At 28.7% G+C, this 72,089-nt stretch overlaps 5 protein-coding genes and 1 pseudogene across 5 annotated transcripts; all 6 read left to right on the forward strand.

The window, feature by feature from the left end:
• Positions 1–332: 332 nt before the first annotated feature.
• On the forward strand, positions 333–2,967 carry LOC113370699 (annotated as a pseudogene).
• A 5,411-nt stretch (positions 2,968–8,378) lies between these two features.
• Positions 8,379–10,965, forward strand: LOC113370696. The gene is made up of 4 exons (XM_026611392.1): positions 8,379–8,531; positions 9,100–9,308; positions 9,377–9,572; positions 10,644–10,965. The coding sequence occupies exons 1-4, from the start codon at positions 8,489–8,491 to the stop codon at positions 10,889–10,891; spliced, it is 696 nt and encodes a 231-aa protein (XP_026467177.1). The 5' UTR covers positions 8,379–8,488; the 3' UTR covers positions 10,892–10,965.
• A 5,710-nt stretch (positions 10,966–16,675) lies between these two features.
• On the forward strand, positions 16,676–20,330 carry LOC113370700. The gene is made up of 3 exons (XM_026611394.1): positions 16,676–16,751; positions 16,817–17,610; positions 19,844–20,330. Exons 2-3 carry the CDS (start codon positions 16,825–16,827, stop codon positions 20,288–20,290), a joined length of 1,233 nt encoding a protein of 410 aa, XP_026467179.1. The 5' UTR covers positions 16,676–16,751; positions 16,817–16,824; the 3' UTR covers positions 20,291–20,330.
• A 2,437-nt stretch (positions 20,331–22,767) lies between these two features.
• On the forward strand, positions 22,768–26,622 carry LOC113371255. The gene is made up of 2 exons (XM_026611890.1): positions 22,768–23,992; positions 26,173–26,622. Exons 1-2 carry the CDS (start codon positions 23,198–23,200, stop codon positions 26,620–26,622), a joined length of 1,245 nt encoding a protein of 414 aa, XP_026467675.1. The 5' UTR covers positions 22,768–23,197.
• A 6,176-nt stretch (positions 26,623–32,798) lies between these two features.
• On the forward strand, positions 32,799–36,175 carry LOC113371256 (the record flags this gene model as incomplete). Its single annotated transcript, XM_026611891.1, has 2 exons — positions 32,799–33,485; positions 35,715–36,175. Coding segments are annotated over 2 exons (1,131 nt in total), but the record flags the coding sequence as incomplete, so codon positions are not given.
• Positions 36,176–38,915: 2,740 nt separating this feature from the next.
• Positions 38,916–42,379, forward strand: LOC113371257. Its single transcript, XM_026611892.1, has 2 exons — positions 38,916–39,692; positions 41,936–42,379. Exons 1-2 carry the CDS (start codon positions 38,916–38,918, stop codon positions 42,377–42,379), a joined length of 1,221 nt encoding a protein of 406 aa, XP_026467677.1.
• The last annotated feature ends 29,710 nt before the right edge of the window (positions 42,380–72,089 follow it).

Here is a 72,089-nt window from a genome sequence, read left to right on the forward strand (position 1 = left end):
GTAAATTAGTGATTAGGGGGTTTCCATCAGCGGTCCCAGGTTTGATCCTTCGGGCAGCCTGATGTCAAGCAGTAATGACATCGCCTTTGCTGGGTATTAATGCATCATTAAAAATTCATCGCTACTTACAGCAATTGCAATAATCAAATTATTCACATAGGGATACCCTACTATCTATAAAACCAAGGTAGTTAGGTCGACACCATCACAACTCGGTATAAAACCCAAGTACTAATCTTATATTTATTAGCAGTATATAAAAATTGTTGTTAAATTGAATTACTACTAAATTTAATTTTAATTGAATTTAATCTTTCAGGGGCGCTGTCAAAATGAAGAACCGAAGTTTAGCAGGGAATTGCGGAGTCGCAATTTTCTGCGTTGCTCTTGTGTCAATAGTCATTGCATTTGCAACTCCGAGTTGGTTGGTCAGCGATTACCGCATCACCGGGGCAAAGCTAGATAAGTAGGTTTTACATAAATATAAAGTTCTTGATAATTATTTATCACTACAAATACTATAAGTAATAGTAAAAGAGGTCAACTACAAGCAATTAAAGCGCACTTGCGATAAATCCTTAAACCATATTTTCCAACAAATGACTTAAATCGAACCTTTGATTGCGGCTTTCATAGTAACGTTAACATAGTAACGCTAGAGTAACAACTACAACTAATGGTAATAACTACAATTATAAAAAAAAATACAATTACTATCATAAAAAATATTTTTATTTAATTGAACCTTTGCTGTACTAGATTTTATTTTACTCATTGACCAAAAAAATTTTTTATACTAATTATTTCAGATTAGGACTATGGACACATTGTTTTCGATCACTCTCTGACCCGAGAGACGACTATCAAAGAAGATTTTTCGTAGGTTGCAGATGGGTTTATGATCCTTTCACCACTGGATATGATCAAATAAAAGGATATTTGCTTCCACGTAAGTATAACATTATAATTAATTATAGGAAGGACAATGATGAATTTATATCATAATAGAGATATGTGGTCTTCCTTGAAATTGAAACAGATTATGAGAATATTTTCTAGGAGTGGCCACTGTTTATAACTATAAATAGTGGTTGGTGTAATTATTGTGAAACCTATTAACCTCACCTATTTATTACATATATTTTTCCGATGTATACACAAACAAAGGTTAACTCACTAGTGATTATTATAATATAGAAAAGAAATAAGTATCAAAATAGTTATCGTTAAAGTACATAAAAAGCTCATTAATCTGCCAGACATGTGATATATATATATATATATATATACATATATATACATTTTTTTCAAATCTTTTATCGAATTAATCACCATTTTAGCAATACCAGTTTATATTTTAACAAGGGGTTGCCACTATAAGCCGAATTAGGCGGAAGTCCCCGAGTGCCGATACTTAAGGTTATTTATAAATAAATCAAAACATATTTTACGAAATGTTTTTAAAATTATGACTTAAGTTAGATATCAAACTAAGTTAACAAAAACGCAACCTTTGCTAAAAAATAATTAATACTATCAATCAAACTTTGGTAACAAAAAATATGATTTTGAAATGTGGAACCTAGTACCGGACATTTCAAAATAACCTGAATTGAACACATATGTAGCCATTTCCACACTCTGGAATGTCTGCACATGTGTGTTTGACGAATATTCTTAGATATTGCAAAAAAAATATTATTTATCCACTCTTTTGGCTGAGCCACACCGATGCTCTCAGCTGGAGAATTCATCATAAGATTTTCATTCTTTGACTAGGAAATACGAAAAATGGGGGTATGTAGTGACCGTTAGCATTCATACAGAACAAAATTAAATTATTAGAATAAATTACGTCAATTCTTACAAGAAATATCAATATGTTTACTATCCGGCGCTAAGGGACGACTTAGTGTCCGGTGCTAAGGGACAGACATGTTCGTTCATTTGGTGGTTTCTACTAAAACTGTTTAAAATATCTAATAATATTCGACCATTTTACGGATAACAATCAAGTAGTTCTTTTATCTTTGAATGCCATTCAAATGTAAATGCATAAATATACTAGAATTACTTCAATTGATATTTAGGTGACGCCGTGATTTTGTGCCTAAAACAGCAAACGGTTGCTCCCGCCGTGGCCTTGTGCGCCCCTTTCACTTGTATTTTAAAATGAAAATATTTATACTCGCTTAAATAATACGTGTTTAATAGAGTGTCCGGCGCTAGGTGGCGTCTGGCGTTACGGGACTTTGCTCTATTTAATCGTATACTACTTCGTATATGGTAATGTTCTTATATTAAAATCAGAAGAGCCAAGTCAAGTCAAGTCAATATTGAATAAAAAGCTATTTCATTTACGTCAAAATACTTAAAATTAAGTTGACTTTTACTAAAAATAATATGAAGGAACAAAAACTTGTTTCTATCTTTACAACATATTTTTGCCTCAGTTTTTATTTCCAATTATCTTACTACCAACTGGTAAATATATCAACTTAAATTGCACGAAGTTTAAGGAGTTTCAAATCGGTATTATTATTTAAAAAAAAAATTATTTCTTTTTTTATCAACAGCTTTCATGGTAGCTACTCAGTTCTTCTTCACGGTATGTCTACTGACGATGATAGTGACCATGATATTAGTACTCCTGTTCTCCTTTGCTGTGGACCAGATCAAGATCGATCGTCCTTCGTTATTAAAGTCATAGGCTACCTCCTGCTCGGAGCTGGTTTTCAGGTGCCCTGGCTGTTATAATATTCGCCTGTCTGGGCAATGCTGATGGTTGGATGCCGGAGCATGCAAATAATATTAGGATGGTCCTTCGGTGTAGGCTTTGTCGGTTGTGTGGCTTGCATTTTGGCAGCAGCATTGTTTTTGGCAGAAGCACATGTCCAAAAACGAAAAGTCGAGTCTCTGAAGGACTCGCAGGCCAGATTCGAAATCGAACACGAAACGAAAGCATGAAGGTGATTATGGTATGACATGCGTTCAAATTAAGTAAATAGAACTGCAAAATTATATCCAATAATTGTATTTTATAAAAAAGCAACTCAATTGAATATTACGATATTATATTAAAATAATTTCAGAATCTTGATATATATTATTTGTATAAGATAAGAAAATATTATACGTTCGCAATTCTTTAATTGTTGTACGTAGACGTCAGTTTCAGATTATATATTATTCAAATGAAAAATATTAGTAGGAAATTAGTAATATATATTTTCTGCATTTTAAAAGGATGTTTTAAAATATAAAAAATTAATAGGATTATTATAATTTTTTAAAGTTTTTTTTTTAAATTAGATTATGATATTGAAAATGTATGATATCTATTAATATAACATTCCAAATTTGAATATTTCCAAGATATATAAACTACTATAAAAATTGATGAAACGTAATTATTCAAACAAATATTTTGTGCCGTATAAATTATTATTAGTTAAATGCAATCATATAATAAGGTAATTATTATTATTAGATATCAGTATAAATTATCAATAATTTAAGTGGTGCCTTGATTAGGAGTGTATATATGGTGCATTATATCATTTGAAGTAGAAGTAACAATTTGAATAATTCTACTATGAATACAGCAAAGATTGCTATTGAATTTTTAGCTTTTCTATGCAAAATTTTATATTACATAAAACCTACAAATTATTTCCATTAATTTCTCTCTCGAAACAAATGTTTCGAATAAATTCCAAATTTAGAGATATGTGTTACAGTTATACCACGCATTTTTCTAAATCGTTTAATGTTCCAAAATTTGTTAAGTCAAAATGTTACGTTAATTAAATAAGAGTGTTTTTGAAAAGTCTATAAATTTTTAGTTAAATAACAACTAATAAATTAAAATGACTTTGAAAAAATCAACAGATGAATTGTAAAAAGGACAATTATCCTTTTCAAAACGTTTGTTTCAAATATTACCTATTTCACAACTATGAAAATTACTATCACAAAGTTCATTGAAATGAATTATAGTTTATTTGGTTTAGATAGTATAATTACTAAAAGTCAAATTGGACTTTTGTGCCCCACCACCCTACCCTATATTAACTTGAAAAAGAAGTTGTAAATACATTACTATTAAAATACTATGTGACATTGAATAATTTGAGATAGTTATTCTCATAGTTGTGAAATAGTTAATATTTGAAACAACGTTTTGAAAAGGATAGTTGCAATAATAAGTTGTAAATATATACGCTCTTTTTACAATTCATCTATTGATTTTTAGAGCTATTTTAATTCATTAGTTGTTATTTAACTAAAACTTATAGACTTTTTAAAAACACTCTTATTTAATTAATATCTGTAAGCAGTTTTACTTTAAGATGTAACATTTCGACCTAACAAATTCTTAATTCTATGAAAAATTGTATCAAAATCCATTAAATCCTAAAAACTTATAATAAACAATACATCTTATAATAACGCATACTTATAGTTTATATTCAGGTAATATCAAAAACTAAATAAAAGAGCTCAAGTCAAAAACCAAAAAATAACCAACGAAAAAATATTTTTGATATGAATATTGATACATGGCCGTCCATCTCTTGATAGCGACGTCGTATGAATTATTATATTGATGGCTGATTATACAATTTTTGACTTCTTTAAAATAGTATCATTGAAAAATTCTATGCATCTTTTTGAGATGATGTTCTTGCACCTTTTTATCCGCGGATCTTTGAGCCCCGCTTTACCCTAATACATTATCTTCTTATAATGGCATACCCAAAAAATGTCCTTTTAAAGGCACCAGGACTTCTTTTATACCTCTATCTACTTAAATTGTAACCCAACGTAATATTTTTTCTATCTATTTACATAAAAATATTTAGTAATTTGTTGAGAATTGTTGTATAAAATATCCTAACAATTCGCACAAATGATCCGTCTAAAACACGGAACAAATGTTAAAAGAATGTGTTCATATTATATAAAAAATCTATAACTCATAATATTAAATAACGTACAATCACAGTATTTAATTTAAGTATTAATGTTAATAATCTAAATAGTTCTAATAACATTTTGAATACAATTATCATTAGTATTAAGACCAAATGATGTAAAATTGCAATTAAAAGTATAAGTGATATATTGTTTATGTGTTTCATAAAAAATATAATAATGATGATACATTAACTAGTATTGTTTAATTAACCAAAAGTACATTAAAAAAATAGAAACAATTATTAATCAATAATATTTCAAATCAAATTTGAAATTATATTAGTTGGTAACTAATCAATTGTTTTCTAAAATAAAAATAATATATTATAGTACTAATTGTAAGATTCTTGTAACATTGATATTTTAAATAATTTTTGAATGCTTCTATTACTACTTCAGTATACTTTGGTTGAAAATTAGGCGCATTTTTTAATTATATCTTAATTTAGAAAGAGATAAAAATTAGAAATAATTCGAATTACATAGTTGAGTTGAATAGATTAGTACATTTTATAATTAATTTGTTAATATTAAGCAATATTACTAATATTTAAACATGTATGTGCTTAAGTTAAGTAGCTGTTAGGTCATAAGTTTATGAGCCTTGATGTATACATTCCGTCCATTAATTTTAAGAATATTTATTGTTATATACTAACATGAATTGTAGTATATACTATTTCTAAGAACTTAATTATAAAATTTATTTAGAAGTAAGTTTCTTTAATTATGATGAACCAAACCTAAGCTATTATTAAAAAACAGTTTTAGGTGAAGATATTTAGAATATAGTTGAATTGAAAATTTAGTAAATTCTTATTGACTCTGCCTTATTTATTTTAAAAAAAAATTATATTTTTTTTAAATTTGATATATTTAGAAAATTCTAACTAAAATTAAACGGTATTTTACAGTATTAGATCTTGTTTTCGATTTTTAATGAAAAATTACATTTGATATTCAGTAATAAGTTTTTTTGGAAGATCAGACAAGAAGTATATGAAGAGTTGACTCAATAAATAATTAAGATCTGAATTATTATATAACTGTGTACATAAACATTTATTATTTTAGTTTATGAAAGTATCTAAGAAATTTCAAATATATAGATAATGAAATAGTATTTATATAAATAGATTAAGTTAGTATAAGTTTATACTACAAATTAAAAATAGCAACTAAATAATATAAATCACAACCAAACTAGTGGTCTAAAATGCTGCCTTTTGTAAGATAATACGAAAATCTAAGCCTTACTGTACTAGTGATATCTATTTTAAAATTTATGAAAAGTTGTTTTAATAAAAATTAATTTTTATTACTTATCAATATAAATAAAATATATTTGCAATACATGTATAGTTAATGTAAAATGTATAAATAAAATAAAATATAAAATCCTAATATAGTAACCAATTATATATGAAAATCATTATTTGTGATTAAAGCCCATTTCAATTTTTAGTCTGAGTTTAATAAGTAAGAGATAAATTTCCATTTGATGAAATGAAACGGTCGAACAATATTAACATACTTATAATTGTCAGTTTAAATTATCAAACAAAATTATTAATAAATTCACATGCCTATTAATTTTTTAGTAGTTTTAGAAATAGATTTTATTGAAATGGGTAAAATGATGCATTTGTGCAATCAATCTTTTTACAATATTAATGTTATAAATTGATTCTTATTAACTTCTCATAGAGCAAGTTATAGTAATCGCAAAAAAAAAATCGAAAAAGAAAATATTTGCATATCTTTACTTTCGAATGGCTTTGTTCAGAATTTTGTTGGCATACCTTAAAAAAATTGATGTATGTGTGTGTGTGTGTGTGTGTGTGTGTTCGAATACCAATTTTCGTCGACAATTTCGGGAACACGGATCAACCGATTTGGATCATTCAAAAAATATTCGATTCTTATTAGTTTTTTGAAAAGTCGTTTCAGTTTTTGGGAGTACGGAGAGTCCGATTAGCTGATTAAATTTTTGGAAAGGCAGGTCTAACGGCGTCGGAGATCCAATAAAAAAAAGTAACAAACAATGCTATTTGGTGGTCAAAAATGATCAATAAACATATGCACATCAAATTTTCAAATATTTTATAGAGATTTTAATAAGAGTTAGTAATAGTAAGAAGTTCCGTACCAATATTTATTCGTTAGACTGCGACGCGGCGCTTACGCGCTTTTGTCTTGCATTTTTGTGTTATTTACATATACTACTTAAGTAATTTGTTAGCCAAATTCTCCAGGTTAAAATTATTGTTTAAAATTCTAATCCACTTAGGTAGCACTCCATGAAAGTAAGTAGGCATGTGGTATGCAAGAAAAGTATGTTTTGTTATAAATATTTTTAAGCTACTTTCATTAACTTAGATACATTTTCATTTCACTTTATTATCATAATTAACTTCCCTTAGGGTAAGTTAAAGTAATCGCAACAAAATCGAAAATGAAAATTTTTATATATCTTTACGTTTCAAAGGTTTCTGAACATTTTGGCATACCTTAGAAAAAATAGATGTACGTGTATGTGTGTGTATGTGTGCATGTGTAATTTTCGAACACCGATCAACCGATTAGAATAATTCAATTCGTATTGATAAGGTGACGTGCTAATTAGTTTTTGACGAAGACAGGTCTAGCCGTTCCAAAAATACGGGGCAAAAAGTGCCAAAAACGGTAATGCAGTTTTTAAGAGAACAGAGCGTCCGATTTTAATAGTTCAAAACACATTTTACTTGCATTTACAAGATATAAATCTGATTAAATTTTTGGGACGGCAGGTCCAGCGGTTATGGACTTTCATTAAAAAATATGGTTGAAAAAATGTCATTTAGCGGTTAAAAGTGTTTATTGGACATATGTACATCAAATTATCAGATATTTTATAGAGATTTTAATAATGTGTACATATTTTGTGTATTTTTTTTGGGTTCGTACAAAAATTTTTAGTTACGGTACGGGAAGTTCCAGCAATTTGCCCTAAGGCTCGAAGGAATCCCTCTAGTTAAATATACGTTCTACCACATCACAAATTTAAATAAAACCTTCAATTATACTTAGAATCTATAATGTTGCACGTGGCAGCCCATTTGAATGATTTGAAATTCGCGGCAAAACACATACCTAGCGTAGAGAAGATAATAATAAAAAGCAACAATTTAATAGCATTTGTTTATGTTATATGATTTAAATATTTGCTACAGTTTATAAAAAAGTTTGTAAAATGGTTTTTATATAATCATAAAATATTCTAAACGTGTCTATGCTTTTATGATCTAATTAAGCTTTTGACAGTTTTGACATAGAGAAAAGCCCTCTTATTGAAAGGTGTGTCATATATTTACATAAAATCTGACGTGCGTGAGTAATGCACATAATATTTTGAATATTGTGTTTACAACATAGCAAATTATATCTACAGCGTTATTTAACAAACGATGATTATAGATATATAAAATTAAATTACGAATAATTTTTAGACGCAGATATATTAATTAAAATGGGTATTTTAGCCACGAATAATGAATATCCCAAAGCTTCTAGTAAGTATAGAATTGTTTACATTCTTATTTTTAAAAAACAAACAGTTTATTTATTTACAAGTATAGAGTTTTAATCATGTTTTATTTGCTTATTCATATTTTTGCTTATTTAAACACTTCTTATAATGTATTGATTAGTTTTAATTAAATTGTATCATATGGGTTATATGAGTCTCTATATGCAAAAGTCTTTTAAGAGCTTAGGCTTATGTTCATTATTTATGAATGTAACAAAAGTTTTTTCATAATATTCAATAACATTTCATAGTAATATAAAAGAATTAATAAAATATGAGTAATTCTTTTGAATAGTAATAGGTTAATTATTATGTTTATCAAAAGTGGGTCACAAATAAATAAATATATTTATGTTTATATAATTATATTTAAATATAATATTTAAATAAATAAATATATTTATGTTTATATAATTATATTTAAATATATAGATATATTTATATATATATATATATATATATATATATATAGATATATTTATATATATATATATATATATATATATATATATATACATTAAATATATATTCTCATTCTACTCTATCTCTAGACTCGGTTGTTATCGGAGGAATACTAACATATGTAGCTGGTATGTTCCTCCTTATGGCCTTTGCAAGCCCTTATTGGATTGAGTCATACGAGGAAACATTCAGCAGTTTCAAACGCATGGGCCTTTGGGAATATTGTTTCAATGAATTTCGTTATCCATATTATCAATTTGACAAAACTTTTGATGGATGCCACTATATTTTCAGCGAGGTAATCACAAAAATAATGCAATAATACAAAAATTTAAATTTATTTACTAAATTATTCATTCTTTTTAGCAATTCTATGTTATTAGAGAATGGTTATTACCAGGATGGTTGATGTCAGTTCAAGCTTTTGTAACACTGTCTTTTATGTTGAGTTTTGGTTGCCAAATATTAATCGCATTACAGTTGATCAGATGGCCCTTAGATACAGTCTTACGTTATGAATGGATCATGTCAGGTTTATCATTTCTTGGAACTGCAACCGCATGTAAGTGAATTTATATTTAAGGTTTTTTATCTATTCAATAAAATAGATAAATTTAATAATACAGTTTTGTAATGTCAAAGACCATTTCACACCTCAGTGCCTGAAATGGTCTATTTTCAATTGGAAAGATATTTTTGATCTGCATTTTTAAGTGAAAATTGATATCAATAATATATAGCACATATATTAAATTGGAAATATGAATAAACTGCACTCTTTTCCACAATTAATTAAATAATCTTTATGTTACAAACATTTTGAGACTAGGTTTGTCTCATCATCAGTGTAATTTATAAATGATATTAAGTTCATTTATGTCTACATTTTAATACATATATAAACAGTAGAATCTCGTTTATTCAACCCTTAGTTATATGGATATGCAATTATCCATATAATTCATATGTATTTACATACCTACAAGTTGACTGGGAAATCTTGCTTAACTCAAATGACAATTATCAAATATTTTACACCAAATTGAACTCATTACCTACTTATTTCATGATTGCCAAATGCTATTTATCATATACATATTGTAAACAAAATATTTGTTTTATTTTGTTTCATGATTATAATGTTCCAGTTTAGTATTATGTATATAATGTAATCTACAAAAATATGTATATACATACATAAGTGATGATTTCATATTTGATTTGTGGTTGGTTGTTATTTTTAATAAACACATAAAATTATTCTTCATACATTTTATTATCCAGATTTTCGATTATATGAAAGCCTATCAACACAATTAGTCCGGTTAATCGAGTTTCTACTGTATTATAAATTACATTGACAATGAGAAAAACCTAATCTGAAAACACTTGGAACTTTAAAATAATTTAATAAATAGTGCAAAAAGGAGTACTCTGTGTTCATATTTCCAATTTAATAATATTCTTTCCAATCATAATACTTTTGATTTATGTATATATGTGTATGTCTATGCATATGTGTGATTAAATCTTTACAATTATTATGATTAATCAATATTAAAAAAATACATAAAGTTTATAACATCACATTAGCTAATTTTTATATAAATAAACATAAATTTATCTATTTTAGCTTTTATGATGTTTCTGGCAGTTGCTATTTTTGGAGGCAATTGTTATCGAAGAGATTGGTTGATGTATCCCAGTTTCAATGTTCTTTCGTGGTCCTATGCTTTTGCTGTGATTTCATTTATGATTCATGCATTAGCAGCTTTATTTTTCTATGCTGAGGCTAAGAAGAGTTATGAAATGAGACGTGAAGCTAAAAATCTTGTTATGCAAATGCATGAACACAAACATGATCAGAGGGAATATTCTTAAATAATCTGTTAATAGCAAAAGGTATTGACAAGAGTAGTAATACGTTTAGTTTATGTATAGACTTGCTTATAATATTTTCACTTAATGGATTAATGTTTATACATGTAATCTTTGTTGATTATATGTGCAAGCTTAAAAAGTGGCCTGTAAAACTATATATTTTTTAAAGTGTATTTACATAAGAAGAAATAGGTTGATAATTGATTAATAATCCAATTATTTGACGTACTGTATTTTTCAGTCTAAGAGATAAAGGACATGCCTTAAATAATATTTATAATGAGCTTATCAAACTAATCTTACTCTGCCAATCAACGTCAAGCAAATAAAAAACATTCCATTCTTTTAACTCACTCAACATTTAACTAGCAATAATTTAGAATTTTGAATCTCAATTATTTGTTAATGATATTAGCATTATATTGAATTTTCATATGTATGGAAAACATGAATTAGAAAATTCATGCTAAGTGATCTTGAGGTTATAATCTCTTATTTTTTTATTATAAAAATTTGATTTCTATAACTAAGCTCTAAAATTGCCTTAAAATATTTAAAACCTTATTTCGGAAAGAATATATATTTTTCTAATGAAAAGGTTTTCACATATTTTTATAGATGATAGTAAACTTGATTTTAGCAAAATGTTATGGAATGTGTTCATTAAATTTAATGTTTAAAATTTATCATGAAATGATCTTAAAAGTGAATGATTTTACCATATCAATAGTATCATATAATTCTTGAAATTAAAATTATTATAATATTTTATTTATATTTATTTTTATGATTAATTCATATCATTTATAGATTGTTATTTATGTATTAAATTTAATAAAAGACTAAAAATCATTCTAATTTTGAGATTGATCCAAATTTGAAATGTGCAATAACTTACCATTCCAAGTTTATTAAATTTATAAATTACTTACAATTCCGTCCTTTTATTAAGTATTTTATTGAGACCTGGTTTCATACTTAAAATTGTACTCAATTTGATTTAGTTTAATAATTTTGTTGTATTATTTTAGTTATATAAATATTTTTAATCTATTAAATTTAATTGTAATAAATGTAATACGTTATAACCAAATAAACTTAATATAAATTGCTTTTTCCTCATTGTTAACTCATATTTAAGATTGAAGTTAATTTTTAGTAACTATTATAAAAACTTTTATTTTAATAATCATAACCAATAATGAAGGTAATTTATTATGTTTTTCCTTAATACCCTTTAAAAAAAAACGTTCTAAATACCATTCTAATATTTCATTATATAACCCACTCATTTATTTTCATTATTTATATATATTTAAAGTATAAATTTATAACTTCTTAGTACTTGAGTTTATATTAAATCTCATGATAAATTGTCTATTTGGGATAACTTTGTTTATATCGACCTTCTGCTTATTGCAACAATAACGATTTAAGTGAAACTGCAACTAGAAAACACCTTACTACATAAATCGATTAAATTTCAATTATTCCATATATTTTACTAATGCATAAAATGCGACAAGTCGTTTAACACGCTGAAGACCGCATGGAAAATCAGATTTACACGTGACGACCACACCAAAAATCTTCAATTTTGATTGCATACGTCTGGTTCCAGGAACCATCTCGCTGATAGAGCATATTTTTAACTACAAAGATGCGGGATCTCTACACGCGTAGAGTTCACTATAGTATAATTTTACCAGTTCATATATTTAATTATTATTCATTATATCAATAATTCAATTATTTTGTATATTTTATTATTCGATAACTGAGTATAAAATTCTATGTAAACTTCACTGCAAAGTCTGATGATTGGCAAATGGACTGTTGCATTCAATTGAAAATAATATAAAAAACATTACTGACATACCTGGTTTTCCAAATCTATGAGCTGTTTTGATCACATACTTCATTGTGCTTAAAGGAATGTTGCTGTCCAAGACGACTAATTGTGCGTTCTCAAAAACTTTTTCATGCCGCTTAATCTGTGTAGAAAGAAAACAAGTGTTATTTTTAATTGATTTAAAATTATTTAAATCATTCATATATTTAAATTAATTTAATTGAAAGGTCTATGTATTTAGTTTCAAAAATATTATTGTTATTTTTTAACTTCTCGTAGAATAAGCTATAGTAATGGACCGAAATCGAAATTGAAAATTTTTGAATTTCTTCACGTTTTGAAGGTTTCTGAATATTTTCGCATATCTCAAAACAATGGATGTGTATGTGTGTGTATGCGTATATATGTTTTGTGTTCGCATTTTTTCGTCCACGTTTTTGGGCGTACAGATCAACCGATTTGAATGGTTCAAGTAACATTCGATTTCTATTGATAGGGAGATATGCTGATTAGTTTTATCGCAGCTCTCTCAGCACTTCGGTAGCAAATGTGTCTAAACCTCAGTTGATAGCAACACTTTTACTATCTGGAGTACGGCTACGTAAATACGGCTATCAAATAATCTGGAGTCCGGCTACGAAATAATGCTATCAAAGATAGTAAAGTTAGGTGCTGGAAAGATATTCTGGATGCAGTCGAGGAAAAACCATGGGGAAGGCGTTATAAAATTGTATTGTCTCGTCTCAAAAGCCAACCAATGCATTCACCAACTTGCCCACTACTATTGAATAGAATAGTAACTACTTTGTTCCCACGGCAATTTACCAAAGAAGACATCAACAACTGAGTCTTAAAAAGTTGAGAATAGAAAAACTTCTGAACAGCATTGAACGATAGCAGCAACTGTGGGATGACACAGTGATAGGCAGATGAACGCATCGCCTTATTCAAAACCTCAAAGTCTGCCTTATTCCAAAACTCTAAATCGCAAGCATGAGAATGCAAATTATTACACTACACAAAAAAAAAACAAATGCTATCTGGGTACGGCTGTTTTCAATCCTACCTATACCGCTTCAAGCACGATAGCTCGCCGGATAGCCCATATTGTTTTAGCAAAATCGAAGATGCTAAGCACGTGTTCTTTGTGTGCCCGCGATTTAGTGCTTTACGGGACGATGTAGAAGAGATACTGGATCAAAGAATTACTCCAGATACTATTGTTGAAGTGCTTGGAACGCCACCACCTGCGATCTATGGAAAAAGAAAGAGCGAATGGGACTTCACTCATTTAAAAGATAAGAATAAAATCAGTGCAAGAATGATAATATTTCAGATACTCCCCCCACGAAGTAATGTTTAACGGCGGTTTCCGTGGGAATCAGAGGCAAGGGCAAAGCTGTGGTTTTAGTCGGTATTATACCAGAGCGGTATTGAGTCCGACATACCCAGACAAAAGACCAGTCTGGGATGCATAAATGTATTTCCTTCGCTATACGGAAAAAACATACACACGCACATTTACACACACACATATAGGTATACACATCCATTTTTTCTATTCAAAACTCCTTAATAACAGAGAACTATCGACGAAGGTTGAAAAGAAAAGAGCCACTGTATTTGAGTCATCAATTTTCCTGTTAAAGATTGACATAACTTAGTCATTATTCATAAGAAATTATTTATAAGTAAATAGTTAAGATCATATCATTATCAATAAAATATTGTTAACATTATAACGAATGGGAAAACAACTATTGAGTTGTTTTTCCAACATGCCCATTCAGTATATAATGTCCCTTTACGGCTGATAATTGTAAATTTCTCAAATTTATTAAATGTCCTTAACTAGACAGTTGTAGATAAAATAGAGAACTAGTTGGTATTGGTATTTTGCCTTGAGGCAAGTTACGTGAACTGCCCTATATAACTTCTATATAAATTTTAATTTTAACAAACGTCAAAAAAACTACTCGTTTTCTCAAACTTTGATGAATTTTTAAAATTAAACTACTTGTCGTAAGGCCATAATATTTCAGTAAGTTCTGTAATACCATGATATATATCGCCAAAAAAAGTTCCATAGAAATCAGCTTGATTTTTTTTCAACAGCTAATTACAAGAAAACGGCTCGGTAGATTTTCACCTAAAACTAATCAGTATCTTTCCCAACTAATATCTTTCGAACAGTTTTTGATTTTTTAGAATTGATTCGGTAGTATAAGCTTAAATGTGGACGAAAAGTTTAACACTTTTTTCCAAATGACAAAGAAACGGCTTGGCAGAACGTCGCACAAAGCTGACAAATTTTTGCAAACTTTGACGAATTTTTAAAGTTAAACGAGTTTTGGTAGGGCCGTAATATTTTAGTATGATCTAAAAGATTATTGTATCTACCGTCAAAAAAATAATAATAAAAATCCTCAAAATAAACTTTTTAACACTTTATTACAAGAAAACGGCCCGGCCGATCTCTACCAAAAACTAATCAGCACGATTCTTGACCAATATTTTTCGAACGGTTTTTGAATTTTTATAATCGATTCAGAAATGCGGGCCAATAATTTGGACGAAACTTTTTTCACTTTTCTGCGATTTACAAAGACTCGGCCCGGCCCATCGTAGCACAAACAAACGATAGCCCTCAACGAGATACATCGAATGGCTTTTAAATTTTTGAAATCGGTCTTTGAAAAAACGTCTATTTAAGGCAAAAAATCTGTTCACACACACACACACATACTTTTTCCAAATTCGGTCTCATACGATTCAGAATGGCTTGAATCGGATTTTTTTATGAAAATATAAATTTCTTCTTCGGGAAGTTAATAAAAAAAATTCAATGTTGATTTTTGGACTTGCCCCACGCGGAGGTAATCATACAAATTAATTAAAATTTGGAATAATAAGTTACAATTTCAGGACATACAAATACTCGTGTTTGTGCTATAACTAATATAATTACAGAAAATTTATATGTGTTTGGGAGATATCAATTGGAAATATGAATGTTCACAATTAATTGTAAGAGAAAACTTTATTTTCTAAATAAACAATTGATAATTTTACCTAAATATCTAAATCTTATTATCGGCAAAGTCAATTACTAACCATCTCAAGAAGTTCATGCAACTTGCCTAAAGGCAAAATACCACTTTCAACTAGTTAATTTACAAATTATACAGATCAAAATTATATTTGCACAAATTAAAAATCCGAAATTTCTCTATAATATAATAACACATATTGTTTTGAAATTTCAATGAATGTTAGTATTTATTACCATAATAGACGTTCATGTGAAAGCATTCGAAATATAAACTTGCAACATTCCATAATTAACGATTTTGCAGGTCTATGCGGATATCGAAAACTATGGACAGCTCTAGTAAATAGTAAACAGTGACTAGTGGTGGGGAAGAGATAAAGATCATCACAATATAGTACAATAGTTCTGCATTGAATTTTGACCATTGTTGTTAATATATTCAGTGGTGCCATTTATAAATATCTCGTATTCAAATTATATTTGAAAATAACGTAAATGATTTTTTTATTGTGAGCTTGATAACATACTTTATTAAAATTTTAATAGTATTTCAGTGTTTTTTATCTCGCTGTCTAGTGAGTTTCTCTTATCAGTACTTAAATTGTTATCAAAGTATATTTTGATTTGCAGCACTTAAATTTATTATCTGACATCTGTTAAAAGTCATTTAAAACTATTTATAATTAGATAATATAATGTTGAAACATATGCAAAATGAAATGTACTAATCATTACTTCAGAATATAAACGTAATTAAACTTTCTTATCACTAAAACAATATGCAATATGCTTTAATAAATATTTTTTATTTATAGTCGTAAATTAATTACAGTTACAAATTCTTATCTTAAGTTATTCACTTTAGGCAAAAACATGTGTACAGCAACTGCTTAATTTGTTAAATTTTGAATAAGTCAGAATTTGCATGAGAATATTTCTTAGAACCGGAACTTCATGTAAGTAAGCTATATCTCATTTGTCGATTAATAATACATATTAATTATTTAATATACGTTTACAGAACTCAAAATGGAACATTTACCAGAAATTGTTCAAAAAGCAATAAGAAATATACTAGATTCAAACTTTGGCATTCATGACTACACTATAAATATCATGCCAGCTTCAGAAACTGGTGACAATTTTATGGGTTCCCTTAAAAAAATCGTAGTGGATGGGAAAGTAAATAATGTTGATACGAATTTAAATTTAGTTTGCAAGCTAATGCCGAGTGATGCAAACTTTCGTAAAAATGTTAATGTATATGAACCCTTCAAGAGAGAAGTATTCATGTACAACGTTCTTGATGACTTCAAAGTATTTCAAACTGATAAAGGAATACAAAATAACCGATTTGAATCATATGCTCTACGATATGCTGCAAGTTCAAAGGAATTTCAAGAATATTTGATTCTTGAAGATTTATGTATTAATTCTTTCAGAATGTTCGACAAAAATTCGAAGTTGGACAATGTTCATATGCGTTTAGTACTAAAAGCATTAGCAGAATTTCATGCGTTGAGTTTTGCAATGCGAGATCAAAAGCCCGAAGAATTTAATAAATATACCCATATTAAAGAAATGTTCACTCAAACTCTTGGAGAAAAGAAGTATTACGATCTTTGCGATATAGGATTATCAAATGCTTTGAAAGTAATTGAAAATTATGATGATAATTTGGTACCAAAATTGAACAGATTGAGACAAAATTGTTATGAAATTATGAATGATTGTTTTTATGCCAAAAGCTCGCAAAAGTATAGAGTACTGACGCACGGCGATTGTTGGATTAATAATGTGATGTTCAAGTACAAGGTAAATAATATGCAAAATTACTTAGATGTATATATATATATATATATATATATATATAATATTTATTTATTAACTTCCCGAAGGAGAAGTTTGTTTTCATCCAAAAATCCGATTCACTAATTTTATGTTTTCTCGACGTTTCAAGCCATTCTGAGTCGAATGAGACCAAGTTTGGAAAAAGTATGTATGTGTGTGTGCGTGTGTGTGTGCGTGTGTGTGTGTGCGTGCGTGAATAGATTTTTTGCCGTAAATTGACGTTTTCTCAAAAACGGCTGGACCGATTTCAAAAATTTAAAAGCCATTGAGCCAGAATTATTGAGTGCTAGATTTCGATGTATCTCGATGAGGACTAGCGTTTCTCAGTTTTGTGCGGCGATCAGCCAAGCCGTTTCTTTAAAATTAGCAGAAAAGTGAAAAAAATTTTGTCCACGTTTTAGCCCGCAATTCTGAATCGATTTTGAAAGGTGCTGATTGGTTTTTGGTAGAGATCGGCCAAACCGTTTTCTTGTAATGAAGTGTTAAAAATTGTTTTTCTTTGATTTTTATTACTATTTTTTTTTGTCGGGAGATACCATAGTCTTCTAGATCATACTAAAATATTACGGCCCTACAACGCTATAACAAGTCGTTTAACTTTAAACTTTAGTCAAAATTTGCAAAAATTAGTATCACTTTTTTCGCGTTTGTCAAAATTAGACCTTTCATCGACGTTTGCTCAAAAACGCCTGAACCGATTTCAGAAGTTTAAAAGCCGTTTGTTATATCTCGATGACGATTATCGTTTCTCAGTTTTGAGCGACGATTGGCCGAGCCGTTTCTTTGTAATTTGGAAAAAAGTGTTAAACATTTCGTCTACATTTATCTGTAATTATATTAATTATAGTGCACAGACACGTTCTTTTTGTATGTTCTAAAATTGTAGCCTATTATCCTAAATTTTAAATAATCTATATATTTAATAAATTTATATAACTTTATGGCAATATTAAATTTCATGAAAAACGTTGAAACTTTTTTAAAAAAAACTTAATAAAATATTTTGTAAAAGATTGAGCAAAAACTATAAGAAAACACTGACATAATTACATATTTCATGTACACAGTTCTAGAAATAATTTAATGATTTAATGAATGGTAATATTTTTTACAAAACTAGAGAAGTTCTGTAGTTCGTTTATTTACTTTCTTGCTAATTCCAAAGCCATTTCTAATTTGATTGCTATCACATCACAAAAGCGACTTACAAACAAAATGCAAATTTTGACTATAACATTATTTCAAACTTTGATGAATTTTTAAAATTAAATTATTTGTCGTAGGGCCGTAATATTTTAGTATGTTCTTTAGGATCATGATATCGTCAAAAAAAGTTTCATAAAAATCGGCAAAAAATTTTTTTAACACTTAATTATAACGACTCGGTTGATCTTTACCTAAAACTAATCAGTATCAATCCCAACCACTATCTTTCGAACAGTTTTTAATTTTTTAAAACCAATTCAGGATTGTGAGCTAAAACGTGGAAAAGTTTTACAATTTTATGCAAATTACAAAGAAACGGCTCAACCGATAGTGGCACAAAACTAAGAAATGATAATCCCCATCGAGATACATCGAAATCTAGCACTCAATAATTCTATTCAATTGTTTGAATTAGAGATCAAGTTTGAGAAAACAAGAAAAAATTTATTTACATTTTATATAAGTAATGTATAAATTTTTATAGAACACAAAATATTTAGAAAGATTTACATTTCCAAACCCAAATTTTAAAAAAATTTACAATTTCCTCCTTCAATATTGCTTTGAAAATTTTGCTTTAGATTTTTCGAAGTGGTATAAGCGTGTGAGTTATGTAAATAGAATATATACACCGGACTAATGAATAAAAATAAATTTTAATATAATAGAAAATAACTTAAAAATATCTTGTGATAACCATGAACTATTAAACAACATCACATTTTAATGATGCGTAATGATGCATAAATAAAAGCAATACAATTGCATAATTACATGAAATAATTTAAAATGTTCGTTTCTATTTAGAATCTAAATTTTAATTACATAAAAATGTCTCAGGTATATATAAATGATACACTACCAAAAATTGGTTAATTATAATGATTAAATAAAAAAAATTAAGCTATGTAATATTACTCTTTTTTAAGATAAGAGATTGATAGAATATTACTTTTAATTTTGTTTTTAATTCAAATTATTATTATTACAGGATCAGATCCCAGTTGAAGTATGCATACTCGATTGGCAATTTTCTCGTTATTCTTCACCAGTAACAGATCTCTCGTTCTTCTTTTATACTAGTGCTGAACAAGAACTACTTTTTCAACATTTTGACAGTCTTATCGAAGAATATATAAAACATTTGCATAATACAATTAAATTACTAGGAAGTGATCCAAATGAGATTTATCCCCGGAAGCAATTTCAAAAAGATCTCGAAAGATATTTTAAATATGGTCTCATAAGTTGTTGCCATGTTTTTAAATTTGTTCTCTCTAAACCGGACGAAGCACCAGATATGCAAAAATTGGCCTTGTCGAATAGCAGAGAGTCATTAGAAGAGCAATTCCAATTTATTCATCCTAGTACTAAAAATGATTATGCTAGAAGAATCAGGAATATTGTGAAGCATGCATCTGATAGAAATTTTATATAAATATGTTTAGTTATTTTGTTAATAGAGAAGTTATGAATCAACATCAAGATATTATTTTATATTAATTTTCTTATTCAGTTCAATGTCAATGGAATTATGATCAATTATTTACATTAGACCAAAAACGAAGCCTAAACTTTTTTTTAAGATTTTTTTTGAAGGAATTGAAATTATTTCATGAATTTTAAAAAATAATTATTGTTTATATCATGAATATAATTGCAACTGTGTCAATTTCAATTCAATTGCATTTTTTTATGTTGTGGACAAAAATGGTATACTTATTAATAAAATTTATATATTAAATAATTTGCCATTCTTTCATTATATAGTCATTTTTGACCTTTAACTGACTTTTTTTTGCAATTAATAACCCTAATTAATTCAATCAAAGGGCAAAGACAATGTTTATTTTGAAAATTTTATAATAATTATATCCATAATATTTTGAAAATTTTATAATAATATCCGATAAGTTTGCAACATCAAATACTTGAAATTCAACAAATTTCACTAATTGCTAATGGTTTTAGGACAAAAATGATGTACGAGGAGGATCAAATGAGTACGGTTTGACGATTCTTGAGTGAAAAGTAAATTGTGAATGTAAATTTTATAACAATTATGAAATAGTTCTATATTGAACATGTCAATTGCCAACTACTCATTTTTTGCCTCCAAAGTGACGATTTTAATGGCTTTCCTCGATGACTCCGAAACAAGTTGACCAATCTCTCATAAAAAAGCAACCAAATCAGTTCTCTTTTCCTTAAAAGTAGATCTATATATATATATCTTACAAACACAGGCAAACAGTTTCATGTTTCCAATAAGGTATATTGATAAGGCATAATGATCCAAAGATATCAACGAAATGGTATCAAGAAATTATCGTCCTGGATTTTTATTAACATTTGCAAATTTATGAACCTGACACAATTTTTATATCACAATATTGATTTTATTCACATATATAGTTGCAGATTCTTTATTAACTTCCCGTAGGGTAAGTTATTGTAATCGTCGAAAAATCGAAATTGAAAATTTTTACATTTTTTCACGTTTTGAAGGTTTCTGAGCATTTTGGCATATCTAAGAAAAAATGGATGTGTGTGTGCGTGTATGTATGGATACAATTTTTGTTTTCGGGCGCACGGATCAACCGATTTGAATGTTTCAAAAAACATTCGATTTCTATTGGTAGGGAGATGTGCTGATTAAGTTTTGCAAAGGTAGGTTCAGCCGTTTCGGAGATACGAAGCAAAGGATGCAGAAAATAGAAAACGAGTTTTTGAGAGATCGGAGCATCGGATTTGAATGATCCAAAAAAACGTTCAATTTGTAATGATGGGCAGAAGTGGTGGTTAGTTTTTAGCAAAGGCGGTCCAGCAAAAAATGGCAGTTTTAGAGAGAACTAAGCGTCCGATTTGAATGATTTAAAGAACTTTCTGCTTGTTTTAATAAAATAATTGCTTTTTTCAAATAAAATGTTTTAAATTTAATTTTTTTTTTCAATTTTTTTTTGTAAACCGAAAATAATTCAGATCACAATTGTAATTCTGACTTAATTTCTGATATACTTCAAACAAATATTTTCAACTTTGCAATTCAGTTTATATAATTCTTATAAATTTAGACAATGTTGCAGTATTTATTTAATCTATTTGAAAACATTTAATATTCTAATAAAAACTAATCACCACTTCTCCCCATCATTGCAAATTGAATGTTTTTTAATCATTCCAAACTGATGCTCCGTGCTCTCAAAAACTCAATTCTCATCCGCAAAATGGCTGAACCTGTCTTTACCAAAAACTAATCAGCACGTCTGCCCATCAGTAAGAATCAGTAACAATATACTTTGAATTTTTAAATCGGGTGATCTGTGCGCCCATAATTGTTAAAAATTGTATTCATACATATATACACACACCCATCATTTTTTTCTAAGGAATGCCAAAATGTTCAGAAATCTCTGAAATATGAAGATATGCAAAAATTTTCAATTTAGATTTTCGGACAATCAACGTGACATTAAGCAAACAGAAAAATTGATAATAATATTGTCTTAGTAATACATTTATCTCTATATAATTTACAATATATGTGCTTGCAAATATGCACATAACTTAACAACTATTCCACTTTGATTTGATATCAGTAATAAACCAGTACTTGACAAACCAATTCATGGAACGACATATCTAAATTACATAACTTTTACAACACGTTGAGCAAAATGATTCAGCACAACGGAGGCTGATGAGAATTATTTAGTTGACTGACAATGATAGTAATTTATCAAGCGTTTAAATAAAAATATCCTTGAAAAGGAACATATAAGTACTATCATATTTGCATTTCAACAGTCAACTGTAAAAGTCAAACTGTAAGAGTTACTGTAAAAATAAACAGATAATCTCTTAAAATTAAAGTACAAAGTCTCAAAAAATTATACTACCACTATATAGAGAACTGTGAGAGTGAATAGATAATCTACCGAAAGTGAAGCAAAATGTATTAAAAGATTCATACTACTGCTATAATAGTGAATTGTAAGAGTGAATATATAACCTACTAAAAGTGAAGCAAAAAGTCTTAAAAATGTATATTGTAGATTAATAAATTACATTTAAAGTTTAATATATCCACAGTGATTAAATTAAATGGCGTTATATTTTTTTTTAAATGGTTAAAACCTAAAAGACGTCAAGACTGGTTTTGAAAGTTTTGTTGAACAAACAAAACTTTTATAATTGGTAGTTAATAAAGATTTAATCTAAGCATATTATAAAAAATTATACCATCATAATATTACAGAGTTTGTCTGTTTTACGTGTAATATATGATAACAAAACTCAAACAAATACGACATAAAAATTAACAGTTTTCCATATTTTTTTTAACATGGAAGAATTTTCTGAACATGTGCAGGTAGCTCTGAAGCAATTAATAGCTAAAAGTGGCATCAATAATTATGAAGTTAAATTATCACCAGCTTCTAAAAAAGGAGATAATTATTTAGGCACTTTATATAGAGTTGAAATTATTAGTACGGATAACGATAATGACACCAAGTTAAATTTAATTTGTAAAATTCCATCATCTGATTGGGGCTCCGAAGACAACTGGCAAAAAATTCATATACCATATGAAAGGGAAGTGTATGTTTATAACGTGATCTTAAAAAGTTTTGAAAAATTACAAAATGACAAAAACTTAAATGAAAATCAAAAGTTCGCTTCATATGCATTGTGTCATGTTGCCAGCGATGTAAATAAGAAAGAATTTTTGATTTTGGAAGATTTGCACGCCAGAAATTTTGTAATGTTTGACAAAAGAAAACAAATGGATTTTTCTCACATAACATTAGTTGCAAAAGGATTAGCTAAATATCACGCACTAAGTTTTGCCATGAGAGATCAACAGCCTGAAAAATTCCACAAAATGACTCAAATCGACTCAGCCATGTATGATATGACCGGTAGAGAAGCATTTTACGATTTATGTGATTTTGGACTGAAACAAGCCTTGAAAGCAATAGATGAAGGCGGTATCACAGAATTTTATGAAAATGTGAAGAAAATCAAAGATAATTGCGAGGAATATATGGAAAGTTGTTTCAACGCAACGGGCTCTGAAAATTATAGAGTTCTTTCACATGGAGATTGTTGGAATAATAATATGATGTTTAAATATCAGGTATGATTTAATTTAATTTGTGAGGATATTACTTTAACTATTGAAGTAAAACGTTTGAAATATTTTTTAGAAACGGTTTTTACAATTCAACAATAACAATAATAAAAAGGATTTCAATTCAAATGGTTGATATTTGTAATTTATTTATTTGAAGTAAATAATCTTTTTCATATTTATATACAACTAGATGACCCGACAGACGTTGTCCTGTACCAATGTCTACAATTATTTAATATAATATACTAATATTTACCGTTTGCCTAAAAATAATAATTATTGTTTTTTAAATTACTCTTCACGCCAAAATGCATATACATTTATAATATGAGCGATGTTAAATGTAGAACTGCTTTAACTAAAATGATGAGTTCAATTCCCATATTAACTATAACATAACACTGGCACGTCATGTTGGATTAAATTAATTTAATTTTATATTATTTAATATATCCAAAATTGCATCTTAAACTTCACCTAATCGATATCGTGAGGGCCGAATTGTATCTTTACTTTTCCATTTGTTGTTACTTTTCCATTGTGAAAAGATTAGTAAAAGATGCAAAGAAATTATATATTGAAAAAAAAAACTATATTGAAAATTTAATATCCGAATCTTGTGTTGGCGCCCCCTAAGGCGTGTGCTCGTGTTTTTCGCATGCATTAAAGGTAGAACTGGCCCTGATTAATACTTAATTTCATATTTTAAGTGAATTAAGTTGTCATATCCTGTTTATATATGTATCAATCAATCTGCCATACATATAATGTATTTTATATTATTTTAATTTCTGGCGCATCTCAGCTGCTTTTTGGCAATAATAATGTAGACACTTCATTTTTCTTATTCATAATCATAAATTCATTATACATATTCTAATATTGTCTAGGTTCATAAGTAAATTGAAATTTTTGGCAGATGATAGTTTTCATTTGTTTTCAATGCAAACAATGACATGTTGTCTTTTTACAACTTTTTCCATTTATTTCTATAATATTGCACATACATCCCGGTACTTTATAATCACGTACATCCTAGAAAATTTCCTTAACAAATTTCAGAAAGATTTATAAAAATCCGCATAATCGTTTAGAAGGAATATAAAGTGAGTGCTTGTAATTTAATATGAACTTTATATAATAGCAATAATGCTCATATTGATTCTACGTTTTAGTTAGAAAACGTTTGTATGAGAATAAGAAAAAGGCTGCTTTTAGGGTTTTCTCGGCAATTATTCGATTTTTTCTCGCCGTAAGAACCATCCTTGGACTTCAACAAACATTTTAAAGAAAAAAAGTGGCCAATTTGGTCCAGGGGTTGTTGAGTTATGCGCTCACCAACACATTTTGCGATTCATTTTTATATATAAAAAGATTTGGATTGAATCTGTGTGGTATTAACTTAAAGTCTATAGTAAAGTTTATAAGTTTATATAGTAAAGTCTATAGTAATATTTAGAGCAGAGCGGGGTTTAAAAGTCAGCGGGTAAAAGGGTCCGCCACCGATATCTCAAAAACGAGTTAGGAAAGTAGAGGGCATAGATGTATAATCAACCATTGCTTTAAATCAAGCAATATCGCTATCAGGAGATAAACGGCAATGTTTGTAAATCCATAGCAAAATGATTTTCCGTTTTTTTTATATAACCTCTATAAATGCTTACAATAAGCGTGTGGGGTAAAATGGACAAACTGAACCTTTAGCCTGGCAAAGATTAAAACTGTAAAAAGTAAATCAAATTCAAAATTCAGAATTTTTGAGAAAATTTTCGACTGTTTATTTAGAAAATAAAGTTATTGCTTATATTATAATAATTATATTGCACGCATTAAATTGTAGCTCTTAAATTTTAAGGATTGGACAGATACAATAAATCTGTTCACCCCACGGCTGTCACATTCTAGGCCGCCTTTGAGGTAAAAAGAGACAGATGACAAAGTTTAGAAAAATAGTGTAATAACACATTTAAACACTTATTTTAAACATATAATTAAAATTTAATTAAAAATTTTACGGGACATAGTTCGATACTTTTTATTTTGACATGTGTTATGCGTTGTGAAGTAGTTTATTTGGTCTATTCTTTCTATAACTTTTTTCGAAAATACTTTTAAACTCATAGTAAACCTATTACAATTCCAAAATTTTTGAACAATGTATTAACAATGTGATTTTTTTACAGGATGGTAAACCCATTGAAATTTGCTTCATCGATTGGCAAATAGCACGATTCGTATCTCCTGTATTGGATTTATTATATTTCTTCTACCTCAGTACAGATGAGGACATGTTAAACAATAAATATGACTTATTTTTAAATGACTACTATACCGAACTCAAAAATTTTGTTCATCTTTTAGGTAGTGATTTAGATAAATTATATCCATATAAAATATTTCAAAATGATCTCAAAAAGTTTGGGCACTTTGGAGTAGTTTTATGTAGTTTTGCCCTAAATTTCATTTTTGCGAATACTGAAACGGCTCCAGATTTTCAAGAGATGACTAATGCATTCGATGGAAATGGATCTTTACAAAACTGTTTAGAATTTAAGGATTTAGCAACAAAAAAACGCTTTCAAAAGATAATGCGAGATGTTATTCAGCATGCAGCAAAAAGAAATTATATTTGAAATTTAAGTAAATTTTTGTTATGGATTTAGGTATCGATCTGTCCATAATTTAGTTCAAATATCTAAGCAAACTTTTGTGAGCTAAAGTCGTGCAATTATATATCATTTATACAAATCAACATTCATTTATCAAATACACAAATTCTAATATAATAGCAATAATGTTGATATATATAAAATTATGAATTGTTCTATAGATAATAGTAGGATTAATTTATAAAATGTAACAATATTGTTAACATAATTCTATGTAAAGATACTCCTGGCGTAATGGTCGAAAAAGAGTGCGCGTAAGGTTCACACGCGATTGAAGTAAAATTTATTTGATACTGTACAAGATGGCATTTAAGTAAAAATAAAAATAAATACATCATATAACAATTTTGAATACTGTTCATTAGTAATATGGTAACACTCGTGATGCACATATTTATTAGTGTCAACCATTATATAGATTTATATAATGATAAATTATAAGTTATATATTTATAATGGCATTAAATATAAATATATAGTATAATATTTAAAAACAATAATGTAATTAAAGTCATACTTCAAATATGACATGATCGGTTTGTCATTGTAATTAGCATTTAGAAATGAACCTTCATTAGAGAAATGAAGTAATTGCTGATTAATAACTTCTATGATATTCGTCCATTCAGTGGATTATGTTAAACAACACATAAACAAATTTTGTTTTCGCAACTTCACTCATCATGTAATAATTGTGAAGAACTTTATGTAATTAAAATTAACATACATTTTATTAAGTGATGGTATTTTTTTTTACTTTTTTGCTGGCGATATAATCTCATTCTTTGAACAAACATTCTGTTTTGCCTAAAAAATATTTTCCATTCCAATAACTTTAAAAAATTATGGAAACTACGAATAATATAGAAATTATTTCAATAAAGTTATATTTCATACACGGCGCAAATTCTGCATTTGTTTTATTATTTTTATTATAATTATTTACAGGAAACAGGGTAAAATATTCTTGTGATTCAGGCATTTTTCATTAAATCAAGATTTGTACTTTGATGTAACTTTGAAATGTTTATTTATCAATGCCGATTTCCTTGTTGATATCGGTACGCATACAACGTTGATGCCGGTACGCATACAATGACAAATCTTTATTTACATACGCGACGACTAATCACAATCGACCTGTATAAAAATGATATCATCGACAGCGAATGACGAATCAATGGCACTCTACTCGTATCTTATCTTATCTGCGTAACACACTTCCGTTGCATTTGTACGGATTCACACCCTAGTTGCGCCTAAAGAAGTTTTACTTCAAGAATCCACAGCAATGTAAAATAAATAAAATACTATCGTCGATATTATATATTTAACGTCATTTATTATTATTTTACATTTATTTTAATGTATTCACAAGAAATTTTTTTGTAATATTTCTTTATTATCAACAATTACATGGCAAATCTTCATTTATCATCAAACTCATGAAAGCGCTTTGATAACAATGACTTAGCATTTCGTAGATAATAATTAAACACTGTGTAAATATAAATTAATTGTCACAATTACTAAGCATATCGTCAACTATATCTATAATCACTGTAATGAATTATATTCCAAGTTTTATACTAGGTACAAAGTTTTGGGTATAAAATAATGACTAATATTTTTTTGATTATCAACTATCATGTTCTGAATATGAGTGCCTTTGTTTAAAACTATCATGTTTCTGAATATGAGTGATGCTTGTTATAAAAGTTATTGCAACTTTATTTGAAGTTATATTATTTTTCTATAAATTATTCTTTTGCATTTTAAGTGTTTGTAAAATTATATCAACTCTAGGGGAGCTAGGGTTTGATTGTAACAGTTTTTGTTTCAAATTAATATATCTTGTGATCTGCTGAGCTAGATTGCAGTATCATTCCGTTAACAAATCAAAAATAATTCTACAACTTTTCTCATTATTTCATGAATGATCATTTTCTAGAAAAAATACGATGTTACCCCCCCCCCCCCAGTGTTTGAGGCTAGTTCAAAGTGTGTTCAGACAAGTAGTAAAGATACAATAACGATAATTTATTTTTCAATTAATTTTTAGAAAAATTGATTTGTTTCTATGTAATTTTTTTCATAAATGCACGCAAATTATAATGAAAATAAATAAAATGTCTCTTATAATACATTTTCATCATAAATCAACGTAAACTGCAACTATTTCATAATATTTATAAAAGACATAGTGTCTCTTTCAAAATAGTTTACATTTGTCAATATCTTACAAACCAAATTTCACCCAGTTTCACTTGAATCTGGATAATCCTTGTCTGTTAAAACTAGCGAAGCTTTGTTTCAACTAACCCCAAGGGTGATTTTTTCACATTACTCATAAAAAAATATTTTAATATCTTTAAAGATTCTATTGAGAAACGTTGTGTATTAATTAGCCTCTAACACTCGTACATATACTTTTTATAATTCAAAACCTCATCATCAATCATAATTCATGATAGGATAAATAGATTAGACCAATGTATGAATGTAGAAATAAAAAAAACGTATAATAATGACTTTTTAATAATATATACTATGTATAAATATTTTGTACGGTCCCTTATACTAGAAATTTCTGCCATAATAAGATATACAAAATGTATTAAATTTGAAAAAAAAAATTGACAAACACTAAAGAAAGTTCTTCAAATAAATTCTTTTAAGAAGCGTAAATAATCAAGGAAACATGTAAATATATGAAAAAAAAATCCGAAAAAAAGTTTCATGAATTTTTCAAGTTGATATAAATATCAATAAAAAAAGTTCATCTTTCAAATAAACATGGACCATTAGATTTATAAAACACTACATTATTTTCGTCAATAAAAAAGAGGTGTCAAACTCGAGGTTAGTTATGTCTCTACAGCTCGGTAGATGTTTAAATAATATAAATGAAGTTAATTTCTACTAATTCTTTTAATTTTGAGGTTTCGATATCGAGATATTATGACAAAACCAAAAAAGTATTTTAAGTGCACGGCATCATGCCTTAAGGCAAATTGCTGAAACTTTCCGTACTGAAAATTAAAAATTTTGAAAGAGCTTTAAGCTAAATACATTTTGACTATTTTGTATTTTTTTAGAAAATCTGACTTGAAAAATTTGATTTTTTTTAAATACTCAATTTTTTTAAGCCAACGCGATACGTAGCTGTTGTACGGCTGGCGCGTAAGCGCCGTGTCGCAACTCTAGGTAACGTTTAAATTCTGGTACGGTACCTATATAAATGTAAACAAAATGTACTAATTATTAAATTTTCCATAATTTATCTCATTGGATCTGCATAACCGCATTTCGTTCTTTCATTTCATCAATACAAGTTTTTTTGAATCATTCAAATCGGAGGATCCATTCTCTTAAAAACTGAATTGCCAGTTTTGGCACTTTTGGGTCCGTATCTTCGAAACGGCTGAACCTGTCTGTGCCAAAAACTATTCGACTTGACTCCCAATCAATAGGAATCGAATCTGAATAATTCAAATCGGTTGATCCGTATTATCGAAATCGTCGACGAAAAATTGTATCCAAACATGCACACATACGTACATCAATTTTTTATAAGGTATGCCAAAATATTCAGAAACCTTTGAAACGTAAAGATACATAAACTTTTTCATTCTCGATTTTTTGCAATAACTATAACTTCACTAAAAATCATACATTTCAAAATGTGGAAAAGCCACATAAAAACAAAAAAGCAGCAAATAATGATCAAAATGAAAGAATTTGATTGACTACTGCGTAAAAAGTCTAAGCTCTCTGTTGAAAATAAGTTGCTGCTATATAAATCAATTATTAAACCAATCTGGACCTGCGGAATTGAGCTCTGGGGATGTGCTTACAAATCTAATATAGCTATAATGCAGAGAACTCAGTCAAAAATTTTGCGTACAATTCTTAATTCTCCGTGGTACGTGACAAATGACCCCATTCACAGCGACCTCAACATGAAAACGGTGCAATTAACGTTCAAAGCATTCAAAGAAAAATACAAACGCAAACTGGACTCATATTCGAACCCATCTATAGTTGACATTACTCAACCTTTGGCATGAGGAGATTGAAACGACAATGGCCTTTAGACTTAGTCTTAGATTAGGTCTAATATAATATCATATTAATTGTAAAACTAAGAAGTTCTCATTGGAGTTCTTCTTAGGCATCGCTCTTAAATATTGTCATTTTAGCTCATAGAAATCTTTATGTATTTCAGATTGCTAAATAAAACTGAGTTTAAAAAAAAATCCAAAATCATTGTTTTCAGATTCATTATTTTTAATATCGATGCTATATTATTCATTAGCCTCCAAAAAAATTAAATCGCCGCTTGTAGAGTAGTATTGTCAGTATCGAATCAAGGAATATCTTATTAGATTGTGTAACGAAATTGAAGGCCATATCATACAGCATACCTACATCATTTATAAATTCTGTCAGTAACGCTCGTGCTATTTTCAAATCAACACATATTCTATCAAGAGCTCGTATCTGATAAAAGAATTGGTTTTAATAGATTAAATCACTTCTTTAATACATAAATACTCATATTAATGATTCGTATAACATAAAAACAAAGTGCATCTTAAAATGTTTATTTTATAAATTACTCTTGAACATGAAATGTAAATAATTGTATACTTGAAGAGACTGGGCAAGAAAAAGAAAATAACAAGTAATGTACAGATAATTCAGAAAATATATACTTTTATTCTTTTTGCAACTTTTGTGAAAACGTTTGAGAACAAAAAATCTGTTAAATAGTACCATTTACCATATATTGCTTACAATTAGTTCCCGTTAAAGTTGAAGTAATTGTGCAAAAACTGAAATGAAAACTTTGGCTCACCTTTACTTATCAGATGTTTCTGAACATTTTGATATATCTTAGAAAAACAGACATATGTCTGTGTGTGTATGTATGTGCGGACATAATTTTTCGTTCACGATTTCGGGCGCACTGATCCATCGATTTGAATGATTCAAAAAATATTCGATTCCTGTTGATAGGGCTGATTAATTTTTGATAAAGACGATATAAAGAAGATTTCTGACTTAAAATACAATAGTTCGTTAGTTTTTGGTATATACATATATTGCAATAATGTTGGCACGCATGTAGATGGAGCAGGTGAAGTTAAGAAATTTCCGTATTTTACGTTTGTCATATATATTTACATTATATTAAATCTAGTTTACGGTAAAAAAAGTTAAAACTAGTGGTGTATGGCATCGTGCCTTAAGGCAAATTCCTGGAACTTTCCGTACGAAAAATTATTTTTTAAAAAAGATCAAATATGTTTTAAATTTTGAAAAAAACTTTTGTTTTTCTGCGATTACTATAACTTGCCCTATGGGAAGTTAAAAATTATGACCAATTTCATTAATACATTTTGTTGCCCAAAAATTACATATTTTAATATGCTTCATTTGTTCAATTTTTTGTCAATGCTCGACTTTAAGTGCGCTTAGGTACTAATTGCCATGAGTTACATTTCAGACTTTTGATATTATTAAAGTATTCCATGAAATTTATAACTATTATATCAACCAATTATTTATTAGAAGTGAAAATATTTCGAACATTTTGCATACAATGAACTGCTTTATTTTTATATATTATAATTTTAAAAACGTTTTGAAATAATATTGTAGATCTAAACAAAATCGTTGCGGCTATATCAAACAAGTTTGTAAATCACTACTTAACAGGACAAAAACTCTATATTGTGTAAAAAAGTTCAGGTTTTAATATAAATATATAAATAGATAAAGTATAACAGATTTGACATATATATAGATAGTCAATACAAATTAAAGATTTTGCTGAATCGAATCGACTGTATCAAACAAATATGCATATATACATATACATACATACATACAATTCACATAAGCAAATTGCAAAAAAGTTTGGCATCGACTTTTGGCAAATTCAGTAATTTATTCTAAAAATTTTCAAATTATTTTATTAGCCAATTCAGTTTTCAGTTTAACAATTAATGGCTCTGCATTTTAATTATTAACTTTATATTATAGGGTAAAAGTATGGCGTTACTACAAGATCATGTACAAAAGGCGGTTCAGAACATCATTCTGGAACAACAAATACTAATTATAACATAGAAGTAACACCAGGTTCAAATGCAGGTGATAACTACGGAAGTACTATATATCGAATACAAGTGAAAGGTAGAAGAAGTAATGGAGATACTACCTTAAGCCTTATTTGCAAAGTGCCAATAGCAACTTGTAAGGTATCACAATCTTTGGGCTTTAAAAGAGAAATACACACCTATAAAAATTTGTTAAAAGACTTAAAGCAGTTTCAAGAAGAAAAAAAAATCCAATTTATAGATGGTTTTAATACTTCCATAAAATGTTATGATGCTGACGACACAATTGGTAAGGAATACATAATCTTTGAAGATTTAAAACCACAAGGCTTTACAATGCTGGCTAAAGATGTCTATATTGACAAAATCCACGCACAGCATGTGGTAAAAGAATTAGCAAAGTTTCATGCTATCAGCTTTGCAATGAAAGATCAAAAACCCAAAGAATTTAAACGGTTATCAAATTTACCAGAAGTTATTTTCGAAATTATAGGAGAACAGCCACTTAACAATTTGTGCAAATTGGCTTTAGAAAGAGCATTGAACTTGTGTGCAGAAACGTATAAAAATGATATTCAGAACCTACTAGACAATTTGCCTGATATTCTGAGAAACAGTATGAGTGAAAAAGGATCGGAAGATTATTTAGTTATCACTCATGCAGATTGCTGGAAAAATAACATGATGTTCAAATACGAGGTAATATTCATTTTTTATTTTCAATTATAAAATTACACAGACTTGCAGTTAATTCCGTAAATTTACTGTAATTTTTCTTCAAATTTGAACTAAACTATTTGAACTGAATCTGTAAGTTTTACATATATTTTATTGATGCTAAAATGATGAATTTGCAATCACTGTGAAAAATGACTAATAAAAGGGCATGCGAGACTGCAAAAGCAAGGTTGCCGCAGGTTGATTTCAAATTTGTTCAGATTTATTATGAATTGCAGGCGCCGTTTATCCCAGCTTTTATCAATTATATATATACTAGATGACCCGACAGACATTGTCCTGTATCCACATCTGCATTTTTTAATATCCTATACTAATATTTCCCGTTCAGTTAAAAATAATAATTATTGTTTTTCGAATTACTATTTGCACCAATATATAAGTGATGTTAAATGTAGAACTGCTTCAAATAAAATTATTTTCAATTCCCACACTTAACACTTTAATTACCCCTTCAACAAATATTAAAATATGTTCAATAAAATTGCATATTGTATATTATACATTGCAATTTATAGAACAAATTTATTTCCAATAGCTCAATTTATTTTAATGCCAAGGATTATCCAATATTTTTAGTCATACCTGTAGATTGGATGTATAAATGAATGATTTTTTGTTTATTCACGACTAAAACATTGATTTTTCAAATTTATTACACAAAAAATCATCGTCTGCCTTTGTGATTTATAGCATAAGAGGATGATGAAGTATTTTAACAGGTATAACAAATTTAGAAAGAATTAATATATAGCATTCGCGGTAAAGGTACAATATCACCTTGAATTTTTCTACCCAAAATAATTGCTTCAATAATGTTGCTTGTAATTTTTATAATTTTGTACCATATTTTAACTGGCTTTTAGTAATTTTAATATCTAAATTACATTTTTCTCACTAATAATTCAATATACATTATTTCTTGAGTTAATATTTAAAGTGAATTAATTTGTCAAATCCTGTTCACATGCGCTCCATTCAACTTACGATCAACAAAATTATTGCAGTAAATAGAGAGGAAAAAAACGTGCGCCTTTCAAATTTTTTTACTGTGCTCCAATTTGCTTGATATTTTGGAAATAGGCTAATCTTAATCTTAAGTTCAGAAGCAAAAACAATTTGCATTCCTTCACCACCCCCGGCATTAATTGGGTCATTTAATTCTAATTTTATCAGAACTTGTAATATACTATTTTAAAGGTAATTAAATGAGTTACAACTTTCTCTATCATAATTTTGCCGTAACTTCTCTTATATTGAAACGGCGAAGGATTAAAGGACTCGAAAGACACTCTGGTTGGACAGCCGCGCACTCTTTAAACAATCATAGCTCTATCAATATTTGTGTAACAGAAAAATAATAAAAAGCAATAATTAGCCGAAAAAAGACCTTGACTTTTTATCTATGTACCTTTATACGTATCTTTTATTCTGTCAGAGATATAATAATGAGAAATTGGTTGTTTTTTTTTAAATAGATTTTTTATTATCATGACCTTTTTGAAAATCGTGTGTACTAAAGTTGTGGTATTTTCTAGAATTCTAGATTTATAAAAATCTAAATTAAGAACATACGAGTAATAGTTTAGGAGGATTGATCTTTCATACCCCATTACAAAAGAATTTTATATATATATACATATATATAAGATATACAAAATTCTATACCAATCGCTAATTCTTAAACTTGAATATACTCAAATTCAGAAACCAGAAAGATTTAAGCATATTTTTGAAACAACATCTTCATCTTGAGGCTTTTATAATTTATTACTTAGCTAAACAACTGATGGCACCACTTTGATTTGCATCTCAATTTGACTGTACCAATATTAGAAAATTTTAATGTTTGTATACAAATGTGTGTGTTTGTATACAAATGTTTAATGTGTGTTACAAATAAATCGAAAACCAAAGTGATATTGGATTAAAACGTCAAACTCACAATTTATCGATAATAAGGTTCTAAAAAACACCAATCGATTATTATGAATATTTTTAAGTGCTTCGAATACTTCCTTGTGTTTGTGAGTAATTTTATAATTTGTAGACGTACATGATGGTCATGTTGGTTTTGTTTTTCTAAATAATTTGGGTCAGAAGGCTGATAGTCAGTAATATAAATCTTTAAATCATTACATGAAATGCTCAAATATTCACCAATAAATATTTAATTTTTTTTTATTATAGAATGGCTGCCCAAAAGAAGTGCGTCTGTTCGACTGGCAAATAACACGCTTAGCTTCACCTGCCATGGACTTATGTTATTTTTTCTACATAAGTGGTAACGACGAATTAATTGAACATCACTTTGATAATATAATGGATTTATACTACCAGCAACTCGAAAAATCCGTCAAATTACTAGGAAGTGACATTACCCGCCTGTATCCCCGATCGATTTTGGAAACTGATCTCAAGAAATTTGCTAGATTTGGAATTATATTTTGCATATTTGGAATGAATGTACTCCTTGCTGAAACTCCTCCTGATATGGGCGATATGTTTATTAAAGCAAGCGAAAAAAAATCAGATAATGAATGCCTCAGTAATCTTAATGCCGAAGCACAAGAAAAATTTGCCAATAGAGTCAATATTATAATCAAACAAGCCAAAAGTAAAGGGTTTGTTTAACATAATACAAAATAGCATTTAGAAGGTTTAGAAAGGTTTAATAATAACTAATTTTGTACATAAGATAAGTGAATATATAATAATGATATTATGATTTTTTATTGGGCGCGTCGAATTTGAAAAATTTGCTTTGACATTGAACAAGAATAATTTCTTAAAATCATTAAAATAATTGCCATTCAAATTGATTTCACAGTCTAATATATCATTGAGATTAATACAATTGTAGAATTTAAAAAAAATTATTTGACCAAATAAATGCAAAATTCCAATTTGAAACATTTACATCCAATATGCAGATGTAGGTATATCTACATATTAGACTAGAAGACTATCAATAGCGCTTATATGACACTGGCTTTGAAATTTGACAATATAATTATGAAGATCGATCAATTAAATATTTAGGAATTAAATATTTAAATTATCAATTTTTAGTTTATTTCCTGCATTTATTTTTAACTTATTGTATCAATAAAAGTATAAATAAAAGACTGTTAATTTGCTAATATAATCTCACAAAAGTTTTTCATTATAATAGTTTAAAATATGCACTATATATATTCTTTTGCTTCTCATGGTTTATAATCATGAAAAAATGTTCTTCTGCGGCAAAAAATTGCTAATTATATAGGCTCATCCCATTGCATCTACATTGCAATATATAAAAATACATATAGTATTCGTACATGTAGTGTTCGTTTTATATGTACACATTACATTTTTTAATGAAAGCATATTTTAAATCACTGACTTCATTGTTAATCAATAGTGCAATTAAACTAATTAATTAATATATATATATATATATATAAGTTCTAATAAAAATTTGTCTCTATTTGTTGTCAACTTTTAACATACCATAATACAGTATGTCAAATATGACTTGTCCAGGTATATCAAATAATTTTGTGGGTTTTTAACTCATTTGTTGTTGACTTATACCTATAGCTATATCCTTAATTTAAACTTTAAGGTTTAGAGAAAGACTTCTATTAATTCGACCTACAGGTAACAAAATAAATTGTTTTTTGCAGTAAAAAGAGTTCCAGAGATTTTTCATTTCAAATTATAAACACTTTTTAAAAAAAATTGGTCTCAAAAATTAGAAAAAAAGTGTTAGGGGTAGACAACCCTTGGTAAAGATAAATATTATTATGAAGTAAAAAAAATTGTTTGTATTTTGTCAATTCAGCATTAAAAAAATTATAATAAAAAAGTTGACACCAAAAATTCAAAAAGCATTGGGTTTGGACCACTCTTAGTAATTAAATATTGTATTTTAAAATAAAATTTAAGCTTTTTTTCTTCAAGCTTAAAAATTGGAACTAAAATTATGTCAAAAATTTTTGAACGCAATATGTAAAATCATTAAATTGCTAAAATGGCTATAAAAATAGAAACAAAAAAAATTGTCCAAGAATTAAAAAAAAGGTGAACAACCCTATCACTTAGGTGTATGAAAAATAGATAGTTACAACATGGTTACAACGGTAAACCCGTTTCGAAGGAGTACGGAAACAAACTTTGTGACACAAAATTTCATATATAAGATTGAAACTTTCAAGAAATTGTAAAATTAGATATTTCAATTTAATTGAAAACCAAAATTTATTGTTTACATACAATAAAGAAGAAACTCAGATAATTTTTTGTTGTTACCGCAATTCAAACCATATTAAAAAAAATTCAAAATGTTTCTATATCACATTCACAGATCCACAAAAATAGTTGACTGTATTGTATAGGGTGTGCGACGCATGTCTCCAATATATTTTTTACCGCTGAACACGAATCTAAAGTCTAAATTGAGGGTCAAAATGTAAAAAAACAGAGAAATATAAAAACTAATATTTCTCAAGAGCAATTTGAAAAATAATGTAAAATCCTATTGTATCTATTGCATTAGAGAATGAAAATAACATAACTCTACTTACATTATTGAATTATATAATATTTTTAAATTTTGACGCATACAACTCTGATATCGTAATCAAAGTTTATGAATTGAAGGCCGGCAAATCATACAAAGTTATCAACCGATGATATCATACATCAGTAACACTGAAACTTTTAGTAATAAATAATATTAGAAATAGATTATGACATATTTTTTTACTTTTATCATTTTGCCTAATTTTTTTCGAGGAACGAAAATATTTTTGAAGTTATAATATTAAGAAGTTACTGCATCTTTGCACAATGCAATTAGTTTTTTAGTTTCAATATAAACCAATTAATTTACGTACTTTGTTTTAAGTATGGTTTTATAAAATTTTTGTAATTGTATATTTTTTATTTTTTGTGAATTTTACTAAACATAAATTATTATATATTTTAACCCTATTTTATATAATATAAGCAGCAAAGCATTTCAAACCCATACCTAAAAATCTATGAAATCGATCTATTCGCATACTATAACCTATGAACTATTAAAATCCTAAATCTATGATTAATATAAAATTCTAAAAATACATTTGGCCTAAAAGTGTTTCAACAATGCTATTGATCGAATCGAAATACTTTTAACTCATCTTTTGTTATTTGACGCATATTTTGAGAATCGTTAATTTCGATATACAGTTACAAGACAGAACGAAATTGCCTTCTGTTGCGAAATATTTTGGTATATCTGCTCCAACAGGTATTAATTGCATTGTCTTATCAAATAACGTACGACAGATAAGTGTAAAAAAATTGAGAAAATTATAGTGAAATATTTTAATGCAAATATAAATATTACTTCTTAACAAAATGAATATGTTTAATGAAACTGTGCGCAATGCTTTGTCAAAGGTGATAAAAGATATAGGATTTCAAAACAGTGATATTAATATATCTTTGGCTTCCAATCCTGGAGATAATTATGGTGGAACACTTTATAGAATTCAAATTTCCGGCGAAAAAGAAGGCTTGCAAACTACTCATAACTTAGTATGCAAAGTTCCTATAGAAAATTTCAAATTGAACTTAAACTTAGCATTCAACAGAGAAGTCCATGTTTATCAAAATATACTAAAAACATTCGAAGAATTTCAAAAAGAAAAAGGCTTAACGGAAAATTACAAATTCAAGTCATATGTCCATTGTTATGATTCTGGATGTCTTAAAAATTCCGAATATATCATAATGGATGATCTCAAATCAAATTCCTATGTGATGTTGAACAAGTTGAGTAAAATAAATCGCCCTCACGTAGAACTTGTTGTAAAAGCTCTTGCAGAGTTTCATGCTTTAAGTTTTGCCTTGAAAGACCAAAGGAAAGAAGTGTTTCAAAAAATCTCAAACGTTCCAGAAGTTTTAGTAGGAGTGCTCAGTGAAAGAGCTTTTTTAGATATGTGTGATTTTGGCTTAGCACAAGCTGTTGAGGCGTTAAATAAATGTGATGAAGATTTACAAGATAAAGTTAGAAAGGTTAGAGAAAATCTACTAGCAACAGTAAAGGAATTTTTTAATGGAGTTGGTTCGGAAGATTATTGCGTCATAAATCATGCTGATTGCTGGAATAATAATATGATGTTTAAATATGAGGTAGGTAAGTGAAATTTTTGAAATCATAGTAATAATAACGATAATTTTATTGAAGAATTTTATTAAAACAAAATTCAAATATCTGATGCCACTCTTAACATTGAAAGTTATTTGACAGTTATCCGCACTTCACTGATATATAAGCATAGATAAACAAGTATAAATATTTAGTTGTATTGTATATAAGTATCTCAAATTCCATTTTCCTCAAATAAGGTAAAGCGGGGCAGAAATGTCTAATTTGACTTTCAGTAATCATATTGTGGAAACCAAACCAACTACATTGCAATACATAACATATATATGATATATCAAACAAACAACTGTCGAACAATGCTCAATAAAATTCCAGTTCCTAATTATTTAAATTTGTTATTTATTAATTTTTCTTAAATTTGGCATCTTTTCCTTTTTACCCCATAGTTGAGGTCAATCAAAAAAATTCTGATTATGAAATCATGGTGGTTGACCATTTTAACCGCGGACCTTGAGGAAGAACTGTGAAAAATTCTATCTATTTGCTGTGCGATCAGGCGAATTTTACATATAAACAATGTTAGACAAAAACTAGTGATGTATGGCCTTAAGACAAATTGCTGGAACTTTCCGTACTAAACGTTTTTTTTTTAACTAATTTTTTTTTAAACTTAGAAAAAAATTTGGAAAAAATGTTTTTTTTATTTTGAAATATTTTGGAAATTTTACACTTCTCTCCAAAGCAATCGCACTGCTTTAGCTGCATAGAGACAAATTATCGAAGCGCGTACGCGCTCCGTCGCCGTCTAACGAAAACGATGTTACGGAACCATAGAAATGTAAACAAAAATTGATACACATTATTAAAATCTCTATAAAATATCTGATAATTTGATGTGCATATGTTTAATGATCATTTTTGGCCGCCAAATGGCATTTTTCCACTTTTTTTACTAGATCTCCGAAACCTCTGGACCTGCTTTCCCAAAAGTTTAATCAGTTCTTCATCTTGTCAATACAAGTAAAATCTTCTTTAAATTATTCCCCCGTAGGACAAGTTATAGTAATCTAAAATGAAAATTTTTGTAGATCTTTACGTTTCAAAGGTTTCTGAATATTTTGGCATACCTTAGAAAAAATTGATGTATGTGTGGATGTATGTGTGTTTGTGTGTGTGTGGATACAAATTTTCGTCGACGATTTCGGGAACACCGATCAACCGATTTGAATAATTAAAAAAACATTAGATTCGTATTGATAAGGAAATGTGCTGATTAGTTTTTGGCAAAGGCACGTCTAGCTGTTTCCAAGATACGGGGCAAAAAGTGCCGAAAACGGTAACTCAGTTTATAAGAGAACGGAGCGTCCGATTTTAGTAATTCAAAAAACATTTTACTTGTATTGACAAAATGAACAACTAGGAAGCCAGGTCCAGCTGCTATGGACTCTCAATAAGAATAAGTTTTACCAGTTATTTGGCCGTCAAAAATGTTTATTGGACATATGTACATCAAATTATCAGATATTTTATAGAGCTTTTAATATTGTGTACAAATTTTGTGTAATTTTTTTTGGGTTCCGTACCAAGATTCTAATTGTGAAGTTTATTTATATGTTTCAAACAAATGTCCTCGACATTTTCCACAGTATGAAATAATCGATTTGTATAATTAAAAAATTGGCAATTTTGCCGTTTCGGAGATATGGAACGCAAAGGGTGTAAAAACGATTATGCAGTTTTTGTAAAAACGGATCATCCGGTTAGAATAATTCAAAAAACATTTTGCTTGAGTAGACGGTGTGCAAAAATGCATTTACAGAAAGTTTAGTGATTTTGAAAATGTTCAAGGTGGAGTCTCTACCACTGCGCCATGTGCACCATAATATGGCCTTTTTGCACAATTTTTTTTAAAAGATTATTGAAGTTATCCATACTGTTCGTTAAAAATAAAAACGTTTTGCTTATTGTTCTCGTATTAGTTTGTATTTAGGCAAAAAAAAATAAAGCTATCAATAAATTTTATTAAACAGAATGACAGGTTTATGTAACGAAAGTTTCAATTGAAAACATACCGAACAGGGATATCAGAGTCAAATTTCAAAACAATAACCTAATTTGATCCAAATTTGTTAGATAATATTTCATAATTTATTAATTTATGTTTGAATTCTTTTATTACTATCTCCGTTTTAACAGCAGGACATAAACATCGCCCCAAAGACAATAGATTTATTATACATTGAATATTTTTTTCCTTAATTTACAGGATGATAAACCGGTGCAAGTATGCTTATTCGATTGGCAACTCTGCAGATTGTGTTCCCCTGTGGTGGACCTAGTCAATTATTTCTACAATAGCACTGAACGTGAAATGCTAGAAGATCATTTTGACGATTTGATGTCTGTCTACCACGAGCACTTGAGCAATTTTATAGTCACTTTGGGAAGTGATCCAAAAGTGTTATATCCTTACGAACAATTTGAAAAGGATCTAAGGAAATATGCAGTGTTTCCATTTATCGCTTGTTGTTCGAATTTGTTCCTGTTGTTATCGGATCCGGATAAACCGCCTGTGCTGAACGACATGGCTGAAGACAGTGAAAAAGATATTGGAAGTGTGTTAGCTTTTCAGGATCAGAAGAGACAAAATCTCTATAATATTAGAATTAATGATATTGTCAAACATGCTGCTAAAAGAAAGTTCATTTAAATTCTGAGAATAAAATCAAGCATATGAAAAATGTTTGTCTTTTATATATTCGGAACAGTTTATTTATTTGTATTTTTATATGTACAATAAACTTTTTTTTACAATCAGCACTAAAATCTTTGATTACTTAATTCAGTTGAAGATCATGTTTTACATTTATGATTTTCTGCATCAAACATTTTATTTTGAATATCTTGAACACTTTTGTATTGATCTGCTGAATTGTTTCAAACATATTTAACAGATTCTGAACAGATATTGTTTAATTGTCATCAAAACCCTCATCATATTCATCATATGATTTGTCACTTTTAATAGGTATAGCAATTTAATAGTTAATATATCTTTCATGTTTCTATGTTTTATTATTCAAAACTTACTGAAAGAGAAGTTTGTTTTTGCAAGAAAATCCGATTCACTAATTTTTTTTCAAATTGTTCTGAATCGTTTGACAGCAATAAATGGTAATTGTAAAAACTATGTGCATACGAGCCAAAATTTTACTTCTCGACGTGTTTTCCGCTATAGCGAATTAAAAAACTAAAAAGCCATTTATGAAAATTTTTATCCATGTTTTAGCTAATTTTAGCTAAACTAGAAACAGTTCATTGGTATTATATGAGTTGGGATTCGTGCAGATAAGTTTTTGGTAAAGATTGTCCGGGTCGTTTCTTCGTTATTATTCGTTGGATATTTTTTGTCGAAAAATTTTATTATGATAGGGTTAATAGCTAACAAATATCATAAAATTTGATTGGTCTACAAACTGTTTGTTAATTATAAAACTTCTTTAAATTTTGGAATAATTGGCTTGATCATATCTATTATTTACAGATGCCGGTAAGTCTGCCGGAAAAATATCACTTACAGGTAGTTACATTGCACTAAATTTCAAAATATTACATCCCAAATCTGAATCAAAATTAAATTTATATTTCATTATAAAATGTAATTTATACAAATACAGTAAGACCCCCGATTTATACAAATACAGTAAGACCCCCCTTAACGTGGGGGATACGTTCCATAAAAGTAGAGCGTATTGCGAAACAGCGCTAAACGAGGCTATCTTTATCTTATATTGAGGTTAGGGGAAAATGGCTAGAGAATTGGTTAGGTATTAAATTTAACTAGTTGGTATTGGTATTTAGCTTTGAGGCAAGTTACATGAACTTCCCGATATGTGTAAATAATCGACATAATCAATAAAAAATAAATTAATTTATGAGTGGATTTATTACACATAATTGAAAACGAACGAACACGTTAACTCGGAGTATTTTCAAAAAGCAACTTTTCAAAAATTATCAATTATTATATTTGAACCAGTTTCCGTACGATTTTAATCGTTTTGTATGTTTATTAAGAACAAGTACTATATTGTTATACCAAGTAAATCGTCTAATTTTAATTTTAGCTAACGTCAAAAAAACTACTCATTTTCTCAAACTTTGATGAATTTTTAAAATTAAACTACTTGTCGTAAGGCCGTAATCTTACAATAAATTCTATAAGACCATGATATATATCGCAAAAAAAATCCATAAAAATCGGTTTAATTTTTTTTTCAACAGTTATTTACAAGAAAACGGCTCGGTAGATTTTCATCTAAAACTAATCAGTACCATTCCCAACTAATATCTTTCGAACAGTTTTGATTTTTCAAAATCGGTTCGGTAGGATGAGCTTAAATATGGACGAAAAGTTTAACACTTTTTTTCAAATTACAAAAAAAAAAGGCTTGGCAGATCATCGTACAAAACTGACAAACAATAGTCCTCATCGAAATACATCAAATGGCTTTTAAATTTCTGAAATCGGTTCAGGCGTTTTTGGGAAAACGTCGATGAAAGGTCTAATTTTGACAAATGCCAAAATAACTATACCAATTTTTGCAAACTTTGACGAATTTTCAAAGTTGAACCAGTTGTCGTAGGGCCGTAATATTTTACGTCACAAAAATAATAATAAAAATCGTCGAAAATTTTTTTTAACACTTTATTACAAGAGATCGGTCCGGCCGATCTTTACCAAAAACTAATCAGCACGATTCCCAATCAATATCTTTCGAACGGTTTTTGAATTTTCATAATCGGTTCAGAATTGCGGGCTAAAACGTGGACGAAATATTTTCACTTTTCTGCTATTTATAAAGTAACGTCTCAGCCGATCGTCCCACAAACTGGCAAACGATAGTCCTCGTCGAGATACATCGAATGGCTTTTAAATTTTTGAAATCGGCCCAGACGTTTTCGAGAAAACGCCGATTTACGGCAAAAAATCTGTTCACATACACAAGTTAAAAATGTGTGTAGTTGTTTAATGTTTTTTTAATAAAAATAATGCCAAACATTTATTTCTTGAAGCCCATATTTCAGTTATGGTAGAAACACTCTTTTTTAACCCTATGGAAAGTTCTTTTTGCTCTTCCTCTAAATCACAGATATTAACATTTTTGTTGTCTTGTTCAGTTAATTCCTTGAGCTCATCATTAAAAAGAATGCTCTGCTTCTTGAATTATTTCTTTAACATCTTTCATATTTACCTCCTTCAAAACCTAGGTTAAAATAAAAGGGCGCTAAACCGAAACAGCGCTAAACGAAATAGCGTTAAGTGGGTTATAACTGTATATCAAGTCAGAAGTAACAAGCATCGATATAAAAGTTACCAACATCAATTATTATTGATCCACAACATAATTATTTTCAGCTTGTATTAAAATATTAATCAAAAAAATTTACTCACCAAATCGACTGTAATATTGTCGTGCATTTTCATATCTCCCAGGAAAAGTTTGCATTCTCCAGTATGATCCAAGATAACAGTACAGCTGGCTGTTCCACCCTCAATAGGTCTGTGGACAGTTCTGGTGCATTCCTCAGGAAGTAAAGAATCAAGAAATCTACCATGGGCATCCTTTCCTACTGCCGAAATTAATTTCGGCATTGCGCCCAATTTATACATTGCTTCAGCAATGTTACGACCTACGCCTCCTCCAGAAACAGCAGATGAAGAGCAAGAGAGCGTGCTTCCATCTAACTGCAATACAGAAAAGGTTTATATGTTAGCAAAGCTTTACACAAATGATCACTTTAAATTCTAAAGTAAAAGCTTGAACCACATTCAGAAGCTAATTTTCCAATAAAATAGACTACACCATTTATACTTGTTTATCTATGACTGCAACATAGCGAAATTGGACAACGCTATGTTACGTTCTTTTCTTCATATAAATTGCTAATAAAACTGTCAAATTGCTATGTATTTGCTAAGCATTCAGGCGTTTCAAATTTAATACCTAAACGCACATTCTATTTTATCGGAAAATTGGCCCCTCAAATCTAACCAAATTTTAATCGTAGCTATATTTTGCATAACTTAAGCAATTTAAAAACTACTTTGTTTAAGCTAGCTTCTGCAAAAACTTTCAAATACACAAAATCAATATAAAATTTAAATTTAAATCAACACATAAGTCATAGATAAATTTAAAATAAATGCTGAATTTGAAGCACAATACCAAAGCGCATTTGTTCTAACGATAAGTTTACCCTCCATGATGATCATTATTAAGTACAAGCAAGTGTAAAAATTAAAATAAGAATGAATTATGAATTTAGAATAATATTGTAAAATTTTTGAAACATATTGACCATTTTTTTAAGTAAAACTTCTGTAGAAGCGACTAGGGTGTAAATCCGTACAATTGCAACGGAAGTGCGTTACGGCAGATAAGATAAGATAAGATAAAAGTGCCAATAATTCGTCATTCGCTATCGGTGATATCCTTTCTAAACGGGTCGATCGTGATTAGTCGTCGCGTATGTGAATAGAGATCTGTCGTTGTATGCGTACCGGAATCAACGTTGTATGCGTACTGGCGTCAACGTTGTATGCGTACTGATATCAACAAGGAAATCGGCATAGATAAATAAACATTTTACAGTTACATCGTAGTACAAATCTTGATTTAATGAAAGCTGCCTGAATCAGAAGAATATTTTACCCTGCCCCGTAAATAATTATAATAAAAATAATAAAACAAATGCAACATTTGCGTCGTGTAAGAAACACAAGTTTATTGAAATAATTTCTATATTATTCGTAGTTTCTATAAATCTTTGAAGTTATTGAAATGAAAAATATTTTTTAGGCAAAACACATATTACAGCAGTTCAAAGAATGAAATTATAACGCCAGCAAAAAGTAAAAAAAATATCATACGTCAATGAATATATGTAAATTTTAATTACATGAAGTTCTTCGAACACAATTATTACATGATGAGTGAAGTTTCGAAAACAATATTTGCTTAGGCGTTGTTTTATTTATTTTTACTTAAATGCCTTGTACAGTAGCAATAAGTTTTACTTCAACAATATATTTACAACTGTCCTACATAAACATTTAGTAAATCTTTTGGCAACTATAGATGAAACATGACAGTAATATATCAATAGTGAAAATTACACAGTTGCATTTACCTATATGAAGCAAATGGTATCGCAAAATAATAATAATTCTGAGTGTCGAGTATTAAAAACTAGTTGAAAGTACCATTTAGCCTTAAGGCAAGTTGCAAAAACTTCCCGATAAGAGTAATAGTTGTTTAACCAACCGAAATTGAGATTTATATAATTAGATAACATTTTCAACTGTTTATTTCAACAATAAAGTTTTCGCTTTGGATTAAATCTAAGCATTGCAATTTCCAATTGAATTTTCTCAAACTCATTTATAATATCTATAATTATATTAAAAAATATAGTGCGTAGACACGTTCTTGTTTGTATGTCTTAAAATTGTAGCTTATTTTTCTAAAATTGATTTATATAATACACCAAATTTTTGTAGGACAGTTTAGTGCATGAACTTTATCACCATGTTAATTTTCATGAAAAACGTCGAAATATCATGTAAGTAGTTTAAGATATTATTTAATAATTTAAATAAATGATAACATTTTTGACAAAACTAGAGAAATTTTGTAAGTTGTTCGTTTACTTTTTTCATAATTCTAAAGCCATTTCTAATTGACAATGCATCACTTATCACCTCACAAAAGCGACTTTTGACCCAAATTTTGACTATAATATTTTTTCAAATTTTGACTGATTTTGAAAATTTAACTACATCTCGGAGGGCCATAATATTTCACTATGTTTTATAAGACCGTGATATCTATCATCAAAAAAAGTTTTATAAAAATCGGCAATTTTTTTTTAACGGTTAATTACAAGAAAAAGGCTCGGTAGATTTTCACCTAAAACTAATCAGTATCATTCCCAACTAATATCTTTCGAACAGTTTTTGATTTTTTAAAACCGATTAGAATTGCGGGCTGAATCCTGAACGAAAAAGTTTTCACTTTCCTGCGATTCACGGAGAAATGGCTTGGCCGATCTTCGCGCAAAACTGACAAACGATAGTCCTCATTAAGATGCATCGAATGTCTTTTAAATTATTCAAATCGGCTCGATTTGAGGTAAAAAATCTCTTCACATACACACACACATACTTTTTCCAAATTTAGTCTTACTCGACTTAGAATGACTTGAAACGTCGAGAAAACATAAAATTAGCAAATCGGATTTTTTATGAAAACAAACTCCTTTGAAAAGTTAAAAATATATAGAACTCTGTTTACTTCAAATAACTATTAATTTTCATCAAGGGTTGAACACCCTTAAACACCACCTAACGTTTTTTTTAAATTTTTAAATCAATTTTCTTTTAATTTTAATTTTCATAATGCGGAATTAAACAATGAGTACGACTCTAAATTTTCACCATCCTTCCACAATGGTCTATTTCAGAAAAGTCATTTTAATAATCAAATAATTTTTCAGTGAGTATTTTTTACTAAATTTTGCTTCATATCGCAAGGCTTGCGAAAACTTTTGCGATATACAACTTAAATGAAACGATACTGCGCTTTTGTTAAAAAAGAATAATCACGAGGGGTGAAAATTGTATCCTGTACGTAGTTCGAAATTGATCATGAAGAAAACCATATGAATCAGCACAAACCATGTTGGAAGCTTTGCACCAGAAAATATCATCACGTCATATTCGCAATCATTTTGGTGGGATTATAAATGTGTTGTGTTCTCTGAGATGCTTCTAAAAGGCATAAACAATATCAACTATCAATTCTGGCATTTACTGTAAACTAAAATATGTGGAACAAACAAAGAGAAGCAGCTAGAATTGTCGCATTGGAAAAGTGCACTTAACTCAAACATTTTTAGCAATATGTGGAAAAGTATTTGACTTCCAAAGTGACAGACATGATGAAACTATGAAAATAAATTAAACAAAACGTGTAAGAAACGTAAGTTCATTGAAGTAATTTGTATTATTCGAGATTTTCGAGGTTACTTTAATATAACTTTAAGGTTATTACTAAAATGGAAAAAAAATTATAGGCAAGACAGATACTACAGCTGCTCAAAGAATGAGATTATATCGCCAGCAAAAAAGTAAAAAAAAATGCAACTAGTCAATGAATGTATATTAATTTTAATTACATGAAGTTCTTCAAACATAATTATTACATGATGAGTGAAATTCTGAAAACAATATTTTTTGAGGTGTTGTTTTACATAATGCACTGTGTGAACAAATATTATAGAACTTAATAGAATTAATAGAATTAATCAGCAATTACTTCACTTCTCTAATTAAGGTCCAAGTCCTAAATGCTAATTACAATAACAAACCGATCATTTCATATTTGAAGTATGACTTTAATTACCTTATTGTTTTCAAATATTATAAATATTTTTAATGCTATCATAAATATATAATTTATACTTTATTATTATATAAATGTGTATAATGGTTGACTCTAAAAAATGTGTGCATCACAAGTGTTACAATATTACTAAAAAACATTCAAAATTGTTATATAATGTATTTATTTACAATTTAAATGGTATCCTGTGATATCAAAACAGTTTTACTTCAATTGCGTGTGAACCTTACGCGCACTCTTTTTTCTGTTATATTTCATTTTGTGTATTAATTTACATTTCTCTATTTTAAATATATCATTTAATGAATAATTATTTGTTTCGTCTGTAAGTATTTGGTGTGTTTTAAATGTGGAAGAATATATGATATTTACATTATTTATTTATTATTCTTTTTACGTCATTTAGGTAATTAAAAATTAGATTCATATATGATATAAATAAATAAATAGTTTAATATCTAACTAAAATCAATATGATGTCAATTCAAAACGTACGTGTTTCGAAGGAAATCAATTAGGAAATCATTCAAGCAAAAAGGTACATATATGTCTTACGTGAAATGTGTGATTTTAGTTCACGTACATGGTGCAGAAGCTAAGCAAACATGCTCTATGTGCCATTAGATATAGAAAACATAGATCGTCATCTTGTAATAAACAATAATAATTAAAACCAAAGATCATGTTTAAAGGATTACTGAAAATATTGTTACTTCATTGACATATTACAATAAGCATTGTAATTTGTCCATTTCGTAACCTTTCTACGATTCTATTGACAAAATTATTTCATTTGAAAGCAGTAAGCACGGTTGTTTTTCAGCTTAGTAAAATTCAATTGGAAGTATAAAAATTGTATGTTGATATTAGAAAATAGTTAAATGAATAAAGTTTAATATGTTTAAATATATTTTGCCAATTAAAAATAAATCAATAACTAGAATAAAATATGAAGGTGTAAAGTTATTGAAAACTTTAAATGATTGTTCTCTAACCTGTACGTCAGTAATTAATAGTCTGATTTTCATAAATTTTGAAATACGTAATTTAATATACTAGCGACAAAATTCATGTAGACACTATATAAGATTTATTTCCTGCATTTTTTGACCTTGTTTTTAGAAATAATAAACAATCCATTAATACTGGTAAATAAACTAAATACAAAAACTGTTGAGTTTTATTGTATTCATATAGATCTCGTCAAAAATATGCGAACAGATAATAAAGAATAAAACCATTTCTGTTCCTTATATTAAACATGATACTAATACTATTCATCATTATCGTCACATTCTATATTTGTTCATTTCTAACGCGAGCGAGACGTAAGTCATCACTTACGTCTACATTAGTTGTTATAAAAACCCTCCTGTATCAATAACTTATTTTTTATGGGATTGGTGACGTAAGAATATATATTTTTTGATCATTGCCTTGACTATAAAAATATGCCGCCCTTGAAAATAACATAATAGGAAAACATCAAATATATTCTCGACCTGTAATTTTTATGTTTTCTCTACGTTTCTAGTCATTCTGAATCGTTCGAGACCAAATTTGTAAAAAAAAGTGTGTATGTGAGCCAATTTTTAATTTTTAACTTCCCGTAGGGTAAGTTATAGTAATCGCAAAAAAATCGAAAATGCAAATTTTTATATATCTTTACGTTTCAGAGGTTTCTGAACATTTTGGCATACCTTAGAAAAAATGGATGTATGTGTGTGTGTGTGTGTGTGTATGTATGTGTGTGTATGTATGTGCGGATACAAATTTTCGTCGACGATTTCGGGAACACGGATCAACCGATTTGAATAATTCAAAAAGCATTCGATTTGTATTGATAAGGAGACGTGCTGATTAGTTTTTGGCGAAGGCAGGTCTAGCCGTTCCGAAGATACGGGGCAAAAAGTGCCGAAAACGGTAACTCAGTTTTTAAGAGAAAGGAGCGTTCGATTTTAATAATTCAAAAAACATTTTACTTGTATTGACAAGGTGAAGAATTGATCAAATTTTCATGAAGGCAGGTCTAGCGGTTTCGGAGATCTAACAAAAAAAGTAAAAAAAAATGCTATTTCGCGGTCAAAAATGATCATTAGACATATGCACATCAAATTATCAGATATTTTATAGAGATTTTAACAATAAGTATGAATTTTGTTTACATTCCTATGGGTTCCGTACCAATGTTTATCCGTTAGACAGCGACGCGGCGCTTACGCGCTTTATATTTTGTTTTTATGCAGTTGCGGCAGTACGATTGCTTTGAAAAAAAGTTCAGATCTTCCAAAATATGTCAAAATAAAGAAAACATTTTTTTTTCAAAAAAAAAAATATTTTTTAAAAATTTTTTTAGATTTTTTTTTTTTAAAAAAAATTTTTTTTCAAGAAAAAGTAATTCTTTGTCCAATTTATAGTTTCTCAAAAATCTTATTTTTGCAAATTAAAATTTTTTCAAAAATGTTAATCGTTTTTAAAAAAATAATAATTTTTGGTACGGGAAGTTCCAGCAATTTGCCTTAAGGCACGATGCCCTAATTGCCTTAAGACAGAATTCCACTTACAGCTAGTTTGTCAATGTTTTCTCTGAAAACCGGGTGAATCGATTTCAAAATTTAAAAGTCATTTGATGTAACTAGATAACGACTACCGTCTGTCAGTTTTGTGCAACAATCGGCCAAGCCGTTTCTAATCAACAGAAAAGTCTACAAATTTTCGTACATGTTTTAGCCAAAAATCCTGCATGGTTTTTAAACATTCAGAAACTGTTTGAAAGATATCATTTGGGAATCGTGCCCGTTAGTTTTAAGAGATTGGACGGATCGTTTCTTCGTATTTAATTGTTAAATATTCATATTAATATATTTTTACGATAATATTTATAAAATAAAAATTTTTTGGCGATAAAGATCATGATCTCAAATATAACTAAATATTTCGACCTTACGACAAGTGGTTTTAATTTTCAAAGTATTATCACAGTTTGAAAAAATGAGCAGCACTTTTTTACGTGAGGCAAAATTTCATCTTTAGTCGACGTTTTTTTAAAAATGCGCAATTCTATTTGAAAAATCGATGAAATTCGATAAGCACTCGTGCTGGTTACATTTGCTCGACCGAGCCGTTTCTTTAGGATTATCAAAAGTGTCAGATTTTTCGTATTCGTGAATCGATTTTGAAAAACCAAAAACCATTACAAAGGTACTATTTGAGAATCGTGCTGATTAGTTTTTGTCAATGATCGATCAAGTTTCAATCAATGTTTCTCAGTTATTGATTAACCAATTTTTTGGCGATTTTGGATCCTGTTATTAATGAACATACTACACGTTTTTTTCTTGTTCAATAATATTTAATTTTGAAACCATTTATCAAAAACTAGCAAACCGGGCGAACTCCGTTTCACCACCAGATGGTTTCATTTTTATTTACACGTGTTCAAAAATTCATGCATCTTGCTTTAAGGTAAAGTTACACCTTACACCAAGTTTATACACTTATTAATAATTGGGAAACAAAGCTTTCAAAAGCCGCTTTTTGATACGATTTCGCTTCCAATACGGCCGCCTTCGGCTGATTTTTGACTACGGTCGTCTTTTAACTCAGCGGATTTTCAATACGGCTGCAAATGAATTCAGCGGACTTTTAGTTTGGCTGCCTCTTAATCTAGCGGACTCTCAATTTGGCCGCCTTTTAATTCAGTGGACTTTCAATGCGATCGCTTTTTGTTATGACCGCGAATCAAAGATATCACGCGACAAGACCATCTCGACCAATCATATCAACTGGTTTCGAATGACCACATCGATAGCCAACGACGACTTAGTATTTGTGGCGTAACGCATTTTCGTTGCATTGTCGCTGAGTCTCTCTAGTTGTACCTAAAGAAAGTTATTTAGAAAAATTCATATAGCTGCGGACTGGTCAAATACAATGAATATATTTCTTTCAGTCCATTCCGACAACTCCATATGTTGTACCAATATTGCAGATTTATGGTTTTTGAATATAAATAAAACTGTTTACACTTTTTATAACTTTATATTTATGCACTAATTATGCTGGCACGTATATGTAAAAAGATTCGTAGTTGGAATTGGAATGTATAATTGAGGCCTTTTTGGCATAGAGGGCGGAAAGAGTCGTATTGAGAAGTAGCAATTTCCTAAGACCTAATTACCTGATGCGAAACAGACATATTGAGTTATGATCCGCGAGATGGCATAACACATATCTACTTAAAACCTAACATGATATAATTAACAAACTATCTAAAAAATAGAGTATTTTTATTGACATTATTTCATTCTTTTGACAAGTTAAGATGCTTATTTTTAAATAACTACCAGTTTTTGTATAATAGAAAATAGGTAAAATAAATTCGGCTAATAACAAACGTATTCAGGTTACAACAGGTATTGTAAACTATAGGTAGGGGGAAGCCTGTGATGCACACGGCCACGGCGAGAGCAACCCTTTCCTGTTTTAGGCGCAAAATCACGGCGCCACCTAAATATCAATGAAAGTAATTCTAGCATATTTATGCATTTACATTTGAGAGGTATGCAAAGATAAAAGTTGTAATAGATTGTTATCTATAAAATAGTAGAATATCATTAAATCTTTTAACAAATTTTAGTAGATGCCACCAAATGAACGAAAATGTCTGTCCCTTAGTCCCGGGCAGTAAACATATTGATATTTCTTGTGCGAATTAACGTAATTTATTCCAATTATTTAATTTTATTCTGTATGAGTGCTAACAGTCACTACATACCCATATTTTTTGTATTTCCTAGTCAAAGAATGAAAAGCTTATGAATGCACCAGCTGAGAGCATCGGTGTGGCCTAGCCAAAAGGGTGAATGAATAGTGCCTTTTTTTGCAATATCTAAGAATATGTAGATTTTGTTAATTTAATTTGATTTCTAACTTTGTTATCTAACATAAATCATAATTTAATAAACATTTCGTAAAATATTTGCCACTTGGGGACTTGCCCCTACTATTCAAAATGATAAATTTCAATCCATATTTGAAGAAATACTGGTATAGTATGGGGTCATCAGTTTTGCAATTAATAGAATTACGATATATTTGAATATAACTTTTTATTTGTAGATTGAATTTTTAAAATTCAAAAATAAATACATTACTGACAATCAAATCTTTCTCAAAACAAAATTCCGTACATCATTTTATTTTATTACTTCCATTTTTATTTTACTCTAGCACGACCTGCCAAACCCTCACACTATGCTATCACGCTGGTTTTGGTTATAATTTGGTAACATTTAAAACAATATTAGAAATTATTCAAGTAAATAACATAAAACGCGATAGATAGAAGTTCGCAAAATATTAATGGGCCCCTAAAACAAATTTTGTACCTAACATCATTTATTGTTACTGTTTTTCTTTCCATGTGTTTTCAATGTGTGCAAAAGCAGAAATTGATTTATATGCGAACAATTCTAGTACAATTCCAAAAACTATATCTGACTTATGACGGCTCTTTGTTGTAAAGCAGAAATAGCGGAGCATTGATTGATCTCTCCATCCGAATCGACAATAGATGTATACTGCTTAGATGTACTATTGGAAGATGGCCAATATGGATTTTGCCACATGCCTGTCTGTCGGAATACTCTCTCAAAATTTATTACAACTGAACTTAATATCACGATAAATTAACAATCATTAATGTGGTGTAAGTGACATTTTGCTCGAGACAAGCTGTATAAACAAACTCTTAGAAAATGTGGTTGAAAAGAAAACTAGTGGGGCGCATGGCATCGTGCCTTAAGATAAATTGCTGGAACTTCCCGTACCAAAATTCTTTTTTTTAAAGATTAATATTTTTGAAAAAATTTTACTTTGGAAATATTAGATTTTTGAGAAACTATACATTTTTTAAAAAAATTTACTTTTTTTCCTTATTTAGAGAAATTATTAAAATCAAATTATTTTTAAAATCTCTATAAAATATCTGATAACTTGATGTGCATATGTCTAATGATAAATTTTGACCGCCAAATGGCATTTTTTTTTACTTTTTTCACTAGATTTCCGAAACCACTAGGCTTTCATGAAAATTTGAACAATTTTTCATCTCAATACAAGTAAAATATTGTTTGAATTATTAAAATCCGATGCTCCGTTCTCTTAAAAACTGAGTTACCATTTGTGGCACTTTTTGACCCGTATCTTCGAAACGGCTAAACCTGCCTTTGCCAAAAACAAATCAGCACGTCTCTTTATCAACAGCAATTGAATGTTTTTTGAATAATTGAAATCTGTTGAACCATGTTTCCGAAATCGTCGACTAAAATTTGTATCCGCACATACACACATACATATACACACACACATACATCCATTTTTTCTAAAGTATGCCAAAATGTTCAGAAAATAATTGAGATTTCAATTTTAATTCTGATTAAAGTTCTAAAGCTCACTTAAGTGAATAATTTCAACTATACAATTCAGTTTATATAATTCTTATAACTCTTAGACAACATTACAGTATTTATAATAATCTATTTGACAACATTTAATAGTTCTCGAACATTTCTTACGGTGCGAAAAGTTCCAGCAATTTGCCTTAAAGCACGATGCATACACCACTAGTTATTCTAAAGTTTGAGTTATTATATTTGACCAAAAAATCAAATTTTAATTTGAATTTGTTTAAAATTTTCTACAAAACAATTTACTCTATTTACTTGTTTCAAAATATACCAACTTTTATATGTGCATCTTTACCTTTTATTGGTTATAAAATATTGAAAAATTTGCTGTTGGTATAAAATAAACATTGAATCTTTGTTATTTTTATACATAGAAAAATATAACATATAACGAAATTCAATATATATATATATATTATTTTTTAAATATTATTATTTGTACTGATTAGAATGAATAAAATCATCAAAAAGAAATATGACAATCGCTTGAGTTTTCATCTATAAAGTCGATTCGTTTGGAGTCAGCCTATCATTTCAAAGAACCTAAAATATAACTCTGCAAAATACTTGTAAAGGTTTAACAGCATTTATTATTTAGAAAAAATAACTATTAACTCTGACTATGGGCAAATTAATAATGAATAAAATATGTGCCAACAAAATTTGCACTAACTCTAGCATTACATTGATTTCATATACAAGAGATAGACCCTTATTATAATCGCGAATGTATTCGACATTCATTGTTAATTAATCATAATAGTAATAACGTTATGTGCGTCTTCAATACAACTGCGTACATGAAAACCCATATTAGAAACACTTAATATTAATTAGAAAACCAGTGTGATTATACTAATTTAAATTTAATGCTTAGATATTATTATAGATAGCGAATGTGTTGTACTGCCATAAATTTTCATTATTAATTTTCCGTAGGGCTGAATATCAAAGTCGCAAAAAATCTAATATGCATGGAAATATATTTCAAGGCAAATTACTAAAATATTCGATATTAACAAGTTTAGTTGAGTAAATAAATTAACTGATGGCAAATGATATATTACCTAAAAGTAAGTTGTATAAACTTTCTTAAACGCGTGAATAAGCGCTTATGTTTAACAATTCATTTCAAAAATAAAATTTTCGCTTTCAAATAAAACTATTCAAAGCGAGTAATAGTCTATGTACAAATAAACATGTAATATCTGCACTTGTATTATATAAATTAAATTGTTTCGAGTTCATATCATTTCACTTTGTATTCTAAAAATGTGTTTTATTTACTTGTAACGTCAACGGTAATCAGCAGGTACAAACATAATAGTATGTACACACCCAAATTTTAAGCGCGCAGCTTTTATAACTACACTTTGTAGTAGTCCTATAATATTTTATGTTGTATAATAATGTTGTTGTTTTAGGTCATAAAATCAAATTTATACAAAGTTTCATAAAATCGCCTTTTTTCTCGAAAATCGATTACGAAGAAACTGCCCGGCCAATCTTTACAAAAACTACTCAACAAAATTTTCAATCTTATTTCCAAAATTGGTTCAGGATTCATTTTGAAAGCGCTGATAAAAATTTTTGTACTTTTTCACAATTTAGTCCTTAACTAGTTTCATCAAGAATCTTTTAAAATTTTGAAATCTGTGTAGCAGAAGCAATAGTCGTAAAGCATCAATTTTTGGCTTGCATACGCCTACTTTTTCCAAATTTAAAACAATTCAAAATCACTTGGTACTACGAGAAAACATACAATTAGAAAATCAGATTTTCTGGGTAAAACAAACTTCTCCTACGATTTTTTTTTGAATTCATAAGAAAGATACTAGTGATCTGTGATAATATACAAATATTTGAAAATATTCTATATTTTGGAAAAATTTGATAGAGTTTAAGAAAATTAAAAATCAACCGGTCCAAATACTCTCATTTTTACATGAAATCATACCCAGTAAATCGATGTTGATTCAACGTCTTGCCAGTGAAAATCTCACATAGATAACAAGAATCAGCAAATCCAAATAAAGATCAAGAAATTATATTAACTTGTGAAAACAAAATTAATTTTGTCACTTGATAATTAAGTCCTCATTTACAAAGCAACTAAAATTCTACTAGTAACATTCACTGAACGTGCAGTTACCAAAACAAACCCGTGGACTTAAATTAAAATTGAAAATACAATTCGAATGTTTTTTTAACTACTTTAATCGGTTCAATCGTTCTCCCCAAAACAGTGCTGCTAGTTCTTTATATATAACACTTAAATAAATATATATTTCCAAACTTAGAGATACAAAGAAAATTATCTTGAAGTTTCAATTCACACGGCTAAGATAAGAAATCTAGTGTCAAAAATTTGATTTTTTATGAAATTTTTAATTTTTCACTAAATTTTGCGTTTTATACAAAATTTTCCAAATTTATTTATGAAAATTTGGATAAACGATTTTATTAAACGTATTATAATGTTGATATCAAATGTTGCTATTAAATTTTTTTTTAATTCTATATTTTACATGTAACACATCTTTTGGGTATATCAATTTTTAGTGATCAGATATATATTCATACAATCAAAAATTACAGCAATTTTCTCTACAACACAATTTGATACCTCACTAGGTTTTATTGTTTTTCCTTATTTGTTACATACATATTTCACTTACTTATAACTTCCAGTTGGGTAAGTTATAGTCATCGCAAAAAATCGAAAATGAAAATTTTTATTTTTCTTTACGTTTCAAAGATTTCTGAACATTTTAGCATAGCTTACAAAAAATGTTTGTATGTGTGTGTGTGTTTGTGTGTATATGTGTGTATGCATGTGCGGATATAACTTAGTACGAGTACACAGATCAACCGATTTCAATAATTCAAAAAACATTCGATTCCTACCGATAAGGAGATGTGCTGATTAGTTTTTGGCATAGGCAGGTCCGGCCGTTTGGAAGATACGGGGCAAAAAGTGCCATAAATGATTATTCAGTTTTTCAACGGAGCGTCCGACTTTAATAAAGTAAAGAAAAATAAAATTTAAAAAAATAAACTTTAATAAATTCAAGAAACATTTTATTTATATCAAAGTGATGAAAAATTGATTACATTTTTTGGAAGACAGGTCTAGCTGTTTCAGATATCCAATGAGAAAAGTAACGAAAAATGCCATTTGGCAGTCAAAAACGATCATTAGACATATGTACATCAAATTATAAGATATTTTATAGAGATTTTAATAATAAGTATTTTGTTTACATTTTTATGGGTTCCGTACCAATGTTTATCTGTTAGACTACGACACGGCGCTTACGTGCTTCGATATCTCACCTCTAAAACAGCTACGCAGTGCGATTGCTTTGAAAAAAATTCAAAATTCATTCAAAATCATTCAAATCATAAATTTCAAAATTCTCAAAAATCCAATTTTCTTAAAGTTTTCAAAAAAAATTAATTTTCCGTATGGAAAGTTCCAGTAAATCATCTTTTTTATTGTGAATATTTAGAAGTTTTTAATAGTAACTGGATTTCAGACAAAAAATAATAAAAATAAAGATGCAACTTAATCTTTCTACACACAGTTTTGTGCATCTGCTAAAAAACTTTGAACATCCATTAGACGTGTTGTTTTTTATGACTTCATAAAATTTTATAAAGTTAGTAGGGCTTTAATATTACTTAGTGCCTAGGTCAGTAACGCTTATTAAATGAATACAAAGAACAAGATGTTTTTTTTAATTTCAATCAGTAAATGAATGAGAATTATTCGGAATTCAGTAGAGGTTACCACACAAGTATTAGTTAGAAAAATTATAGTTATATAAAGGGTAGAAAGCCAAGGAGCAACAATATCCACCATTTCATTTTTAATTTTAAAGAGTTTTCATGGAGTAGAGCGGGGCACAAAGGTCCAATTTGATTTCAAGCAATCATATTGCCAAAAACATGTTATTTGAAATAACTCTCATCAAACAAAAATTCTCTGACAATGTTTAGTAAAATTTCCAACTACTTTCTTAATTGTAAAACTATGTTTTTTGCTACTTTTCAAAAATTTATCACGCAATCTTTTTATCCCATAGGCGGCGTAAGAAGAGACACTGAGGGTGCAACAAAATCCACCATTTTATTTTTAATTTTAAAAAGGTTTTATAGAGTAATAGCTACATTATTTAATCAGGGTGATTCAATTTAGTTATTTCGTTCAACAACATAATTAAAAAACATATTGTGAATATGAACCATTAAACATGACAAAAAAATAACAACTTTTACTAACATAAATCTTACTTTTTTTATTAGGTACTTCTAACTTCCTGTAGGGTAAGTTATTGTAATCGTCCAAAAATTGAAATAGAAAATTGTTACTTCTTTATGTTTTGAAGGTTTCTGAACATTTTGTCATATCTCAGAAAAAATGGAGTGTGTGTGAGTGTATGTATGTATGGATACAATTTTTCGTGCACATTTCCGGGCGCACTGATCAACCGATTTGAATGGTTCAAAAAACATTCGATTCCTATTGATAGAGAGATGTGCTGATTAGTTTTTGGCAAAGGCAGGTTCAGCGGTTCCGGAGATACAGAGCTAAATGTGCAAAAAATGGCAGTTTTTAAGAGAACTAAGCGTCCGATTTGAATGATTCAAAGAACTTTCTGCTAACTTTTAACAAATTAATTGCTTTTGGAAAAAAAAGTTTTCGATTCAATTTTTTTTCAAATTTTTCTTTTCAAAAAATATTTTTTTTGTATTTCGAAAATAATTCAGATTTCAATTGCAATTCTGACTTAAGTTCTAATATACTTCAAACAAACCTTTTCAATTTTGCAATTCAGTTTATATAATTCTTATAAATATTGAACAGTGTTAGAGCATTTATTTAGAATAATCTATTTGAAAACATTTAGTATTTCTCGAACATTTCGTTACGGTACCGGAAGTTCCAGCAATTCGTTTTATGACACGATGCCATACACACCACTAGTTGTTTATAATAATAACTATTCATTTATTTTATTTTTTGTAAAATTGCTTATTTTACATGTTTGTTTACTAGTTTTTTATTGTTTACACCTGGTCAGTATAGAAGTTTAGGTGGCGTAACCTTTTAGCTCAACCACATGTAAGGCATTCTAGAGGTTCTAGAGGAAACTGTTTGTATATCTGTACGTTTCAGAGATTGAACATTTTGGCATATTTTAGAAAAAGTAGATGGGTGTATATGCCTAGAAAAAATGTTCGAAAATAATTGATTTCTATTGATAAGAAGACGTGCTAATTAGTTTTCAGCAAAGATAGGTCTAGCCGTTTCGGAGATACGGAGCAAAGAGTGCAGAAAATTGAAAGTGAGGTTTTGAAAACTAAATGTGCAAAAATAGCAGCTTTTGAGAGAACGAAGTATCCGATTTGGATAATTAAAAAAACTTGTTGCTTATATGTTAACGAAACGATTGTTTTTGGATAAAAAAATTTTGATTTCCAAATTAAAAAAAATAATTTTCATAAATATTTTTTTTAAATATCGAAAATAATTTGAATTTGAATTAATAATCACATACTTCAAATAAATAATCCTAACTTTGAAATTGAGTTTATATAATTCCTATAAATATTAGACAATTCCCTTTATTTTAAATCTGGTTGATTAACTTTAATTATTTTCCTTTTCTGTAAGCATATATAAACGTCGTCATCCAATTTATAAACTCTTATAATTTGTCTGTAAAATATGAATAATGCAAATAATGTAATTGTATTTATAAATACTAAATAAATCTATTTGGTATTGGTATTTTTCCTTGAGGCAAGTTACATGAACTTCCCGATATATTAAAATAAATTAATTTGTGAGTGATTAAAAGTATTCCGAGTAGATTTATTACACATAATTAAAAACGAACAAACACGTTAATTCGGAGTATTTCCTAGAAGCAAATTTTTAAAAATCAATAATTTTTATAATGGAACCAGTTTCCATAGGACTTTAATGGTTTTGTATGTTCATTAAGACCAAGTACTAATAATAAAAATCGTCGAAAATTTTTTTTTACCCTTTATTACAAGAAAACGGCCCGGCCGATCTCTACCAAAAACAAATCAGCACGATTCCCAACCAATGGCTTTCGAACGGCTTTTGAATTCTCATAATCGATTCAGATTTGCGGGCTAAAACGTGGACGAAAATTTTTCCACTTTTCTGCTATTTACAAAGAAACAGCTCGAACGATGGTAGCGCAAAACTACAAACGACAGTCCTCATCGAGATACATCGAATGCTAATCAGTTTTTAGCAAAGACAGGTCTAGCCGTTTTGGAGATCCGGAGCAATTATTACATTCAGTCCAGCCGTTTTTGAGAAAACGTCGATTTACGGCAGAACATCTGTTCACATAGACACACACACACATACTTTTTTCAAATTTGGTCTCATTCGATTCAGAATGGCATGAAACGTCGAGAAAACATAAAATCGCATTTTTTGATGGAAGTTAAAAACGTTTCATATTCTCCGAAATATCCATTACGGTACGGGAAGTTCCAGCAACTATCCTTAAGACACGATGCCATACACCACTAGTTTATTTAAAATTAATGTATGGTATAAAATAATACTGGCTAAACTCAAGGAATGTAATAAGTAACAAGAAGCGGATTGGAAAAGATTTCTATGAAATCAAAATTAATTATATTTTTAATAATGGCTTTTGGAGATCACAATGACTGATTATATCCGCCTTTGATTACTGTAAGCGATAGTACAACTAATTACATGACAGTGTAATTTGGTCATAGTTTCACAGTGTTCGCGAGAGTGTAATTTGATAATTAGCAAACACGAGACGAACGAATCGCAATGTCCTTACTATCACTTGTCCACGACGCATGCTCCGGTAGGCACGGAAAAGCGCTTTTCAAAATTATCGCCTGCGGATCAGATAATTGATTTCCATCCTAGACAGTATCGAGAAATAATTCAGGACAAATGAAGTAAAAAATAGACAATAGATAGCATTGGTAACAAATAAAGAAAACAATTGGGGTAGCGCGGGACTTAAACGTCCGCGGGAAAATAGGTCCACTAGCAATATCTCAAAAACAAGTGAAGTTACGAGTTTTTTAACAAAAATATTTGAAAGTAGAAAAAAAAGATGTATAACCACATCACATTGACTCCTTTGACGTTGCTATCTGTAACAAACGTATTTATAACAAAAGTATTTTCTTTCGTTGGTTGTTGTTCAACATGTGAGCATTATCATATAGCGTACAAGATCTTAATATAATTTTGAGGTATACGTTATTTAATTGTTTTATAAGATGTATTGTTATTTTTAAGTTAGATTCAATAATTTTTTATATAACCTACTCTATTAAAGCTTACACGTGGATGGGGTAAAAAGTAAACAAAAAAGTAAATTGAGTTTAAAAAAGCAAGTTTACAAGAAATAAATTGAATAAATAGTTTTTCCAGCTGAATATTTTTGACAAAATACCAGATTAATTCTATATACAGTTAATCTCTGTAAAAATTGCAATGAAATTTATATTTAGCATTGGTTGAATAATGTAGCTATTATATTATAAAATCCCTTTAAATTAAAAAAAAAAAAAGAATAAGACCTATTTGCCACATGGCCGTCTCATTTTACCCCGCCCTTGAGGTAACAAGTACCAAGTGACAAATAAAAAAAATAGCAAAAAATACATTACTAAAATGATGAATTAGCTGGGAGTGCACCTGAAACTAGTCAGACGGTTGTTTCTTTGATATGTGTTATTTGTTGTGATATAATTGGTTTGGCACAATATAATTACACACATTCTATAACTCTGTGCCGAATAAACATGTATATCGCATCGCGCGATTAATAGCTCTCAAATTCAAGTTTTTTAAAATATTTTTTAAATTTCTCCTGGCTTCTTCATTTTAATCGTGCGTGTTATTATTCAGTTTTATCAATAACTTCTAAATTAATGAAAATGAAATTTGTGTTTACAACACACTAATATAAATTTTTCGTTTTGTTATTCAGGCGATTTAAAATGACCTGAAACGCCAAAAATATAAAGTTATCGTATCGAATTTTCGAGGAAAACATTACTCGAATTACTCCAAATTTAACTTCTATTTTGAGAAGTGAAAAATAAATATACAGAACATGAAAATATTTTGTTTATTCATTTGATAATAACACTTTATATATGTAGAACATGACTCCCAATTTATTGTGTCCAAATTTAAATATGAAATTGCATCTCCTAAAAATAATTTTCTGGGTTTTCATAAGCGATCAAAAATTACCCTGCAAGGTGAATAACTAATTTACCTTTTCATTATGAATATATTCGACAATCATTTATTATACCCTCTCATGATTATTGAGTAGTTAACACATTTGAAGATTTTTTATTTCCTTAAACCACTGAAAAAAATGGGACAGTCCCGGATCTTCATTTTGTGTTCCGAGTTTTCCTAAAAGCAATATTTACCCCTGATTTAGTTTATTTGTCCCGACTTGTCCCGGGATTTAAAAAATGCTAATTGCTAATTTAGTTAAATATGAGGATAACTGAACAGAATTTTATACAACGCATAAATAAATGTGAATAAAACATGGATCCGCAATGACACTGGCATACCTATAATTCAAGAACACATATCAATGGTTACCATTAATTATAAGAACAGAATTAACGTCCATCCTAACCAACTAGCATGTCATTTACACCAGGAAGGCCAGCCGGCCAGGCTCAAAAGAAAAATACCTGGTTTTATAGTTTAATTAACAATAATACTTTCATTTTACTACATTTTATTGTTTTTTTCCTTTTGTCTTTAGTTTTTTTATTATTATACTAGCTCTAGTGGATACGCCACTGGGAGTATCTACTAATTTGTAAACAATTAATTGTAAAGAACTTGTCAGCATTCTCTGCTAAATGTAATTATATATAGATTGCAGAATAGAATTTAAATTTAAAAAAATATAATATATAATATAATATAAATATTAACAAAGTTCTGGTTATAAATAGGTAAATCTTATTAAAAAAATCAATTCGTTTGAGAAACCTAATTTTTGTTGTTTCCTTAAATAGTAGGGGGAAGTCCCGTAACGCCGGACAGCACCAGGCACCGGACACTCTATTTAACACGTATTATTTAAGCAAGTATAAATCGTTTTCATTTCAAAATACAAATGAAAGGGACATGGGGGGCGCACAGGGACATGGTCAAGCGCCAAGTCTCGCCTGTGACGCACACGGCCACGGCGAGACCAACCCTTTACAGTTTTAGTCGCAAAATCACGGCGGTACCTAAATATCAATAGCAGTAATTTAATAATAAATTACATTGAGTGGTATGCTAAGATAAAAGTTGTACTTGATTGCTATTAGAAAAATGGCAGAATATTAATAGATATTTCAACCAATTTTAGTAGGTGCCACCAAGTGAACGAAAATGTCGGTCCCTTAGCACCGGACACTAAGTCATCCCTTAGTGCCGGACAGTAAACATATCAATAATTCTTGTAAGAATTTACGTAATTTATTTCAATTATTTAATTTTGTTTTATATGAGTGCTAACGGTCACTACATACCTCCATTCTTCGTATTTCCTAATCAAAGAATGAAAATCTTATGATGAATGCTCCAGCTGAGAGCATCGGTGTGGCCCAGCCAAAAGGGTGTATAAATAGTGATTGTTTTGCAATTTTAAGGAATATTTGTCAAAGACACATGTGCAAACATTCCAAAGTATGGAGATGGCTACATATGTGATCAATGCAGGTTATTTTGAAATGTCCGGTACTAGGTGCTACTGTTTAAAATCATATTTTTTGATACCAAAGTTTGATTGATAGTATTAATTATTTTTTAGCAAAGATTGCGGTTTTGTTAAGTTAGTTTGATTCCTAACTTTGTTATCTAACATAAATCGTAATTTAATAAACATTTCGTAAAATATTTTTTGATTTATTTATAAATAAACTTAGGTGTCCCGCCACTAGGGGCCGTTTCCCTATTTGTTATTAACTTTCCTTAGGGTGAGTTATGAGTAATCGCAAAAAATGGAAAAATAAGTTTTTATATATCTTTATATATCTTTACGTTACAGTAGTTTTTGAACATTTTGGAAAACCTTAGAAAAAATGGAGCACGGATCAACTGATTTGAATGATTCAAATAACTATTGCTGATTGATTATTTTTATTTCGCGAATCTTTAATTACTGTACGAGAAAGTCCAAGATTTTCCTTAAGACACCACCACGCCATGCACCAGTAGTTTTAAATCCAATTGGCGCAACTACAAGTTTCCGTTCCGATTTTGACGTAAACAATATCGTCAGCTTTGTTATTCGTCAAGTACCTACTTTATAAAACTTTTTAAATTAATTGAAAATAATAATATCGAATGAACCAATAAGTTTTATCTAAAAATATTCACTTTATACCAGGAAAATTGATTTCCCGATGAAACGTTTGAGCAGCGCAGTGGCGTCGTAGTGGGGGTGCCGGAACGCCGGTTCTCGGCAACGCGAGTCCTCAGTCCTTCGTGACAGCGCGCCGCACGCGTACCGAGAGATATGTGTCGATACGCGAATACGCATAGGCAAAAACGCGATCGGCGACGAACCGACAAATGCAGAATTCCAACATTTCATAAAAACAATCACTCAACAAAATATTAAATCAGATTTCGAGAATTAATATAACGAATGTTTATGTGCAGATTGGAAACAAAGTGTAAGACGCTTGAATTTTTTTTAAAATTTTAATTTATTTTTTATAAACAATTTAATATTATGTTACATCAAAACACAACAATTTTAAATGGATTGACTTGAATTCATCATTGCAAGAAAAGTTACAAACAAAAAAGCTTTACATTATCTGGCTCTAGTTTTTCTCTGTGTTATATGTTAAATGTAATGAAAATTTCCTCTATCTGTTATGGTTGTAATTTATGTATCAGTGTTACTAAAATCTCCACAAAAAGTGTTTCATTCAATGTATATCAAATCAAAAAAGAAAAAGCAGTGGTAATATTGTTTTAATATAAAAAAACTGAAGTTTTGTGTTGAGTGTATTTAAGTGTTTTGTGTAAAACATAATAATGCAATAGGAACGAAGCAGAACTTATTGAAATAAAAACTATATGTAAGTTTTAGTTATTCAGTATAACAATTTTTTTCATGGTTTGTAGCTAACTGGAAAGGTTGCATCGAATTTACACTTTCCACAATATTTAATTAAATTTATGTAAACTAATATGTGATATTTCAAATAACATAAAAATATGCCATCGACATTCAATTAGAATTTCTCATTATTTACCCTTACAAACCTGAAAACTTTCCACATTAAGTAAATAAATATAATTCAGGGTCTCAAAATAATATATTTGAAGAAGCTAAATGAGAATAGAACTTAGGGTATATTGTATTCCATTACTTCACTAATGTATAGTATATGCTTAATTAGTTAAACTAATTATATATAACCTAATCATCATAATAATAACATTTTATGCAGACATTTATTTTAATATTATAATAAGGTGACCATATTTTTTAAAGTTAAAATCAGGACATCAATTTTTAGTTATGCAAACCAGGGACAGGAAGGGAGGATTATGCTAAATAACTTAAATATGATTTTAAGATAACTTACTATTTGAAAATACATTTTTTTAGTGAATCAATTTAAAATTGTATAATATTCTGTTCAAATTACTTCATAATTAACTTGAAAATCTTAGTTGTTGTTCATTCGTTTTCACATTTTTTATTAGTTAACGTGAGATGTTATTCTAACCCGCCTTTGGAATTTTGTATTTGGCATATTTTTCGTTCGTAATGTATTTATTCTTATAAGCATACTTATTGTCTTGTAATTTTATTATCAATTGCAAATATTCAATTTAAATCTAGATTTTTTGATAACCCGGGATAATCCAGGACAAAGGATCTAAATCCGGGACAAAGTTTGCTTTAAGAAAAACCCGGGACATGTGGTGGAAATCCGGTACTGTCCCGGCCAAATCGAGACGTATGGTCGCCTTAATTATAATGATTTAACTATTTTTTTTTAATATTACGCTCCTATTCCATTTTCAATATCAGCAAGTTTTGGTCGTACTAAAAATGTCTACATCGAATGCCAATCCATTAATTGCTGGTCCAAGTATAGTCATTAATATTTAGAACATAATATTGAATAAGTCTAATAAAGTGTTTGAATTTTTTCCATTTGGACTACAATCAGGAGTACAATGAAAAATATACCGCATGAGATCTTTAAGTTAACTAAATCCTATAATAATTCTAATGAAACTTAATAATTTGAATCAGACCAGGTATAGAAAATATTGGAAAAGCAGATGTAAGCATTGATATTAGTTTATTGTGATTTGTAAAATATTCATTATGCGTAAAACATGTTAATTTAAAAATCAAGTATACTGTCAATCAATAATAATAAATAGAGATTTAGCTGAACTTTTTGGGTACATCAGAAATAAAAGTACTTATTAACTTCCCTAAGGGTAAGTTTGTATTTACGCGAGAAATCTGATTTAGTACCTTTGAGTTTTTTCTACGTTTCAAGTCTATTTGAATCTATTTTGAAATGTATGTATGTTTGTGTATGTGAACATTGAGCTTTCGTAGACGTTTTCTCAAAAACGAGAAAATTTATAATTAGTAATTATTAAAGTCATTCGATGTAACTTGATAAGACCTTGTAATCGGGTAAGCCGTTTCTTTATAATTAGCAGAACAGTATGAAAATTTTCGTCCCCGTTCTAAGCCACCAAACTGTTCGGAAGATATATTGGCTGGGAATCGCATTGATTTGGTAAAGATTGGACAAGTCAATTCTCCGAAATTAAATGTTAAAAAAAATTGTGACAATTTTGATAAAGCTTTGTATATATACATTTTGTAGTCTAAAAAAAATACTAAAATATCACAGGCCTACGATAAGCGGGTTATTTGTAAAAATTCTCTAAAATTTCACTGCGAGTTTAAGTGATTCTAAGCAGAATCTATGCCTGAGCATATACACGTTCTGGGGTGTTTTGTATGCAGCTACTGATTACAGTATACGTTCATACTTAAATAAAATACATTTTTAAAACCGGAAAAAGATGAAATGAAATGTGTTGAACAAATTAATTAATTTATTCAATTACAGATAACATTGATGGAACATCTATTTCATTCATATTACACCAATATTACATAAGCCATACAAAATTGCATGCATATGCATACATATTAAAATTGAATAAAGCATTTTAAATTACGATCCAATTCAAATGTAATTATGAAGCAATTATGTGCATATAAAATTTATATAATTTAGTTTAACATAGAAGTGTTAAACTTATTAATGGTATATTTTATACAAAATATATTTTTTATTTTATTTATGCATTTATGGAAAATGTGTTATAAAAACGCTATTAATGTGTGCCAATTTCATTACCAATTAATAACTCTAAAATTTTGGTTACATAATGATTTAGATAATAAACGGTTTTTATGTTGAATAAAGTTAATTAAAAACATTATATAAAATAAGTCACTGCCATACGTATTAGATAAAAAAGATGCTTTAAAAAACATTGAATTTCTGTTAAACGTTAAATATTCAAAAAAAAATATTCATGTTTGATCTAATTATTTTTATTAACTTCCCTTATGGTTGTCTTGCCTATTTTCACGTTTCAAAGGTTTGTGAGCATTTTGGCGTACCGTAGAAAAAATGGTTGTGTTTCGTCCACGATTTCGGGCGCACGGATCAATCTTACTGATTTATTCAAAAAGCACTCGATACTTATTGCTCTTTATCAATAGTGCTGATTAGTTATTTGCAAAGACAGTTTTAGCCGTTTTTAAGATATTGAGCAAAAAGAAATTAAGGAGAAAATTGAAATTAAGTTTTTGAGAGAATAGAGTCTCCGATTTGAATGGGGAGACGTAGTGATTAGTTTTTGGCAAAAAGAAGTGCACCCTTCCCTTGGAGATACAAAATTATTCGAAAAAAAATTGCATGGGTTGACAACGTGAAGAACGGATTAGTTTTTGAGAAAGGCATTTTTAATTTATTTCGAAAAATATGATTTGGATTTTAATTAGAATTAGTAGTAGTGTGGTATTAATGAATCAATTTTTTGTCATAAGAATATTAAAAACTACTATAGAATATATCGAATATTATATTTAGCATCACTTATATTTTAAAAAATAAATTATTTGAAAATTATAAATTCATTTAATTTGCTCAGCAAGCACTTGAAAATATTTTTTATACCATATACAGTTTTCATTTGTAGCAACTTATAAATTTTCTTAAAAGATTTGTCTTAAAATAAACTGTGTATTAAAAGCGTTCGAGCAGCAATTTCAAGACAACGTGCACATTTTGTCCCAGAACAATAAAAGTCTGCATTTTCTTTTCAAAATGGAAAATCCCATGCAGTTGAAATAATAAATGAAATCGGCCGACGGACCGGGAGATGGTACATATTTACTTTTAATATAACCCAGAGCGAGATCCGTTGTTTCGTCGTACTTAATTGAATTCAAGCTTCAACGGAAACGCACATTAACTGAAAATGAGCAAGCAAAATAACAAAATGACGCCAAAATTTATATTTAAACTTTCCATATGAATGGAAAATATTCTCTTTTAAATTCACATTTTTACCTCTACGTTTACTATCCAACAAAGTATCATATATTTTACTTTCATCAATTCGCTAGATATTTATTTTGGGCAAAGCTAGACAAAAACTGAAAACTCTTCAAAATATTTCGTTAAAACACATAAAAATATATCATTAACAGTACTATATGAGTGGTATTTAGGTCTGTGGTAAAAGCACATACAAAGCTGCTTGAATAATTGATTTTTACTGTGGAAATATAACTCTAAGAATTCATATGATACAATTAGTGAGTTACTATGTCAGAAGGTACAACAACGAAAATATGATTCATGTTAGTAGGGTAACTAGAGGCTTGTTGTAACAGTTTTTAGCTAATGTATCTTGAGTCCACTGATACAAATACTACAAAATGACAAATGGATCCTTTAACTATTTCCCTACCAATTTAAGTAAAAACTAGCTGTAAGTGGAATTCTGTCTAAAGGCAATTAAGGCATCGTGCCATAAGGCAAATTGCTGGAACTTCCCGTACCAAAATATATTATTTTTTTAAAAACGATTGACATTTTTAAAAAAATTTACTTCGAAAAAATAAGATTTTTGAGAAACTATAAATTGGACAAAATTTTTTTTTTTAAAATTTTTTTTTTTTTTTTTTTTTTTTTAATTTTTTTTTGAAAAAATAATGTTTTCTTTATTTTGACATATTTTGCGGCGTACTGCTTTAACTGCATAGCGACAAAATGTCAAAGCGCGTAAGCGCCGCGTCGCCGTCTAACGAATAAACATTGGTACGGAACCCATAGGAATGCAAACAAAATTTATACTTATTGTTAAAATCTCTATAAAGTATCTGAAAATTTGATGTGCATATGTCTAATGATCATTTTTGACCGCCAAATGGCATTTTTTTTTACTTTTTTCGTTAGATCTCCGAAACTGCTAGACCTGCCCTCATGAAAATTTGATCAATTCTTCATCTTGTCAATGCAAGTTAAATGTTCTTTGAATTATTAAAATCGGACGCTCCGTTCTCTTAAAAACTGTGTTACCGTTTTCGGCACTTTTTGCCCCGTATCTTTGTAACGGCTCGACCTGCTTTCGCCAAAAACTAATCAGCACGTCTCCTTATCAATACGAATCGAATGCTTTTTGAATTATTCAAATCGGTTGATCCGTGTTCCCGAAATCGTCGACGAAAATTTGTATCCGCACATACATACACACACGTACATACATACATACATACATACACACACACACACACACACACATACATCCATTTTTTCTAAGGTATGCCAAAATGTTCAGAAACCTCTGAAACGTAAAGATATATAAAAATTTTCATTTTCGATTTTTTTGCGTTTACTATAACTTGCCCTACGGGAAGTTAATAATTTTATGACTATTGTTCATTATTTCACAATTAACCATTTTCTAAAAAAAATGCGGTGTCACAACTTACTCCGTGTTTGGAGCTAGTCGTAACATTTACCGGGGAAGGAGTAACGACAAAAATGATTATAATACTTCTGATAATATATTAACTTACAGAAGAGTAAGTTATTATAATCGATCAAAAATGGATAGTGAAACTTTTGCATATCTTCACCTTTGAGAGGTTTTAAAAAAAATATGTACTTGTTTGTGTGCGTGTGTGTATGTATGTGTGGATACAATTTTTCGTCGACCTTTTCGACAAATCAACCGATTTGAATAATTCAAAAAGCAATCGATTTCTTTTTATAGGAAGATGTGAAGAAAATGGAAATTAATTTCTTAGAGAACAGGGCA

This window comes from Ctenocephalides felis, unplaced genomic scaffold (assembly GCF_003426905.1).
Source record: "Ctenocephalides felis isolate EL2017-DRISC unplaced genomic scaffold, ASM342690v1 CF-g0.4_SCAFFOLD_01492, whole genome shotgun sequence".
NCBI lineage: Eukaryota > Metazoa > Arthropoda > Insecta > Siphonaptera > Pulicidae > Ctenocephalides > Ctenocephalides felis.

Excerpts from the sequence above, each read along its gene's own strand:
- LOC113370696 (XM_026611392.1), top strand. The coding sequence starts at position 8,489 with ATGGGTATTTTAGCCACGAATAATGAATATCCCAAAGCTTCTA. Across the intron at positions 8,532-9,099 it reads TGAATATCCCAAAGCTTCTA|ACTCGGTTGTTATCGGAGGA; the intron begins GTAAGTATAGAA and ends CTCTATCTCTAG. Across the intron at positions 9,309-9,376 it reads GCCACTATATTTTCAGCGAG|CAATTCTATGTTATTAGAGA; the intron begins GTAATCACAAAA and ends CATTCTTTTTAG.
- LOC113370700 (XM_026611394.1), top strand. The coding sequence starts at position 16,825 with ATGGAACATTTACCAGAAATTGTTCAAAAAGCAATAAGAAATATACTA. Across the intron at positions 17,611-19,843 it reads ATGTGATGTTCAAGTACAAG|GATCAGATCCCAGTTGAAGT; the intron begins GTAAATAATATG and ends TTATTATTACAG.
- LOC113371255 (XM_026611890.1), top strand. The coding sequence starts at position 23,198 with ATGGAAGAATTTTCTGAACATGTGCAGGTAGCTCTGAAGCAATTAATA. Across the intron at positions 23,993-26,172 it reads ATATGATGTTTAAATATCAG|GATGGTAAACCCATTGAAAT; the intron begins GTATGATTTAAT and ends ATTTTTTTACAG.
- LOC113371257 (XM_026611892.1), top strand. The coding sequence starts at position 38,916 with ATGAATATGTTTAATGAAACTGTGCGCAATGCTTTGTCAAAGGTGATA. Across the intron at positions 39,693-41,935 it reads ATATGATGTTTAAATATGAG|GATGATAAACCGGTGCAAGT; the intron begins GTAGGTAAGTGA and ends CTTAATTTACAG.